This window comes from Lepisosteus oculatus, chromosome 11, assembly GCF_040954835.1.
Source record: "Lepisosteus oculatus isolate fLepOcu1 chromosome 11, fLepOcu1.hap2, whole genome shotgun sequence".
NCBI classification, from domain to species: domain Eukaryota; kingdom Metazoa; phylum Chordata; class Actinopteri; order Semionotiformes; family Lepisosteidae; genus Lepisosteus; species Lepisosteus oculatus.
Window position 1 is genome coordinate 35,761,888 of NC_090706.1, and position 72,089 is coordinate 35,833,976.

General features: G+C 35.3%; 1 protein-coding gene across 1 annotated transcript; it reads right to left on the reverse strand.

Annotated features, from left to right (window-relative positions):
* Positions 1-17,689: 17,689 nt before the first annotated feature.
* slc25a48 (solute carrier family 25 member 48) lies at positions 17,690-28,538 on the reverse strand. The gene is made up of 7 exons (XM_006631908.3): positions 28,353-28,538; positions 26,745-26,788; positions 23,640-23,711; positions 22,125-22,377; positions 21,150-21,416; positions 19,425-19,558; positions 17,690-18,965 (listed from the first exon to the last, which is right to left on the reverse strand). Exons 1-7 carry the CDS (start codon positions 28,396-28,398, stop codon positions 18,861-18,863), a joined length of 921 nt encoding a protein of 306 aa, XP_006631971.1. The 5' UTR covers positions 28,399-28,538; the 3' UTR covers positions 17,690-18,860.
* Between the last annotated feature and the right edge of the window lie 43,551 nt (positions 28,539-72,089).

Sequence of the window (72,089 nt, forward strand, 5' to 3'; positions counted from 1 at the left end):
TAATGTGTTTTAAAATGGAACATTGTGTTCAGAATCTCAACACACTGGAATTTCTCAGGTAAACAGGTAAAATCTTGAGAGCATTCTAAACATTAAAATAATTAATACTAAATGTTAAAACGTGTTCCAAAAATACGTTTGAGAATACATTCCTACTGCTCTTCCAGTGTAGGCTAAACAAAAACCGGAAGTAATTAAAAGGCATGCATACAAAGCTTGTACATATAATCATGCTTCACTCTGTACTCAACATTTTGTTATGGTGCCAGATTGCCATTTGACTCAACTGGGTATGTAATCATAAGGGATGTGACTATATTTCCATGCACGTACTGTAAGTCAAGCAGACACAGTTTCAGCAGTTAACAAATTAACAACACAGTAAGTAGTAAGTGTCTCTTATGTCTGCACTGCATTGCTGCCTTAAATGGGTTTCCTTAATATATTTATTTGAGCTGAATTACACTGAATTCTTTAATGAAAATAAAAATTGATTGATCATTTCTGTTTATGATTAATATAACGTACCACTATGTTAAATAATCAAACATACAGTGGGAGAGTTGGATGTAACCACTATTAATAAGGAATCTGGACTGGCAACACAATGTACAGTATATGCAATATAGGTGAACATCTGCATGTGCAAAGAAACATGAAATGCATGTAAAAACAAAACAAACACAGTTTAAACCCGGAACGAGATCCGGAACAGGGACAGAGAAAAAAAAAAGGAGCCCCAGACTCAGATGGTCAGGATGCCGTGATGAAGCCTATGCCGTCGGGTCTCTTCTGGACCCGCTGGCAGGCGGGCTTCTGGTATCTATCTCCCAATACTGAGCCAGGAGTAGTGAGAGCGCTAGGCTTAAATATGGAACACAAAACAGGTGGCAGGTGCACATAATTAACTAAAATACGAAAGGGTTGGAGCGCCCTTAAGAGGAGGGATCCCGATCGTGACAAAGGTTTGCATCAATATAATTGTCAAAACCATGTGAAATACTTTCTCACCTTATCGGTTATACTATACCTTCAGCCATTTGGAATTTTAGTTAATAATTTAAGAGATCTTGAATACATTTGATTTAATATATTAATATATTATTAATATAAATTAATAATATATTTATAGTATCTGAAACAGTAATAAATAATATTTTCAAGACGAATCTGGACAATGCGAGGTAATGGAATACATAGATCAATCTGAATATCTGAAAAATATTTTTCTTTAATTTCAAATTTCATCCTAAGGCATTTTTAATGCATTTGTTAACATAATATCATTTTCAGACATAGAAGAAGTGCTTTTTCAGATAAAGTTTCATTTTAATCAAGAGTTAAGATGTATTGTATAGTATATGAACATCCTAGATAAATAGAAGATGGCGCTCATTTGAAATGAAAAGCTTTCAAAGCTATTTAAGATAAAGCTAAATAAGTGTTTAAGTCTTTTATTTCAGACTGCAGACTCCAGAGATTTGTTAAATCAAGTGCTGAATTAAAATGTCTTGCTCATAAAAGACAACAATTCTGTTACACGGCAGCTCAATTAACTAACCCTACATTTGGGTCACTTGACTGTCTCTCTCCTTGTGTTTTCTTCACTCCCCATGCATTAAATAAAGCGTTTCTTACTGACTGACTGTATCTGTGAGTAACCCTGACTGGAAGCAGATTGGAGCTGAATGCAAGCTCTGAGACCTACCTTGTTATATGTACAGAAAAAAATAAAAAGTTCCCTTATTAGTTTGTTGCTTCATAGTCCCAATCCAGCAATTGGATCTAAAAGCCACAGTGTTTTGTTGAAACTCATGTGGAACAAGTTGTGCTAGGGTGTAATTAAACATCATCAATCAGAGGAAAATTGCCATTTTAATTAAAGTAGAACCCTCTGGCAGAAATGGGATTTGATCACAATTTAGAATTTGGCTGGTTAAGTAGGCACTCTCTTTGGCGGATGTGCATAAGCAGAGTTGCAGTCAGATGCTCAGTTCACTTATGCCAGCTTATCCAGTGGAGTGAGTCCTCAGAAACACAGTAGGGTATTTGCTAAGCTGCAGGGCAACTTCATTTAATCCATCTTTGTCACCAATGTCACATATTGCTGTGAATGTGTGCAGTAAGCAGCTTACTTAGGCTTTAGAATATTGGGGGAACCTACAGTAAAACAATTAGATGGGTTGAATTGACTTTCTTACAATACTGTAGGTCCTTAGCATGACCCTCTCTGGGCTTGTACTCATGTTAGTGTTGGATATATGAACAGCAAAGCCATCCAATATGCACCCCTCATTAATTAGACAAGCAAACACGATTTCTCATTGTAGACAACTCTAGCATTCTGATCTATGACATTGATGTCCTCTGCTCCAGATGAGAGCTTAAGCACTGAATTGATATTCATCTTCAAGTTGCATCAGCAGGGTGTAGAAATACACCTTGAACTACAAAAGGATAAGAACCTTTTTGGCTGAGATTGATATTAATATCAATATACAGTTAGTATATTATGCAAATGAAACATTTTAAAGTAAAAGTTTTAATGTTAAAATGAAATGTTACTTATAACGGTATTACACTGACATGCTCATATTGCCATAGTTATCAGACAGCCCATTAAAAAGTGCAACACTGCCTCAAGGCTCACAAGTATAAGCAGTAACACCATTGAAGACTTTTAAAAATGTGATAAACAGCATGCTCTCAGATGGCAAGAGATTCCATTAGCAAATGAAGCCAAGACCTATCGACACATAGCAGCCCAATATCACCCAGTACTATATGGAAAACGTTGTGGTGTCTTACAAAACAGGTACTGTTGGCAATAGATCTAAAATTCACAGTTCTGTACTTTTGTAGGGCCTGAGGCAATCAGTGCATGTCAATATAATGCTACTTATAATGCAATATAAGTAGTTAGTACTGTACTGTATATATGGTAGGTTTCATTTTAAACAAAAGCTATCAGTAATATGTACTGTGCAGTATACAGTATTACCACGTTTTGTGTTGTTTCAAAAATTACTTTCATTGCTGCGCATGTAATATGCCCTCTGTTAACTTGTCTTTTTGTTAGTACGTTAGTATTAGTACAGTAAGTTTAATTGTTCCAATGCTGAGCCCTGCATTAGTACTTGTAACACTGCATGGGCATGAGCTGCAAAGCTGAGCCAATGTCATACTGTAGGATTCAGTGCTGCACACATGCCATAGCAGAGTGATCAACCATGGAATTAGCTCCCTGTTTCCAAAGAAGTTGTTATGAGCTGTTAATGTACCATATATCTTAAAGTGCAATGTTTTCTTTGTATTGCTATGTTCATGTGTGAATGTCTACATTCAACAACAGTGATTCTATCAAGCATGTTCTCTCCAGGGAGTTTGCCCAGTAATAAGGTCTTTGATAAGGTCTTTGTGAGGGGAAGTATGATTGATTTTTCTTTCTTTATTTAATACTTCTCCCAGGGGACAAAAGGGGTGTAACTTGAGTCTGAAAAAAAGGTATAATGATTTGCTTTGAAATTAATGACCATAAATGGAAATAAATAAAACTTGGTCAGTTTTGTACAGAACTTGATATAGTATAGTAGGCTGAAATGTTATAGCAAGCAGAAGGGGAAATAACAATTTGAAAAAAAACAGCAAGGTGTTCAGTGTGTGGTTTAACCAGTAAAAGTGCATGTTTAACGTCTAGTTTTTACCCTGATCTGTAATACTCCAAGATTCTGTAGTCACAGGCATGCAATTAACTGAGCAGCCCTGGGGCTAGGAGGGTTTGAATCTCCTAATGCGTTCTGAGTTTGCCATGGATCAGTGATTCATGTGGCTTGCCAAGAACCGGCACATTTTGTAAGTGAGAAACGTATCTATCCTCTTGTTGGTGCCCTAGTTCCTTCATTTGGGTCTGTGGGCTTGCACTGTGGGACAGAATTACAGTAGATAATTTGGTAAGCTCACATTTTCAAAGTAATGCATGTGCCCTGTCTTCATCTCTCCTGTGCCCCCACAAGCATGGTAACACTGAGTCAATATGATTAATATTTTAACATTCCAACATAGGTGTGTGTGTGTAGGGGCAGGGGAGAAACAGGTATTAAAATAATCTCCAGAAAGTCTGTGCAGGAAAGTTTGAAACTAAATGTCACGATCCAGCACTATAAATTAAGGGGAGACATACAGTAGATTCATCATCTGGATACATTGCAGTGCTGATTGTATAATAAAGGAGCTTGAATATTTTATGACGAGCTGCTGAGGGGAAGCTTCTGTGCCAATTGGAAAAAATGGTAATCTCAGTGACGGATAGACCCCAGTCAGTTAGGGCTAATTTTAATCACAGCAGAGGCCCCAAGTAGGTCCTGCTGTCTGTATTCGTCATCCGAGACTTGGTTGACACAGTGCCTGGAGTATGACATTTCTTGTCTAGTTTATTCAATTACCAACTAAGGTTAAAACATAAATACTCTCACAAAATAATGGGGCTTAGATGATGCTCATCTTGGAGAAGCAGTGCAGTGAAGTTATTGCTAAGGTTCATAGTACCAGAAATATCTTTTAAATTTTGCTTTTGTAGGCCAAAACATTTTTGAGAAGTTAAACCCTCGGAATTTATATTTCCCACTGAGGTTTGAATCTATTCACTTCTGAAAAATTGGCAATGCCCAAAAGTTACGTATTCAATACATTTTCAGATACTCTATTGTGTTTTATTGTTGTCTAAAGATGTATTTTACAGTTTATTTTTCTGTGTAGGCTCTTATGGCAGTATGCAGATGTCTTTGCACAGAAAGATTATCTTAGTTTTTCAAAATGGATAAATCCACTTGATATTTTTGGAGCACATCAGCAAAAAACAACTAATATTTGAATGTGTTTGGTTCTTCAATACAATTAAATGTGTTTATTTTAAATAAATGTCAAACAGTCATAAATTTACATTTTCTAAATGAAAACATATTATTCAGTCATTCAGTTAAGGTTTTAAACAATGTGTGACCTTTTTGTCCATCCTTAAATTATTTTATTTCAAGTGGTTATAGTTATATTCCCAGATGTAAGAACTATGAAAAGCCAACAGCATTATTTAATATTATTCTGACACCTGGCATTTTACCTTTTGTTGTGTTATTGTTATTGTTCAAAATAGTTTTTGGCACCAAATACCTGGTAAATATTTTTACCCAAAATATTCAAAGATGCAGAGAAAATATATTGATGTTTTTTTTTAATATTATGTTATGCTTGTATAAATTGCTCAGGTTGTTTTATTGAATTTTATCTCTGACCTATTAATAATAACATTTATGCAACAGAAATGCAGTTTTTTGATTGCATATAATGTAGCAATGATATTCTGTTGTTCAAGCTTATTAGTTGTTAAATACCTATAAAATGTTGGAGAATAAGCATGAGGCAGGAACTGTTATGCATTTAAGTTTCCCAAAGACAAGTTACAACCATACAATGTGAAGACTTTATAGAATTTCCATTTATAGTAGTTTCCTCTCTGTACTGTATATTTTCCCAATCAAAGATATACAGCAGAATGTCTTTTTGAATATAAAGCCTATCAGTTCACAGAAAAAAGTTAAAGTAACACAATCCTCTTCTTAACACAATAAATAGTACAGTATAGCTACTGTCTAAGTAAAGCAAGGAAGACTAAAACTGAGAAGAGCTCTTTTGATGTCGAGCTTTGCTCTGCTCCAACCTTCAGTGTGAAGAGGATGAAGTTTATATGCTTGCTTTCAGGCCCAATTTCACAGTAGCTGTGGGATTAAGAAATGTCAGAAGAGATTAGGCATCCCTCATCTTCACTGAATGCAACAGAACTTCTAATTACAGGGAACTGCAAAATGATCTGCTGAGCAACAAAAGAAAAAAAAAACAGGATTGCCATAACAGGAAGATAAAATAATGATGCCACATTTGGCCATACTGTGCTCAAAAAATTACTCGAAAGGCATTTACAACCTTATACATTGACGTCAGTCACTGGCATGTTGTACCTTTCAATTGTATAAATGATCTAAAAATAAAATAAAATATATTGCAAATCGTGGTATTGTTCTGAAAAAAAAAACATAACAGAATGTACACAACATCCTTGCACATGCATTGTGTTCCTGTAAAATCAGACAAGACACAGGGTTTGAATAGGGGGCTTTACTGTATCAGAATGTGGGTTATAATTTAGCAAATTGAACATCACAATCACCCTGATATATCAGGAGGAAATTGGGAATATATTGATTTCCATGCTCCTTCACACCTTGTTCAAACCTTGTTCAAAGGCTGCCTATTTCATCAATTAATTAGAAGGTTTCTTTGGGAGTCAGGATTGTATTCTTTCTCAGGAATGCTCTGCATAACTCTAGCAATTAATTTGATTAGCAACATGCAGCACCATCAGTCCTTTACTTAAATATTGATTGATTACAATCTTGAGCATCCTGCCACTGGACAATTTATTTTGACACTGTAGCTGATGCTTTGCAGAACCAGAAAAAGCCCCACTTGAATGAGAAATCCCAGATGATTTCATTCCAGAGGCTGGATTTCAGTACCTGCCAATAATCCCTCCTCATGCAAACAACAGTTTAAAAGCTTCTTTTAAACGAGCAGTGCCTCAGAGCCTCATCTGACCCAGAGCACTATCAAGACAATCAGAATACCTCGTCCGTGGAATGATGACTCACCTGGTCTCATTTTGTTTGGATTGGCAACACTGGCAAAAAGTATAAGAGCAAAAGGTGAACGAGAGCTTATATATTTTTCATAAACTCGCTGACTTCTTCTATGTCTTCGAAAGAAGTGAAAAGGGACTTTTCAGAGATAGTATCACCTGGAGGAGAAACTAAGACTGCTGTTGCTGAAAACTTGAAATTTGCTATTTTTCAAGATTTTCAAGATCACAAGATCATCATATCGACTCTCCAGAGTGAAGTCCTGTCCTTCCAGAATGTTTCAAGGATGGGCTTTAGACACTGCAGCCTTGACCGGGAATAAACAACTTCCTGACAGTGGACCTGAAAACAGTACAATAGAATTGATATGGAAGAGTTCATTAAGTTTCCCAGTCTGTTTCAGTGTATAGATCTAACTTTCAATGGACAGATTTAAAATGCAGGAATCACTGACCCCCATCCCTTCCATAACCTGCTATAAGGATTGTGAAGAGTGAAAGAAAACCTTTTCTCCCTAAAAAGACTAAAGAAATCTTGATTCTCAAGAAAAACAATAAATCTTCATTATGTATGTTAACAAATGTGTTCAATTTCTGTGTGATGGAAGGTTGGTGTTTCAGGCAAAGCCTTCACTTCTGCTGTGTCCAAAGTATGTAACAAATACTAAAATGTTTTACCGCAAAGTCAAATGTACATTGCTTCATTTTAAAGATTACAAGAAATTATAGTAAATGGTTGCCAAAATTATGATACATTTAATAAAAACAATATCTATTTTTTTTAATTGAACGTCCTTCACTGAAGATTTTGTAAATAGTAGATCAAAGTAAATTATGCTAACCCACAAACCAAACTAAATACTACATAAAACTAAGGTTTGAGTAGAAAGTATGAACTGATTATATGTATGCTAATTTAATCCATATATTTTCAGGGATCTATTACTGCATGTCACAAATATTTAGGAACTATTTCAGGCCTGACCTGAGATCGCATTAATTATGTATTATGAATGTAATGTAGGCATTCGATCAAGCCGATCATTAAAACATTTTTGTGTAGTTTCTTAGAGTTCTCAGGAAGAAAAGATGCCTGCTATGTACCCATAGTTAATTTTTCCTTACAGCGAATATCCATCTTTTCAAGAACAGGCTGTGGAAATTATTGAACTTTAATTAATGATGCCAGAAATACATGCTAAGTGTGCTACTGGATTTTTCAAGTAGCATTTTCATGTCATGCATTGTTTTTTTTTTATTTTGCTTGTTAGTTCAAATGCTTAATGCTTTTCAAACTGAAGAAACACTGTGGGTGGGAACATATTAATCATAGTCTATTTTAGGCTATTAAACCCAAATGTCAAAATACACCCTTTTCACGGTACATAGTATTTAAGACAGGTAATGGGTTGTGGAAAATGAGGATATTTGTCATTGTTATTATGTGTAAAATGTATAACTATAGAACTTCAGAAACCTATTTTTAATCTTTGTTTTTCTCATTATTTTCATGTCAAAGATACACAGTAATGGTCACATGCACTAGCTGTTTGTTTATTAATGCTTCAGACCTTTAATAATAACCGAAAGGTTTACATAGCCCTCTGCGTTATACAGTATAGGTCTCTAATTTCGGATATACACTGTGTACAGTATATGTACAGTATTCATCTCACTTTAGACTGACAGACAAGGACTCGGGAAAGCTATAAATACAGTATGAAGATATCCACTCATCAGCTTGCTGTCCTGGAAAGATATTTTCTTAGAAATCTCACAAAGTTATTACTGCAAGGAACTCTAGTAAATCAGTTTCAGTAACATACTGTGGGTTAAAATTAGTGGCATATTCCAACCCTCAAACCATTACTATTATATGATATAGTGGTATAATAAGATTATTACAAACTTCAAGCTTTCATTCAAATAAGGTCATAGTGAACCTTCAACACCGACTGTCAGTTCATTTTGTTTCATCATATAATCAAGGCATTGAAATAATTAAACAGGTTTTTTACAAAAGAACAAGCATTCTGGGATAGTTGGGATACCTTCTGATGTGTCCATGGTTTTCTCCAGAGATTGTTAAGAAGTTTTATTTAGTCTGGTGTGACAGTCTGCGAAGAAGACTCCCTGATCATTAGAGCATTTGACAGGTAAGAGCCAGGACTTCCTTTCTGCTGCCTTGTGTAAGCAAGTTATCTCCTGTGTATCTCAAATCAAGCATGTAACCTGGGTTGCTGAAAGATATTTTGCAATTTCACATCATAAATTTTCCACACGAAGGGAAAATTTACAGTAAATAAACTCACGGACATCCGTCTGAACACTTTGATTTAGGAAGTATTTCTGGAAGTTGTTGAACAAGCTGCTTTTAGTAACTCAATATTTTTAAGACTAGAAGTATTAAGTTCTTTCTGTCTGTCAGTGCTGGTCATTCCCAGAAGCCTGGGAATTTTTCTGGTCACTCCTCTCTCCGTTGATTGATGACAGAGCAGCAATGAGGTCTCACTAGTGCTTTATAACTTATGTTTTTGCTACCTCCATGAAACACTCTATACTGTACATGTCTACATTAAATGACATCTGGCAGGTTTTAACACAGTCATAAATTTTATCTAAATCTGTTGGAATGTCCTTTACTGTTTTTGCAATGTTTGCGGTAACCCTTTACTTGAATGAGGCTACAAACAAAACATCATAACTCCTTCATAAGTGCTACACTACACTATAAAACAGCATGCCTGAAAACCATATAGCAAAATAAAAATTCACATCAATATTCCAGAACCACTATTACAAAGCAGCATCTGCAGAAAGTCCTTGTCAACTCTCACATGCTAAAGCGTATGACCTTATAAAGTTCTTCTCTTAGCTTATAGCTGAAAGTATCTTGTTGTGAGCCATTAGGAATAATTGCATGCCTGCAATATCATTTGCACAAATGTTTGCAAAGGATTATGCATATTATTATATATTGCATGGTGTTTATGAAGGAGGTATGATGGTGTTATAATTTTATAATGACGTTGAATTTTTCTAAATAAATCTTTCCAGATTTAAATCACTAGAGTATTTTCTAAATTCTGAACTACTGTACAACAGAGTTGTTTACCTCTGTGGTTTGTTTTAAATAGAAGTTTGCATAATTGCATAAATAGTTCATTTTTGGTTTTTTAAACTCTAATAATCATACTCAGAGCTGTCTTCTCAGCTCATTCAGTTGAAGGCTTTTTAAATTCTTTAAAAAATAATTGTTAAAAACAGAGGCCGACCTAAACATTAACATGAATTTAATTCAATTAAAACCAGTTGTGTTTGTGGGGTGACTGCATGAGGAAGAAAATCAGCTATCATCTCAATGTGTACCGTGTATGTGTAGAGCAGTGATACCTGGAGATACATTCAGGCCCTGTTTAGTGAAAACTGCGGCATGTGGTGAAGGGACCATCTGGCACAGTTTGACCAGGAATGGAGTTTGTCCGGATACTTTAGAAAAAGTGGAGTAAAGAACAGGAAACAGGCAAAAAAAGGCTTTGTTTGAAAAACGTTGCATTGTGTTTCAGTCTGGTTCTCTTTATCGCTGAAAGGATAAAAAGGAAAGTGGGAAATGATCAAGTAACCCAGTGAGGAGGCAACACTCCTGATAGCCACCACTGGCTGGTCAAAAACAATGAGAGCACTGGTGCGGAGAGAATGGAATTGGGTCTCCGCGTGAAACTCTTGCCATTTGGAGCTGCCTGTATACACAGATGTGTGCTGCTAAACCTGGTTTTCTGCTTCAGTGGACAGTGGCCTCTTTAGATTCGGCAGGAATAAAAGGCGGCAAATGTGTTTGGTAACGCCTTGGATTTTGAGGATTCTAATTAGCAAAGCCTTCCTTGCATCAGTGTCTTCTCTTTAAAAAAACAAAAACAAATCTTCATTATGCAGTATATCAAATGTGTTCTATTTCTGTGTGATGGAAGATTTATGTTTCAGGCGGAAACCATCACATCTTGCTGTGTCCAAAGTATGTAAAAATATTCAAATGTTCTACTACAGTGCTCGACATTTTGCTACCACTTCATCTTTAAGATCACAAGAAATTATAGTAAATGGTTGTTTGCCAGAATTATGATAGATTTTTATAAAAATGACAATATCTGTATTTTTGTACTTGTGGTGCCCTTCACTGGCAATTTTGTAAATGGTACTGTTGATCAAAACAAATTATGCTAACCAACAAACGATTAAGGATTGTCTACTAAGTCTGATGAAAAAAAAACAACAAATGCCTTTGAAATTTCCAGACATACAGTAGATAGTAACAGTGTTGGATAGGGTTTTTTTGTTTGAGTGCCTGACAGGGTCTTACACAGACTAAAGAAAAGGTAGAAGTGTACTGAAGAACTAAAGAGAGCAAGCTTTGAAAGCAAGATAATGGCAACATTGATGTAGAGTCCTACACTGCAATCAGAGTACAGGTATCAATGACAAGGAAAGCAACGTGACCTGCACTCTGTTGTTAAAAACCTGTCAGGGGATAAGGTAGCAGAAAGATGTTGTGGAAAATGTAGAGTAGAAAGGAAATTGTAGCATTTGTTTAATAAAACACAATACAATAAAATGATGGAATCACAAATAGTCTCTTGTAATGTCCAAGGATGACTGTTTAGATCTTTATTAAAAAACAAATCTGAAATATAAATTGCACTCTAAATCTGGAACCCAGAAATACAGTTTTATACACCCTACAGTATACTGTATATAACATACAGTACATACTTACTGTATAATACAAAATACATTAGATATATTAGAAAGAATGCACAGTCTCACTTCATGTACAGAAAAATAAATGAGTTTTTTAAATGATATATTGAGATTTTCCTTTAGAGATTTGTTTATGGGCAGTTAATGTTTATTTGTGTTTTAAATAATTAACAGGCCTATCAAAAAGCCTACAGCACATTCTATTCATGAGACAGGATACAGTAAGTACACCAGTCATACATGTAATGCATACTGCCATGAATTCCAGAAACGTAGGAGAATATAATCTACACCAACCAAGTGACAAGAGCAGAAACACTCTGAAACTTACGTTAACAGTTTAACACTGAACCAACCATATTGACCTTGACAACAGATACAAAACAGACTCTCTGGGAGGCTCAGGATTTCCTAATATCTGAATTTGGTTTTCATGTATTGCAATTCCAAGAAGTAGTACAGGATAACTTCTGGTTATGAGATGATGTCAAAACACCTTGGCTGCCCCTTCTCCTTTATGGGGGCTTATGAACACAACATCAGCAGTCCTCCCTTAAAAGAGGACAGACTCCTTCTTTACCTGTTTTATTGAGAGGGTTGCAGTAATTCTACACCCCTCTTTTACACCATCAATAAAATGCTTACTGGTTCAGAACTTTTCCTAACTCTGCTGGAGAGTGTAACTCATTTATGCAATTCTTGCAAAATGGAACATATAATATTAACAACTAGCTGGTGACCTCACCTCCTGCAGTCATGACAACTACGCCCACTGCTGCTTTCACAGGTTAGAGTTTTTCTCTCTTTGCTGCTTTTGATGCTGCATACAGCTGACATATGAATTGTTAGCTAAAATAAGACCTCCTACATGTGTTGTGGATGCTATTTCTAAGCCATTGCTCAAATCTTGCTCTTTCTACGTTTAATAATAATCTCATCAATGAGTTCCTGAAATCTGTATTTGTACCTGTACTCTCACTCTTCTGCTATAACACCTGCTATAAAACCCTTTCTCCAAAGCATTTAACAGCTACCATCCTATTCCCTTTCTGTATTTTCTTGCAAAAACTTTGGAATGGGCGGTGGCAGTTTACTTACAGTTTCTTGCATTTAATGAGATCATCGATCCTTTCTTTCGGCGGTTTAGACATACAGGGTTGTTAACGATTTTCTGATGACTTACTGTATGTCTCTGCATTAATATTCTCTTCCTTCTGGACTAAAGTGAAGATTTTGATACTGTCAGTCACCGCATTCTACTGGAATACACAGAAAATCTAGGGATAACTGGTACTTCCCTCGACAGGTCTAACTCCTGTTGGGATAACAAGAGCCAATTTGTAATTTTAGCTGTTTTAATCTCTCCTAACATTTAACTTTCTCAGGGTGTTTGACCGGATTCTGTGCTGAAACCTCGAAAACCTCAAACTCTGAAATATTTATACAGTATGGTGCCTATTGGTCAGATCATGGACTTGGGTTTTACTGCTATGCTGAAAGCACTCCAATTTACAGTACATGCAGACCAAATCATACTGCTGCTGATTCAGCACTTTAATTATCTCCATGTGATATTAAGATTTATGTGACAGAACGTTGTTAAACTAACCTGTGACAAGCCTAAAGTTATGGTTATGTTCTTAGGTACCCAGCATAATCTGCACAAACCTGGGGACTTTGCTGTTGCGTTTTGAGCATTTCTTAAAAGCACTTATAAATAAAGCCTATTATTATTACTCAAAACCCCTTTCTTTTCTCATTCTATGACTTCGGTACACTCTTCGAGGGGTCTCCTGCCAGGAGCCCAGACCACTGCATACTATCAGGGCGGACTTCTAAGGCTCATCAAAGACTGGGCTGTGGGAGTCATGTGCTGAGTCCAGGTCGAGAGTGGGGTCCTGGCCTGTCTTTCACACTCAGCAGCCTGCAGTTTCTGGACAGCAATGCTGGGGGCCGAGCTCCCAGGAAGAGCCCAAGAGGCCTGGAAATCAGGGACAGGAATGGCTCTGCTAGGAGGCTGGAAGGTGACTCAGGGGTGGTGTTGTACACATCAATGCCAGATAGCCAAAGAGAGACGGGAGAGTTTAAATACACTAGAACACCTCCTACCAAGAGCTCTCACTACTGACAGGTGTTAAGGCCGCCTAGACAACGTAGAAAAACAAAGGAGTGGACCCTGTGCAACTCTAGAAACAGAACTAAATCAAAAACGTGTTAGGCAATCCTAGGAGAAAAAAAGACACCTGAAACAGGAGACAGAAAACAAGTAAAAACCAGGAGGTAAAACGTGAGAAGAAGCACAAGAAACAATACTGAGCACTGAAAGGACTGAGAGCACACTTTATAAAGGGCAGAGGACAGGAGGTGTGGAGCCCTAGGTATACTAGTAGATTCATGATTGACTAGAGCCATCTGTGCGGTGTGCACTTCTACTGCATAGCTGGGCTAGCAACTGGTGCTTGAGATGCCCTCTGTTGGTGAGACGATGGAACTGTAACAATAGGTGCACAGCATATCCTGTCTCCATGACGATCAGGGCAGAGCGGAGGTGTGGCTGCCAGGTACTGCAACCGTGACATCGCTGAGGCGCAGCGTGGCATATGTCGTGACACGTGATAAGTCGTGAAATGTTGCAATTCATTGAAACACATTGTGATATGCCATGAATTGTTGTGATACATTGTGACATGGAGTGACACATGTGTGACATATCAAGACATGTTGTGACGTACTGGAATATAATGTGACATGTCACAGTAATAATAATTTCATATCAGCATTTCAGAAACCACATCTAAACTGGCTAAATGAGCCAACTGGCCTTTTCTCATTTGTGGCCTTTTTATGTTCTTTTTATGCACAAGCTCCAACCAATTTTTGAGACCTCAGTTCAATGGCCAGAATGAATTATTTATCAAGGGATTGGAAACTAAGAATTCATCAAATTAATTGTAGCAAATTAACTTCACAAATATTACTGTGCTTGTTTTAATATCTCCCCCAATGCTACAAACTCATTAGCATAGCAATTTAGTACATCTCACTGAGAATGTTTAACCTTTCTTAGCAGCTGCAACTAAAATTAGCAAGAGAAATTCAAAGAAACAATATTCTAAAGAAGTCATTTTAAGCTTCAGTATGTTAAGTTCAGGTCTTGAACATATTTGCTTAAAGCCAGAAGATATCATCTGAAATCACAAATTTATACAGTAACACAAAAGTAAGTTTGAAATGGATTTTTTGCCAAGCCCCATTAAATTTATTCATTGAAAGAACACTTCTAGCTCTTAATAGCTCAGCATGAGAGACTGGATGAAGACTTGGGGAACTCTATACAACAATCACCTTCTCTTCAGGGGTATCTCAATCAGGTGCCTAATTATTTCTCATCGGAGCCACTGTCGCAAAGAACGAAGGGTTGTTTTTAATACTTAAAAGCTAGGCACAGCTGTGTTTGCCTTCCTGTACATGGGAAGGCAGATCTGCAGGCTTTAAATAATATGAATCTGTTTGAAGATAAAATGTACAGATAAGATTTTGGATCTGGGTTATGTTTTTCACATTTTCTCACCGGTGCAGTAGAGACAGGAACTGATCAACAAAACTGCACTGACCCATGAAAGTCAGGGGTTCCTCCAAGACCCTCTCTCACAAAGTCAGTAGCCTTTTTTCACCACCTAACAGGAACAGGAATCTGTGCACATTTTGGTGCCAACAGGTAAACCTCACAAACCTCAGCTCAAGGAGCTCAGTTGTGCAAGCAGCCTACCCACCACCTTCAGCAGTTCCTCCTGTGAAGCAAAAAATGTAATCGCTCTGTTAGCATTTCCTTACTCAATCTGAGTGATGCACAGACCACTTCAGCACAGGTGGTGTGAACCCCAGCATCAGTCTGCCACTGATGGAGTCAGGATTTTCCCAATTGCCATGCTGTTAATTTTTCATTATTTGTAGTTCATTTTTTTCAAAGTATACATTGCTTTTACTGTGCTAATGTTACACTTTGAAGCTCGTAGTCTCATGGAAGACTCTGCTCTAGGTTGGAAATAATTCATTCTATACAATAAAAGGGAATGATACACAAATCCTTCATGAATAATGTTAATCCTGCAGCCTATAGTTTGAATTATGTAGTTAAATCTGTTGTGTTAAAACCAAACAAGCTACTGTAGATGGGTCGAATTGGCACCCTTCTCCTGGTCTTAAATTAGTTCATGTAACAGGCTTTGCGATGAGTCACATACACTTGTTGTAAGTAAGTGGCTGGGTGGATTGTGGTCTTGTAGGGAAGTATTTTCTTGCTGGGAGTGTGGGGAGATGTGTGTGTGGAGGGTGGTGAGGGTATTTGTAGAGAACCACATGTGAGTCACTGCCAAAACTATCAGGAAGAAAGGTGTCTGAAATCTGCAAGAAGCAACACACATTCCTCTGCTCTTCCAAGCTACCACCTCCATTCAGCCACCTAAAAGATTTCCTTAAGGCAAATTCTATAGATGACTTTCTGCCTAATGTAGTGTGACAGTTTTTACTTAGACGCTGTCATGTTATATTACACAGAAGTGGATCACAAAAATATCCTGCAGTCATGTATGTGCAAAATGTGTCTATCCATGGTATTTACTTTAAGCTTTTAACTTTTAAGACAAGATCCTTGAGAGGTTGTGACCCTGGATTTCTTTAAAGTTATGCATCTTATTTAAAATGCATTGGTTACCCCTTCTTTCAAAGAGCCATGCAATGCTTTGATTAATTTAATTCTTGTTTCTTTTGTGGTTTTAATTAAATATTCTAGTGACTTTTTTTTCTCAGTTACTGTATGTGTAGTGTTTTCATGGAAGAAACCATTTTTTAAGTAAACTACTAATGTAGGGTCCAACAGCTTTTACTAACAGGAACAAATGAAACCATAAACAGAAACATAAGCAAGAATTCTGTTTAAAATTGAATTTGCTTAAAGAGGTAGCAAGGTCCTAATGGGGTTGTTATGCATTTTTTGCACATTTTTATGTTTGCATATTCAATTCATTGAAATATTGAAACATTAACAAATTAACCAAGCTAGCAGTTTTATTCCTCTTTATATTTTCCTCACACCTTTAACTTTTACAAAAATCCAGTATTCCCCAATTTACCTAATAGTTAAACTTTTTGAGAGCTTAAAAAAAATTGCATTTTAAAAATTGCTTAGCTAATGAATTCGTAAGGTGGATTCAGTTTGAAGAAGAGTAAACAAATACATTTCAAGACTCAAAGACAGGTCCAACACTGGCAGACTAAAATAAATAAATCTTTTTTAGGCCAGAGAAGATTATGAGGGGGCCTGATTAAAGTATTTAAAATCTTCAAAGATAGTCAACCCAATAGACTTTTATAAAATCCTTAGAGAAACACAAACCAAAGGACAAAAGTGGAAACTACAAAGAAGAGCATTTCAAACTGAGAAAAGAAAGCTTTTTTTACAAAGTGTTAAGACAGTCTGGACCAAGGCAGCAAGCCATATTGTCAAAGCTAATATCATAGTTTTTTTTTCTGTAATAGATTCTTGGATCAATTAGCTGCTCATATCATAATAAGCTATACGGGCCGAATATCATTTTTTGTTCATAAAAAATATGATCAAAATGATAATTTTAATGACATTTCAAAATTCTTGTTTCTGCTTGTGACATTTAATTGTCACTATGGAAATGTGAAGGTAATCACAACTGTTAATGCTTTTGACATTTCAGTATCCTTCTAACAGCTTTGAAGTCTCCTACCAATAATATATTTACTGTATTTGAGGTCTCACACATCAACACTGCATCTCTCACTCTGGCCGATGTATTTTTCTTGGCTTGCAGCTGAATTGAAACAGCTTATGCCTGCCCCCTGCAGGCCATGATGATCAATTGATTTATAAACCAATACAATTCTCTTCTAATGCTATTATTAACTAAATTGACACAATAATATAATAATATATAATAATAATATAAGATTGTAACCTGCATAGTCTTATATTTAAACTATAAAAATAAACAAATAAACAAATTTGGTTATATTAAGTATTAGCTCTAGTATTACACTAAGTATTAAAAATAATTAAATGTAAAGTTTTGGTATATGTCAGCAGATAGTAGGATATAAATATAAGCTATTACTATAGTCTGTGAAGTTAAATGTTGTACAGTATGAACATACCTTTTCTGAAATATTATGGCTAAAATAGCTGTACTAAAATGAAACTGATTTTTGGCAACTAGACATATTTCCAGTTCTTTATTTTGCTCCAAATACATTACAATACATGATTACCAAGCTTAAGACTTATATGAAATGTTTTCTATAAAGCATAATGTAGAAAAAAATGATTTTCAATATAATCTAAAACCTAATGTTTCAGCTATAGTACCCAATGATCCTGAATTGAAAGAAGATGTTAGAAAATGAGTGAATGGATAACTATAATATGCAGTGACAATTTATTTGTATGGTATCCATACATACACAATTATATAAGAATATTTGTAAATGTTAGGACAGTTTTGCCTATTATTTTGATCAATGGCTGTACTGGTTGGCTGAATTTGTATTAATTGTTTGTATTCCCATAAATGTTGATAGTTAAATGATTTACAAAATGTGCAGTTTCCAGCTATTTGAATGACATATGCTCCCCCTGCTGGTAAAAAAATAAATTTCAGTAATCTACATTTTCAGTAACAAAATGCATATCAGCTTGTTGAACTCATGCCATGACAACATCTGAACAAGAAATGAGGAGAACAATTTTTATGGTCCAGTCACACACCAGATGTATTTTATTATTCATAAATTAATTCATTCATATTAGCTCTAGATTTAAATGATTAAATATGTTTTTCTAAACAAAATGGTGCATTTCATATTCTTAAATTATTTTTTGTTAAAAGAACATTCTTATAGTTAATACTGTTATTTCTTACAACTAAATTTCAGTATATGATTTTGATATATTTTCAATCATTGTTAAAGCATTTTGTTACAACCCATGGTAGTTAAGTGATTAAGTGATTTTTGTTCAGAGAAGTTGTTTTCTGCTTATATACTGTAACTGCAGTTTTAACAGAACATAAAGTGCACATCAATAAAGAAATGGTTTCATGCTATATTTACATATTACATAAGGAGAAGAAAAAAGCTCAATGTGTTTCAGCTTTTTTCTCTCATTGAATTCTTTGTCTCAAGCAACTAAATTCTTAATATAAGAAAATACTGCACACTTAAAGACAATCACTTTTGGGCAGCGTTTTCATATTAATCAGACTCCTGTTGATGCTTCTTCTACAAATTTGCCAAACCTGAACATGAAGAGGATCAATTCTTCCAGGCAGGTCCTCAACGTCAGTCAGTAATGAAGCTGAAATGATTGTGGACCACAGAACAATGAAGCCAGCTACAAGCCTCTGAAGAATTTCAGAGCAAGCTCATAGCTAAGGAACATGGTGGCACTCATTGGGAATCCCCGAATAGCATTTACTGTAGTGCCTCGAAAGAATACCTAAGAAACAAGAAAATTCATCATCAGGAGCTTTTCAATTATACCAGTGACACAATTTACCCCAAGAAAATGATATACTGATTCCCATAATTGACCATAAACTGAGTGCAGGGTACAGTATGTGTTTCTTTTATATTTATGCATACAAAACTGTATGAAGAGGTGGAACAACAATACTTTGGAAAGTCATGGGATTTTGTTTTAGCTGTAAGAAAATAAAACATAAAAGTGTTTATTTGGAGACAAATTAATGCAATGCACAGATGCTGTAAGACTTTTCTTTATTCCTTTTGTCTTATTAGAAATACTGTCTCTCCAGAACAAGTCGGATTCAATCTGTGTAACATGCACTCAGTTTTTCTAACTTTAATCACACAGTTGAGATCTACAGGATAGGCTCTATTCTGCATCAAGTGGCTTGGCTATGGACAATTCTTTCTCTCTATATAGTATGCTTACTTGTAACCCATCTGTCTTGTAACTCTGCAAGATACAGTGGGAAATCCCTTTGTATTGCCTTTGGTGAAGAGCATCAGCTTGGAGTCGGCTCTTCACTACATCTGCTGGTGTTGCAGTGACCCAGGAGATCGAACCTACAGAAAACAGTTCTGGTTGTAAATCGGTATACATGTTGCAATTGAACTTTACTTTAATTTGATTGACTTTTCACAAATCTAGCAGTTCTGCACTTACAGTACATTGAAATAATAAAACACTGGGGTTAACACCCTTAATCTTTTCAGGAAACACCCTGGGATTTTTAATGATCACAAAGAGTCAGGACTTTGGTTTTATGTCTCAACCAAAGGACAACGCCTTTTTAACAGTATAGTGTGCCCTTCACTATACTGGGGCATTAAGATCCACACAGACTGCAGTGTAGCACTCCTTCCTGGTCCCAGCCTCAGCTTTCCCAGGAGGTCTCCCATCCAGGTACTGGCCAGGCTCACACCTGCTTAGTTTTCATGGGTTACCAGTTGTACAGTAAGTTGCAGGGTGAAAGTCTGCAGGTATTAGCAAATCAAGAAGTATCAGCCATTATTTTAGAGAACTAAAAAGTTTTTGTCCCCAGGATCTTAAAAAAAGGTAAAATGAGAGCAAGTATATCATTGTTTGCAGTTGACAAATTGCTGGTGATCGTTGGTGGTGATTGACAAATTGTCAATAATGAATTGATAAAGAATCAATGGTGATGAAGTGTTTTAGACCTCTAGTTTACATAACTCATCTTACAGTGAAAGATTACATAATTGTATGTATGTCTAAATGATACAGTATATTACTGGTCATTTCAACATCCATGATCCATTTTAAGTCTGTCCATGACAAGTAGAAAGAAATTCTTACTGAAGATACAAGCAGGTATAAAGATTCCCAGCAGAAGCTGGGAATAAGATGACCAACCCTTTGTCGAGACTGAGAAGTATCATGCAAATGTATTATATTCTTATATACTAATGACTATAGATCCTTTATTTTATGTTATTCATTAAAATATCTAATTATTTAAAAATTAATAGGATTTTCTCTCCTGTCCTCTCTTCTTTTATAGGATGTTGTTCATCTTTGTTACCTTATTAACTATTTCAGAACATGACTGGCTTGCACTACTTTGCATAACTCCACTGACATACTGTATGTTGAATACCAATATAATTCAAATGCTGAAATTTAAAAGTTTGAAAGTTTAATTGTAATGTAGCTGTTTTAAGATCTGAGCACATTTGTGTTACATGCTTATTATGCTAGCTTTTCAAATCAAAGTGCATACATCCTTTAAAAAGAGGCAGGTACTTCAAAGAGGTGAGCAAAATGCAATTAAAGAACAACCTGTACTTAATTTACACTTCTAGTGTGAAAATATTAAATCAATGTAGAAACAATTACAATGACATTTACAGTTAAAACCTACTCATATAGCCCATAGTATTTGGGAGATCTAATCCAACAGATATTCTTACAATATGCAAAGACTTCAGTTTCTGGTAAAGGGAGAACCATGTACTGTACTTTACCTGATTCTGCAGTATGGTGTGCATTGTTTCTTCAATGAATTAGATTTTTTCACATTCAGAAATTAGGTTTCCTAATACAAAAAGGTATGAAGAGGCAAAAGGGTAAAACATTCATGCACCCCAGTATTCCCTATTCTGCAACAATTGTGATGTTCCTACAGTTTCTTACCAGCTATTCCACCTGCAAGCCAAATGCAACAAGGGTGAGGCGAAGCATGTCCCTCTGGTGTCATCCAGCCACAGAGCAGGGCGTAAGGAATGAAGTAGAGAGTATACCCTGGAACATCTCTGAGCACCATGGCCCAAGCTCCACGATACAGCCCAGGGACCCCTTCATTTTGGAGAATGTTGCTGATGCAGTGAAGAGGCCCCCTGTACACTACTCTCTCTTGGACCCCAACTGTGCGCCAGCACTCACCCGCAAGATTCAAAGCCTCTTTAAAGGGAAACACATTTTTCATTCAAACAGTGCCATCTTTTCTAAATACCACAACCCTGCATTTTGTAATACACCTGCTTCAGACTTTGAGAAAAGATATTGGTATCTTTTTGTCATTTTCCAAGTGCTTTCCAAGTGCTTTAAATTCCTCACATTTTACACTGCTGCAACATTAACTATAGGAAACATGGTCTGGCACATTACATTTTTGTGATAAATAATTACGTACGCAGAAATTAGCAAGGAAAACAAAAATCAGATATAACAGCTATAGGTGGGTGTTGTCTAGACAGGCTCCACTTAAGTCTCATAGATTTTAAATATACCGCAGTTCACTATTGAGTTTAAAGTTAAGCTTTTCCATTGCAGCACTAAATCCATATGCAGCTTTTTAAGATCCATCTTAAGATTCTGGAAAAACAGATTTCATGGCACACGGCAGGGTTTCAATTTTGCTTCATGGTAATTGAATGAGAATGTCATTGACAGCATGGGTAGCAGCCAACATGAGCACTGTTTTTCTGTTGTGGAAATTCTTCCCAGCACACTTCACTTTCTTTAAGAAAACATTAGAGGATTTTTGAGCACTGAATTTGTGTTTTAGTTTTCAGCATTTCTTTGAAGAGCATCAGGATCCCTGGTTTGACAGGTGCCTCTCGAGTTTGAATTATTGTTATTTAAAACGAGCTAAAATGCTTAGTCTACCTGTAACAACAGGCTGGGTCTGCATCTGCAGCCGTATTTTCACCAGATCCACAGGGGCACCAATCCCTACAGAAATGAAGCCAGTCATCGTGCTGGAGAGTACCAGGTCCAACATATCGGAAGGATGCCTCCTGTCGCCATGGCGAAACTGGCTAATAAGCCGTTGAGTGTTGCTGAAGGTGCCAAATACCACCGAGTTGTAGAGAGTTATGCTGGCCAAAGGAAAAGACAGGCCTTTGAAGAACCCAGAAACCTGGCAAGAACAAAAAGTAGGGAAAGTACGTTATGGGTTAGCAAAAAACACTACTAGCAGGAAGCCTCAGAAATGGCAAGAGAAGGTGAAATTCTTTTTTCTCATTTTCTAAAGCCATTTAAGGTCCAGTTATTTTCCATCACTCTCAGGTACTGGTGATAACTACAAATGTGTGCTTTATACAGCTGGAATTTTAACAGCATGTTCTGAATACCAACCCACGCTGGAAATAACCACAGTACACAGCTTAGAGACAAGCACAGCTTGAGTGATTTATGTCACAGAACAAAATAAAGCACTCATTTATTCCAGCTTCTGAAAAAAGAAATCACTTAACAGATGAAGCATAATTTATATGCGCAGTCAAATATTTTAAAAAAGCCTGAGCTAGTGAGACACTATACAGTAATTATTTCAAATACTGTATATAGAGAAACATCTTTGTGGAACTATTTTTTAAAAATATTTCAGTCTCCCTCTTATAAGAGTGTTTTTGAGAGGACCTTGCAATATTAAAGATGAGCTGTTGTTCTTTTTTTGCATTATCTAGCTATGCCAATTTTAAACAGACATCACTGTTATTATCACTGAAAACATCAAATATAAGTGAATTAGCTGTAAGCAAGAAATAAAATAAGAAAATACAGGTGGCTTCTTTATCGAACATACATTCTAGTTCCCTTGCCAATACCTAATACATTTATTTCAGTAGTAGGCTAACATTCATGGACCTAAATTTATCTAAGCCCACTGCCTTCTTTTAATTTTTTAACTTGTCTTCTTTGCCAAATCCTGAATATGAAGTGTTCACTAATTTATGATCTACATACTGTATTTGACACGATGATGGAGGACTGTTGCCTTAATGGCAAGTCTGGTAGAATTGTATCATATCATTTATATTCAAACAAATATATGCTTTTAATATGTAGCAATTATTTAATTGTGCTACATAGTTATAATGTTATTGTGGTTTGTGTCTGTAGAGCACCCCGCAAGTGGTTTTAAAAGAATGGTCTAACTCAGAGGTTTAGCTTCTCTTCAGAAGAAACCTTAAAAAGATAAAGGACTATAATACAAAACTATATCAGATGGCAACATTTTTGTGTTTTGAAATTACATTTATCATCTTTCTTTTGTGACAGAGTTGTAAACACAATAATTCTTCCTGTCTTTTAAACCTTAACATCACAGAAAAGACATTAAAAAGCAATCAGGCTCTGAAATGATACACAAAATAAAAAAAAAGGTCAGACACTTACATTTTCTTTCTGGTAGACTTTAAGAATGCAGTGTAAAGTGTTTTTGTACCCATTTCCAGCTTGTAAACGTGTCTGCAAGACAGAATGATAAACTCAGGGAAATATACAGTATAGAAGAAGAGAAAATAACCACACCGTAGCATCAGAACAATCAGAACAGTCCAATGTCTGCGAAACTGGAATTACACAAACTCAGACTATTCTATTAATCCTGAATTTGTCATGGTGTTCAATATGTATTGAATATTGCAGTTTGGTATTTATAATGTTTATACAGTATGTTTCCTTCCATGCAGAATACAATCGTTATCTAAATGTGGAAATGCAAAGTCATGTATGCTAATAAAGTTAATTCAGACACTGTCACATCACCTGCCCCATCACTCTTCTTCTTAGAGACTAGGTGAACAAAGCAGCTTGTTGCCATTTGTTCACCACTGTTGTCCTGACTACAATTAGATTCGGGACATATTGTAATCAGTTCAATTCACAGAGTTGCCTAAGCACACAACCATTCACACCTTAATTTAGGAAACTAAGATCTCTGAGCTTCATGTTTTAAGGCAGAAAAACAGTCCTGAGTCTTGATTCAGTGACCATGTCTTCAAACTCTAGACTAGATGCAAACTAAGTCCCCTGGTAATGTTGGACTGTGCCAGGTAGAGTCACAGACTATGTATGCCTTTCTGGATTCACAGTCTATGAAGCCTGGGGAGTCCTGCTCCAGAACAAGGGAATGTGCAGCTTTTATTTTGGAAGACTCATATCCTTCCTGAATCAACATGTGCACACACTGCACCCCTTTCTCATGCTGACGATTAACTGAGAGTTTTTCTTACTTGGTTCACATGTGTGCTCCTTTTTTGAGAAGAACTGCTCTTAGCTGTGGTTCCAGCATCTCATCTCTCCACACTCTCCTTCACAGAGGTCTCCCTGTGCCTCAGAGTGCCCCCTTGAAAGGACCACTGGAGTGCTGTCTTTTGCTACCACTCAGGATGATATTTGCACCTTATCGTGAAATAATGGTGCCCCATCACATCCCTCCATGCCCCCTCTAAGGACACAAGTATTTTAAATCCAGCTGTTCCACCTGTTCCACCAGCTTTGGGAATCAGTGCACAGACCTTGGATGGGGGCCCCAGTCAGCCCACCATCCATTTTGGTTCTATCTCTGGGACAGGGAGAGCACTTCTGAATCATTGCCCTGGCACCCTGTTGGCCTCTGTACAGTATGTCAAAAAGCTGCTGTGCTCTTGAATCACTTCTCCTCCTCCAGCTTCCCCTGTGACACACCCTCCTGAATCAGACAGGAGGCAGTCTGTGGAATCTCTTTACTCAGTTTCACGCAGTTCTGTATAAGGACCTGAACGGCACTGCTTAACCATCTTAAACCTCACACACAGTGGGGTATATATGCTCCTGAGTGCCTGCACATTCTCTACTTGACTGTAGTACACCTGTCTTTGCAGTCTGGTGTGTTGTGGAGTGTGGAGACTGCATAAACCTCCATATACAGTACCTAACTACTGTACTTTGTCATCCAATTAAGACAGGTGGAAGGAGAAACAATAGGCTTGAATTATCTAGTGTCTCTTTCTCTGTTGTCTATGTAATGATTGCCTTTCACCTGAAAGGGAAAGTTTGGCTATCATATTGACCATGGCTCTTTGAAAACGAAGGCACAAGCAAACAGCAACAAGATCCTTTTTTTTAACTAAAATTATTACTACAGTATTACTACAATCATTGATCAGGAGATTGAGAATTTATAGCTACTTCTATTAATCTACTGTACATCAGTGACATCACAGAATATTCAGGGGCTTATGTTTCACACCTGAAAGACACTAAAAATATCGTAAAATGCTAAGTGCATTCAACCTGAATATTACATGAAGCAGGTCACTCTATGACACTTTGCAGCCAAATGATCTGCAATTGTTTTGTTTTTCTCACACCATGACTTTAGGTGTGTAAACAGTCAAGAAAAAACAGTCTGTAGTCATTTAGAGTCAGAGAAACATATAAAATGAATCACATCAGTGTCCTTGATGTTCAAAAGAAGCACTAAGTGCTGTTTAGCAGGAAGAGATGCTATGTCCAAGTAGATTTAACCAACAGATTTTACAATTTCTAACCCAAATTAGGAGTTTAATTCTAAAGACGAATAAGTCCCTGGGATGGCAAAAAGAGTTTGACCGCAAGAGTTCAAGTTCAAGTTTATTGTCATTATACTCATATACTGGTATATGGTATAATGAAATGCTATTTAGCTAGCTCTCAGATGATAAGTAGTACTAAAAAACAACAATACAATTGTATGATAAAAGAAAGACAGAGACATCAGGCAGTGTGCAAAAACAACAACAGAGAGGTGAGGTGAGAGTGAGAGAGGCTGGAAGTTTAATAGTTTGATAGTGCGGGGATAAAAACTGTCTCTGAGTCTGGTAGTCCGACACGAATGCTCCGGTACCGTTTTCCAGACGGTAGAAGGTCATATAGTCTGTCTATTTGAGCTGCCTTTTCAAACCCATGTAAGTCTCCAGAATCCAAAGTAAAACGTGAATTAAACACAAGTAAATGCGGTAATTGCACTTCGGCATTTGGGATTCTATTTCAGACTACTTTCCTCTTCTTTACAACTTGGTAAAACCCTGCCCTACAATTCCAACAAATTGGGTGGACAAGGCTTCAGTCCACAGAGAATCAGAGTCTGCTCATGGATGCCCCATTCTAATGTTTAATTCCAGAGGAGAAACATCAACCAAGAATTCATGCACAGAAAAATATTTACATAGTGTTTAATTGCAATATTTGGCTCAGCGCACCTGGCTGCGGGCCAGCCGCCTTGCTGGAGGACATAGAGACTGAGAGCCCCATGCAGAGTACAGAATTAAGGGTTCTCAACCGGTCAATCAAGGGGTAGCTTACTTCAAAAGGATTACTTACGGTATTTATAGTTGTTGTTTTTATTATTTTGGAAATAATCACAGTACATCTTATTTTGATTCAGTACAAAACTCATTAATTAAAATTAATTGATTCAGAAGATTCGCTGTAAATGTATTTGCAAATAGAAACTTTAAATAACCCAAAAAGTATTACCTTTACAGTGTCAAGTGGATGCCCCACAATAACACTGGAAGCTCCTAGAATTATAAAGAAAAAAATCAGAATCAGAAAGATACTTAGTTCAATTTCCCATGTAGACAAAAACATTGCATAACAATCATGTCTAAATACCAAAGACATACTGTATTAAACCATGAGCACCTTAACCCTATGTGCTGAAGGTCTGCAAGTGACAGGTTACTGTCAAAGAGCAGCGAAACTACAGTATCTTAGTATTCACCGATAATGTGTACGAGATCACGTGTGTGTGTTTCATATTAATACTAGGTGATTTCCTAGCAGAGTGAAGTAAAATATTTTCTGATGATCCGTGATTATGTTCAGGACAAACACATGCAGGTACTGTATATATAATACAAAATAGTTCAAGTACTGTAGGTGGCTGTGTCAGCATGCGTACTGTACGCTACAAAGGAACAAGTAAAGGTTTATTCAATGCTGAAAAGCGAAGAAAAACAAAGTTTTAAGCTGTGGAGCCTTGACACCTGAAGAAACGTTGTGTTTCTTTTCTTCTCTTTTCAGCATGGAATGCTGTAGGCTTCCAGAATCAGGATTGGGAATCCTAGGTTTAGAGATTTTCCCAAACATCAACATCTTAATGGTACAAATACAATCACCTGTAAGCAGGGAAAATAATCAATTGAGCTTGTGCTAAATATACGTTTCTGAGGCCTTTGACTCTTCTCAAATGATCCGGATTCTCCTAACACCCATCTTCTTATTTAGCGATGAAGAAATATGTAATTAAGACAAAAAAAATCTATACAGGAATTTTGTTTTACACGTTTTCTCAGAAACGCGGTCTCAAAATTACGTACCACTGTTCTGCATTTCAACATATATTTTGTATGTACGCCTACATGTTGAAGTTTCGGGGAAAGAGATTTCATTAATAGAAGATTCGGGAAAGCTGAGAAAGTAGGTTAATTCATGCCTCTGATGGCGTCAACCTTTTTAGTATGCAGCGCATACCGTTCGACTGAGTGCATTTTCAAAACTGTCCTGCACCCCGAAAGTTCCAAATGCAAATATATTTGACATAATAATATAAAGAAGCATTGCCAAGGTCAGTTTTCCAGACAAGTAGCACACTGCTGTGCAGTAAATATTCACTATAAATACAATATACAGCATATAGCCAGCATTGTAAACAACATACATCATGTTTACGCAATATATATATGCCAAAATATCTAGTACTGTATATAATAAAGAAATCTACAAGATCAATAACAATATAATTAGGAACAAATTAACACTAACAATAATAGGAATTTATATATTCTAGATGTTGTTACAAGAAAATTAAGGTTCCCCGTTTATTGTGGAATACAATCTTAATTTTTGTATTCTTTCGAGTTGTATTTAGTGTATGTTTATTTCCAATTCATATACAGTATATAATCATATACAGTTTATACAGTATAAACTGGATATCTGCTTAAATTTAGATCTAGACCCTTTCCTTGTTAATGATGCTGTGTAAATATTTACAAAATAAAGTAATTCAACGCCGTAAAGGTTTGTTTAATCGAAACTTGTTGCAAAGTTTCCAAACAAGTCCGACAAAAGCGCACTCACCGCCTATCCACCCAGCTACAAAGTCATCTATATGAAAGCAATTCATTTCTCGCTGAAGGTCCAGCTTTAAAAAAAAAACAAAACAGCACTTTTAAGGGATGTCACCCAGCTATGACATACTGTATGTCAGGAGAGTTTGAGACCTAACAGGGCTCCGCCTTCTCCATCTGTACAGGCGAAATGATAACTAACTGTACATGGCATGTGAGAACTATGTTTTTTCTAGATGAACTTTAGTTGGCCAAGGGGAGTGTTTCTGACTGCTGGGGGCGTTACCGTTCAGCACAAAGCCACTGGTCACCACTGAGCTGAGGATAAGCGGGTGTTGTCCGGACACAGCGAACGGGCTACTGGTTTCAAAGGCGTGATTTTTTCAAAGTTGGTTGTTTTTTAGTAATATGCCCCGCGCCCCCACCCCTTTTTCTTTAAATTGCATAACCGGTTATTTATATAATTTAGCTGTATCGACATTAACCTTTTTTTTTTTGCTCATGAAATACAATGTGTCATTAGTTTCAGCACAAGCTGCTGGGCTCTTTTTGAGGAATGCCTGGTGCAGTCAGCAACTGTTGGAATTTATCTCTCAGTTGTTTGTTATAAAGTTGACGGAGGAAAAATAAACTTTTTCGTCGTTTCCGTACTACACAGTGCTTGTCGTATGTTCGTGTGCTAAAAAAAACTTTCAGGTGAATTAATGTTTTCTAGCATCAGTTCACAGGAGCAGTTGAATGCATACAGTACTACCTTTAAACCATGCAGAAAAAAAAAGTTTCGCGTGGCAACGTATTTAATTCATATTTTAGCTGATGGAGAGGGACGTCTATAATTTATGTATGAACCTTTCTACAACTTACCTCCTGGCTATTTTCGCCAACGCTGTCAAATCAAATATTTAAGTGGGCACCTTCGTGCCCCTGGGCAGTATAGGCTTATTTGGTGAACCAATGAATTAAGTGAAGGTCTGTAATTTGTTATGTCCGCTCAATTATAACTCAATACTTACTTGATGTATATAAATTTGATATATATATGTGAGTGTATATACAGTACATAATATTTTCTCCGTGTGTACGCCTGGGGGGTATGAGGCCTTCTTCTAACAACTTTGCATCTCTAGTTGGTATTTAAAAACCGTGATGTTGAAAAAACAGGAAGAAAAAAACCTGCAAATTTCCACAGAATAGTGTGTCTGAATGCTTTTGTTTTTTCGTGGATGTTGTACCTTGAGGTTAGCTTTACTTTGAAAAGTACCGTCTTTTTAATCTTTATAGCCTGAAAAAAGTACATCTGCTGTAGGTGAGGCTGTTGAAAACCTTAGAGAAAAGCATTGTATTGTGACGGCAAAGAATTGTTAATTCCTTCATGTATTTAAATAGCAAAAGATGCAGACTCTTTTTCATCCAAATGATCTATATTTTATGTGTCTGAATTTGATTACCTCTTAAATTACGGAAAATACTTAATTTTACCTACCGTATAACGTCACTGCAAATAATTATGACCAACAGTTTATATGTTTAAATTTATGTTTAGGTTTAGTTCTGTATTTTTTACAAGACGTTGTTTTACAGTAAAAACGAATAAACTGCAAACTGTTTATCTTGTGGTAACAGTCGCTAAAGGTTTGTTCTTCCTCTATTTCTGTTATTCACTCACCTGGCAAATAAGAGAATATCAATCGCCAACTAACTTAAAAAATCACCGTCTGCAACTTCACAAGAATTAACCCTTTGAAATGTTTAAGGGCAATATGATCAATTATAATTTCATTATGATATAATAAGTTAACAATATCTCTTAATTTTCAAATAATAAACCTATCAAACGGATCTGTTTCTAGGCACGTACCGTACCCATTCCACAGACATTTGTTTTCCATTTGCAGTAGCAATTGTATCTCTGAAAATATTCCAACTGAAATATTTAACACAAGTTGCGTGCTTTGATCTTCTATTATACACGGTGCACATTCTCAATGTATCTTTTTTACCTAGAAAGAATGTGAGACGGAAGTGTACCAAGGTCTCTGAAGCTACTGTTAATACTGAATGCATGACAGCATTCAGGAAAAGTTGCAAGTTGTATTGTGCCACAATGTGTTGTTTTTTTTTGTTGTAACACAGGACTCCCTCTCTTCATGGACAGTCAAGCATACAACTTCATCCATGAAGTGGGAGCAATTGCTTTATTTAAAAAACGTTATCAAAAATCTGGATGAATGAACACATTGAATTTGTGCGGGACATCTGGTTTCTACTGACCTCGGGGTGTACGCTCAGACATAAACCTACTGTAAAAGTGTTAAGTGAGTGGAGGATTTTACTCTGTCAGCAACATCTGAAACTGCCTTGGCAGTGCCATCTTGGCTATTTCTGGGGGTTGTCTCAGGTTACTTTGGGGGTTCATTAATGGTGTCTGTTTTCATTTGCTTTAGAGATGTGTGCATTGGAATTCCACTTTCTGTTTGCTTGAAGAGTTCGTAGTTACTTCCTTTTCCACAAGTTTGACAAATAATTATTTGCAGCTTATTTCTTTATGTTGTCACTGGTCTTCTTGTAGGAAAGTTGTTTCCTTTTTCTCCCTCAAATGAATGCAAGGGCAGTATAGCGATAGAAGCTGCTTTATGTTCTTCCATTTACTGTGCCTTGCAAAACTATTCAGGTTCATGCTTTGAAATGACAAAATAATGCATACACATAATTTCAAAATCTGAATGCTTAAACTGAAGCTTTTCTTTTTAAGTAAGTCTCTGTCAACTTTGCATGCCGGCTTGGTGCATTTTGTTTCCATTCTTCTTGGCAGATACAGTAGATTCATGTTTTGAAGTCCCCCAGATTCTCAATCTCACATCAGAACTTTCACATCAAGGTCATTTGCTTTCTTATTTTTAAGTCACTCAGGCACAGGCAGCCAGAAAATACTTTTGATTTTGTATGGGGTAGAGAATATTTTGAACAACACTGAACCATTTGATATTTGTCTCCAGAATGATCTGTTCTGAGATAGCCTGTATCATCTCTAAATAAATAAATAAATTTGTGAGCACATCTCCCTGTGTTTGCGTGGTGCTCCAGTTTCCTCCCACAGTCCAAAGTCACATTGTGGATTCTAGAAAAACTGACAAAATGTGAGAGTGTGTCCTGCTATAAGGTGGTGTCGGGTCCACAGTGTACCCCACCTTCTGCCCATTGCTTCCCGAGACAGACCCCAGCTCTCCCAGATCCAGAACTTAATGACATGGTTAGATTAATGGATGGACATTTAACCTGATGTAATAGCAGGTTCATAGTACTCTATGCTTAATATGTTCTTCATAGAAAATGCACAGAGACATGACACAGACATACTGTAAATGACATAAATATTTAGAGAAACTGACTCACAGAGTTTATTTGAGCAATAATTCATGGACGATAAGGAAAACTCTGGTCAGAGTATGATCAAGTGACATAAAAATATATCTATACTGTATGTCACTATCATATCATACTGTAGTTTTATATGAACCTTGAGGATAACTATGATGATAAATAATGTGATATAGTTGGTATAAAAGTAACAAACCCCACAAAGACAGAGATAAGAATACTAAATGGGAGAAAAGAAGACTAAATGACTTAAAGGTAGATGTAGATATAGAGATACAGAGTGGGCTCAAAGGTTACTCCTTTATTACTTATTTATAGTCATTCTTTCTTTATAGACCTGAACATTTGTATCTGGGATTTTCGTTCACCCTTTGATCTACAGTAAGGCCAAACTTAAATTAAACCATTTAATACATTTTATAGAGTGCACACCTTTATGACTGCAATAAAATGAGACAATTTGATCAGACACATTTGACTTTATTCAGAACTGAACTTTCGTCTTGGTTTGTGTCTTCACATAACTAAATACTTGCTGATTCAATGACTTAAACTAAACTAGGTATGTGTCAGCAAAAACAAGTTAATTATCAATTAAAGTGAATCTTGGTAAAGTTCCAGCTTTCTGATGTCAAAAGCCAACATCTCTAAAAGGGAACCCTTGGAGATGATGAATTAATTATCTCGAACCCCAGCAGGAGTCTGAACATTAAAAGAGTCATAATATTTCTAAAATGCCCTTTGTTTTGTGAGTGAAAAGACATACAGTACCAGGATGAAGTAAAACTGCTCTCTTAGCAATGTGCACTTAAAATCGTTTATCTCAGTGTAAAAACACTGTAGACATTATTAAAGTACTGACATATTTTTCATTTCTTAAGGTAAAAAAACACTATTAATTATTAAAATAACATAAACATTCTGGCCAGACCTGCCTTTAATCCTTTAAAAGGCACACCTTCCTAAAATATTTTTAATAAAGAGGAGGATCAGCCACAGACCTGCTTAGTCAACAGAATTATTTTATTTATAGACAGTGCTGATTACAGATAATGTAATAATGCAAAGTGGTGCCAGTTTTCTTTTGAGATTTTTTGCTGTTTTTGCTGTTTTCCTTTGTGTACTTATAACTAAGAGTAACAACAAATTTGATGTATTTTTTAATTTTCATAATCGACTAAAGAACCAATTCTAAGGAAAACATTAATTTCCAATCTGTTTATGATACATGGAAATACTGTACTATTTACTTCAAAGCAAAACAACAACTATTTTGTTTTATCAACTAGATAAAACTAGTGTCCGTTTGTGTGTCTGCGTGTGAGAGAGCCCTGTGTCTAACATTCCATGTTAGTCCTTAAGTTACCACACACATACCAGGAAAAAACATTGCTCTATAAAAAAATCATTCCACACTTTCCTGCTTCTTGTTATACATTATAGTGCATGAAAACATAACACCTTTGCACTTCATTTTTCATGGCACATTACACTGAGGCAAAGGGAGATTTTTAATCAATAACTGACAACTGACGTGTGCCTGTGTTTTTCTCATTTGGACTGATTTATTTTTAGCGAACAAGGGCAGTGGCTGATGTGACGTTTTGTGACTGGCTATAGGTTTTGTTTTGAAAGCCGAACTCAATGTTTACTTGACACTGATAACTGGTGTTGACACAGAGAATCAAAATGTTTCATGTTTTACTGCCAATGCAAGTGAATTTCTGTCCAATTCCAGGTAACGGGTTCTGTTTTGATTTTTTCAGCTTCAATTCTGCAAGGGCAGGGAGGAACAATGTACAAAATCTCTTACTTTTTCTTTCTGTTTGTTGGTCATATTCACATGTACAGTAATACAGCTGAAACACTTCCATCACTCAGTAGAGGAAAAACAGTATGGAGTAGGGATAAGGCTTCTGGATTAGTAGATGCAAATTCAAATCCCAATTATGGACACTGGTGTTGTGATGTGAAAAAGAAAACAACACATTTGTGGTTCATATTGCTTTACTAAAATACCCAGCTCTCAATTGGTGTAAAAATGTTTTTTTAGATACAAGTGCCACCTCTATAGATCATATATAATAATAATTGGTGATTGTGGTCATTAGTTGAAGTGTAGAAGACTATTTTTATATATTTTTTTATAATAGGCATATTATACCAGGACTTTTTATAAAAGCTTCTAAATGAATGTTTTAATGTTTCACATCTGAAGAAGGCTCCTCAGCCGAAAAATTGTGTCTCTTTTCTTTTCCTTTCAGCATGGAATAAATCTTTACCCGTTCCTAATGATTAATGTACTTGTATGAGGACATCCTTGAAATTATTTTTGTTTCCTTTCCATTTGTTTTCTGTGTCAGCTATGTTTAAGTTCAACTTAACAATGAATAAAAAAGTGCATATCCATGTCTATGTCTGCAGCATTTGTTAGTAACAATATTAACTGCACAATGTCATATGGCTTACCTATGTTTTTTGTGCGTTAATATTTGATTTGACATTAAAGGGTGTAGAAGGAAAAGGCTGCAAATTCAATGTAATAGGGGACAAAGGTTTTGGGAGGTACATGAAAATCATGTAATGAGTTTGCATTTTGACCTTGTATACTTAACAGTAACACTTATAATACATCCTCACAGAGACGACACAGAAAATTTAGTAAATGGCTTTTGTTATGCAGGAACCACAATAACCTTAAATGTACCATACAATATCTCTTACACAATTTCAGCTAAACCTTGTCACACACTGTATGTGATCAACCCACATCTCATCCATTTACTGTAGTGACCTGATTTCTGGAAAATGTTTACTAATGTACAGTAGGCACATGACTTTAGTTCATAAATGCTGTTATGCAGAAGAAAAACAAAACATATCTGACTGTACCTATGAAAAAAAAGAAACTCTTTCTTTGCAAAGTATTTTTTTTCTTTGCAGGTAATGGGAGTTTGATGCCAGTTGTCAGATTCTTTCTGTGTTTTTAGTTTTATGGTACAAAGAGTCATGCAGTTTGCAATAACTATCTGGTCTAACACTCTTTCTGTGCAACAAAAAGCCCAGATATCCAGACTTTTGTGGATGTTACAAGATAGTGGGGAAGCCACTTAAGCAGAACTTTCAAACTGTCTACAGAGTGAGACTAGTGGTTATCTTCCCTCACATGTCATGCATGAAGAAAACTTACTGATGCCTTCAAACCTCAATGCATATCCCACATTTAATCAAACTACTCTACTGTATGAAGGAGTATTGGTTGATGGGCAAGTGCAATGAGTGGTTATGTGCAAAAATGAGGGGGCATACAGTAGGAGCTTAGGGTGACTGTGGGGAAGTAAACCTATAGGCTTTGTTAAGCTGTGTGGATTCCTGCAGGAGCTGTGAGTAAAGACTGTAGGTGTTGATGTCTTTTTTGTAATGTTATATTTATTTTAATGTGATGTTTATGCATATGAACATCACATTAAAATATCACATTAAACATATGAGCTGTTTGTATGTTTTTCTCTCTTAATGTGTAGAGCATACAGTAGCTACTTGGATGCTAAACACATTTCTGAGGATTCAGATTTATCTTATTATCTTCTTATGATTATAAAATTAATGTATCATACTTTTTTAATAGGGAATGTAGGTTATTACATTAGAAAGCAAAACACGTACACAAAGGTTAAATATAAATATAAATATAAAATGGTCAGACACTTTTTTATAAAACAATACTACGAAGAAGAGAAGGGACTGAGAGTATGAAACTAAATCAAACAGCTTACATTAGTTTAATCTGATTACAGTAATAACCTAGGCCTCTGACTTTTAGAAACTATTGTATAACCTACATTGAGCTTTAAAAAGAAGCTTTATGGTTATGGCACAATCTAAGTTGGTCAAATAAATAAAAGATGCCTGTATGCCTTTATTATTAACTTCTCATATACAAACCATTAAAGAAACAGTACATTTGGACTACTGAAAAAATCGGCAATGATGTATTTATTGTTCTAACTTAGTGCCTATGTAAATAAATATTTTAAACCCTTATATATTCATATTGGAATCAGTTAAACAATCAGTAAGACTTAAAGGTGCAAACTGTGTCCAGATGGTGGAGCCAAGAGCGTACTGTAGATTAAAAAAAACATTGGAGGTGTGGAAATCTAGTACATTTTACATGAAACACTAGATGGAGCTGAAAAGCATGATCAAACATTGTTTTTGTGCTAATAGTACACCTTGTTAAACAATCATTTTTTTATCAAATAAAACCACTACAATCCCTCAATAAAACTCTCTTGTAGACCAGTTATTTTTTTATCTGCAAGTTAATAGTGCAATATTTGATAACATAACTAAATCTCATTCTCCTTACCTGTATTATGTGCACTACTAAGTCAGACACACAGTTCTTTTCAACAATAAAGAAGAAAAAGTCGGCTGTTTACAAAGAACATTGCATTGTTTATTTACTGGATATTGAAAACTCCAGTACATACAGCAATGTTGTTTTCTATATCCCAAGGAGCATTTATGCTGACGAATTTGACATTAGTTTAGCCGAGACTGGATTTTCCTTGTCAAACTCTTCTACTGTCAACTGTAACGCTTTCACAAACCTTTCTTGGAGTCTAACATACTACATTGGGTGACATGAGATAGTGAGCTGCAGTTTGTCACAAGAAGTCAGCATTAGCCAAAAACTTTAATATTTATTAATTTGTTCTATGAGATTTCCTTTTCAGGGGCCACTTGATCAAAATGTCAATACCTTCCAAACACTCAAGTGATTGCTATCACTGCCCATAACATTCTGTATAGGCATTTCTGATGTGTTGACCAACAACCAGTTACACAGTAGCTTTTCGATACAATACTGCATTAGACAGCAGCATTACCACTTTCTAGCCTGATCTGCTCAGATCTCAGGCATTAAGCAAGGCTGGACCTGCTCAGTAATTGGTTGGGAAGCCTCCAAGGAAAACCATGGATTCTGCTGTAAGTAGTGTTGTTGGAACTATAAGTGGTACTTCTCTCTCTCTGCTTCAGAAGTTTTTTAAACCAATGCCCCCAGGATGGCACCTGGGAACACTGTGCTTTAGGAGGCACCATCCTTCACTGTCATGAAGCATGAAACCAAGTCCCTGACAACTTAGCCATTCTAGATCTCAAGTCTCTTTTCATAAGATAAGGCCTTAGTGTACAGTATGCAAAGAGACGTGAGACATAGGTGTATATGAGACATAGGTGTATATGGTCTAGTTAAATTCCACTCTCTGTTTGTTTAATAAATGGGAGACTAAAAGTCTCCCCTTCATTCAGCAGGAGAGGCAGTTTCTGCCTTCTCCACCTGTTATGTTTGCAGAGGATCTGCAGGTTTATAATGGCTTCAGCATGTTAGGTGTTGTACTTCACTGGTACAACACCTAACATGCTGATCTTCCAGAATGATAGTCAAATGACAAATACTACAATTACTTATAAGAACATTATTGGATCAATTGAGTGTGTACACAATTTTGTGTGTATAATGCATGATTTGCATCATACTGTAAAGGTTTCGACAAATTGTTTAAATATTGTAGCTCAAGAAAAAAAAAACATTGAACTACTGTACAATAGTACAATGTGTCAGACTTTACCAATAGGTTTTAAAAGACAGCACAATGTCTAGATTTGTAAACTGTCCTATATCTATTTATTGTCCTACTGTTTCTGTTTTCATTGACAGGTTGGGGGATATTGAAAAAAAAAGCATTACCAGCTATTAAATCAAGCTTAATCTGTGCACATCATTCTGTATCAACTGCAGTTTCATGGATCAACAAACCCTCTGCTCTCTGTAATCACTATGTTCTCCAGGTTTACTGTCCTACTTTTACAGGTTTGCCAAGGGCATTATTGAATGCTGAGGGAATTATCATGTTATTTCTTTCTTTTTCCTTTCTTGGTAAGAAATGGAACCTAATTTCACAGAAATAAGTTTGATGTGATATTCATCCTGTCAAAAATGAAAAATGGCATCTCTGTATTTAGATAGAAAAATAATAGACTTATTCCCTAACAGATTTTCTGAATAATGCTGTATACCACATAACCTGTTCATTGTGCTCTCCAGAATTATTATTTAAAATAAAATAAAAAACACTTTATGGGGCTGTTATCTAAAGGAAACAAAATGATTCTGATGTTGCATGTTAAGATGTGAGCATTGTCTTTATATACAATATATCTGTACACCCCAAATAAATATGCTTCATATCATGAAGGAATTAAAACAATTTATAAAGAATGAACTGCGAACATGAATTTTTCATTTTTTCAGTGCTAAAAATTGGTTTTCAACTAAACAGACAATATTAACCACCACATTTAATTAGGTATTGATCCAATTATGATATTTAATCGAATTAATGCAATGTGCAGCATGTGGTTAATTTGCTTTATGTATTTATTTTATTCCTCCCAATTAATTTTCTGCTTCACCACAAGAAAATATAAAATCAGGTTTTAATTTAGTGCAGTTTAACAGCAATTTTCAGAAAATGTTTAGCAGTAGGTTTTATTTTACCAGATCATTTATGTGTTGGATAATTATCTTAAGACCACTAGGTGGCACAATAGGTTAATTCATGAGTAGCTGAATTAACCCAGTCTCGTTTGTTTAAATTTAGTGGTTCTCACATTTATCCATATAATAAATATTCACATCAAAAATGTATGCAACTAATTCTTCAGTCTTACCAACAATTCTTAAAATAGCCACAAAGGATAAATCAAACATATTTGACATATACTGTAAGTCTGTGCCTCAGTTCTGAATAGCAATAACGCAGAAAACTTTTTAATTGTTGTGTGGGGAATATACAATACAGTATAATAGCTTTATCTACCTTTATACATTTTATATACTTTTACTGTTTTTTGTGTTATACACAAAATCAATTGCATTTAATCTTTTAAACTTTGTTTCCAACACAATAACTACTTAATATTTTCCAGTCTTTTTATTTTATACAGCGTAGTTCAGCCTCCTAGGAACAGTACCTTTATACAGTATATATGTTTGTTTACTAGCAGCATACTGATAACTTTTTATTTCATCCTTTACATTTTATTTAGAATCCCATTTTCTAGAACATTACTTTTTCTGTTTACCCATTTTTGCTTCTAGTCTTTTTCAAAGCTGTTACCATAAATACTGGTGTGTCTGGTTGTATAAACAGTTGAGTGGAGTAATGACCATTTTATGACCTGAATGTGCAGACTTAATATGACAAACAAAAAGTACCATTTAAACAAAACCATTGCAGATCTTCTTGACTTGTCCGCTGTTAATAGATCCAGAAAGTGAAGTGGGGAGAGCTGCCTTTGTAAAATCCATGTTATACTGTTTTCTTTTCTTGTGACTCCTTGTGAGGAGTCATGTCACGCATAACGGATGCATGGATGATAATTTAAAAAGGATGAGCCTCTTGAGTAATCTGAAATGAATTTAAACAGGGATCTTTACTTGTCTGCAAGTATTTCTGTATTTCTTATTTTTTGTCATATTTGTAATTGGCTCTGAAAAGTATCAATGAGGCCAAGTTTTTGTCTGTTACACGCGTACACTTTTCAGGCATAGCTGAGCTTTTCTTACAGAGGATATGATACAATAAAGTGTCAGTTCCAGTTCCCTCTCTTGCTGCTAAGGGTTTTACTTCTGAAAAATCACATTTCTCCTGGAATCCTGTGACTGATACTCTTTAAATTTTTCTTCTGTCCACTTTTGTACATTAGCTTAATCCCAGTAGAATCACAGACAGAAGGTTTTAAACACCACCCAGTTTTAACATCTCCTTCTTTGATCAACATGCTTATTTTTGCTCCCTGCTCATTCCTCTTCTGAATATGTCAGAACTGTTCCCAGGTGCTGTTGGGTAATGGCTGCTGCATCCTTCAACACAGTAGTTTGAATTTTAGTGGAACTCAGAGATTGGAGGTTAAAGCATTCACAAGTTGAAAAGTTTGACCTCATAATCAAAATAAATGTTTAATTATGCACAGTTCCTGACTTTGTGCAATGACCTTGGTAAACAGGGAAATGCATTTTATATTATAGTTAAGTAATAAACTTTTTGGAAAAATGTGATGGGTGCATGTCACAACAACAGCAAAAAAAATGATTGTTTTACATTCAAGTACAGGAATAACCTGGTCAGCAGTTTAAAAGCCACAGGGGGAAGTCGCAGTGCCAAGTAATTCAGGGCGATGAGTTGAGAGTTGTATTTGTGTAAAGCAAACTTGACAAAATGGAAATTCTTTTTTTTTGTCTCAATATAGATTGAAGCCTGTCCACACCATAATGTAGACAATTTCCGTTTTAGTATTCTGAAATTCACTTGTATCCTGTTTCTAGATTTGTGAATCACACTGAATAGAAATCTTGAATGGAAGTGTTTTCTGTGCCCAATTCCATTTTACATACAGTATCATTCAACATGTCCTGACAAGACCTGTTTTTTTTTGTGCTTGAAAGAGCTTGAAACATGTTTTGAATTGTGGCACAGTTTTGAAGTAAGAAAATGCAGTTATTCCTGTATCTTGATATTACTTGATATTGCATGCCGGCAGTTTAAAATACCTTTACACTTGAAGCAATGTTTAACATACTGTGTTGGGCAATAGTGAACTTTTCTTTGTAGGGCTCATGACTGACTCCTGCATTCAAATTTTTGAATAAAGGAAACTGTCCTGAACTTTTTCACAGTACAATGTTTTTTTACAAACTTAAGGTTACAGTTGTCCTGGAGTCACAAAGAGAGTATTTGTAATTGTGATTCAGAGAGGGATAGATGTTCTGTAGAAGCCAAAATATTATTTTGTTGCTTATGAAGGGCAAGGTCATAGTCTGCCCTACAGCTTTTTATTGAAGGTGAGACACTCTAATTCAGTTTGACAGGAAGAGTTTAGCAGAAATTTGTGTTGTGAGTATGGTTGAACATGGCTGTTGTTTTTTTCACCGCCTTATGCACATACTCACACCTTTAATTTGATAGAATACAGAAGAGTAACAGTTGTTAACAAATTCACAATTTTTAAGTACTGTTTTGAATAATTGATTGTATTATTGTATTACAGTTTTTAAGTACTGTTTTGAATAATAGATTGTATGCATATTTTGAAGAGCAACTGTATTACGGTACATGCCATTTTTAAATATATACAGTATATACTGTATTTATACACTGTATTCTCAGAATTAGATTTTGTAAGTCATATTTGATTGTCCAAATGGAAAACTTTATGCTATTCATAATGTTTATCTTTACAGCTATTGTTATTCTCCATTCCATCCTGGTTTAAAAAAAGTCTCAAAGAAAAAAAGAAGGAATGTTTATTTAAGGAAATATTTGTAACAACAGTATTTTTTCAGTATGATTTCACTTTGCTTTGCATTTTGTGTTTAGGTTTAAATAACAAATGCTTAAATCTGGCATACTAAAACACTTCCTGGAAAATCACTAATGTGAGAGGCAGTACATTCTGAACAAATCGTTTTTTTGGCATAAAATATCTCATAACAGATTTGAACTACTGTAAATGCAACTTCATCATGTATTCTTCTGATTCACCTGAAGACAGCACTAAGCTAAATCAAACTGTCACAACAAGTATTATTTTCATTACATGAAAAATAATTTATGGAATTTTTGTATTTTTATTCGGATATAGAGTGTATGTTTAGGACACACTGTGTACTGTACACATACAGTATATGGAGGACAACAGGCTATTTCATCTTATTTATCTTATTTATTTATTAATCTTAATTATTACAAATGTCTCTTGAAACAAAAGTCTACTTACTGTATTATAACATGTTACAGGGAACTCCATTTTATTTGGTCTCTACAATGGCTAAATGTCTCCTGTGTAGCCCTGGATCTTAACAAGAGAACTGTCAAAGGGCCTGTCGTGCACAGAGCTCTAGGGCTTTTAAATCATTGTACTGTAGCTTTTGGCTGACTCTTACATGTTGATCTATCAGATGGATATTACAATGACTAAAGTAATATCCTTGAATCAGCAGAACTATAACCAATGGAACAAACCAAATATATGTATTGCTGGATAGATATAGATACATATATCTAGATATACAGTAGATATCAGGTAGTTTTATATACAGAAATCCATGTATGTATATTGAAATTATACTTTCTAGGCTCAGAAATTATGACAGAGGCTAATATTGTAAGATGATGAAACACACCCTAAGCATAATTATAATTTCAGAGGCGGAAATCCACTGGCTATAGGCTATTTTACAAATTAGCCAGGGTTGCCTTTGTTTTAAAAAAGAAATATAGAAAACACTTATTTATTATTGAGGTTGTGTGCATGTCTAGTTGTATATTTAGGCAAATACAGTACCAAAGCTGTCCAGTGAGAATCAAGCCAGTCATTCAGCCTGTGATTAAGGAGTATGAAACAGAATTCTCTAAACAGATCAGTGTTTGCAAAGCTGTTTGCACTTAACAAACAGCTTTGCAGGATCACTTAAACCTTGATCCTGGGTGAACTGTATATATATCTAATAATGTAACATTATTAACATTTCTTGAGACATGCAGGTTCTTGGATTTGTCCTTCAATGCAAAGTGGAATAGGAAATAAGCCAAGGATCTTGAAAAATAATGTGTGTAAATGGAAAGAAGTACACAGGAACCTATGAACAGTAAGCACAAGAATTGATAGTTTGCTATGCAGAAGAAGTGTTTCATTTGATACAGCACTTTCGCTTTGTAATAATGATGTATGGCATTATTGAATGCCGTATAATACAAATATAATAAAATGTGAAAATGATGTTTTTCTCTGCTCCTGATAGACAAAATAAATCTTTGTAATAGAGGCAGCACAATAAAATAGCATAATACTTTTTTTAAATTCATTTTTTCAAACGAATTATACACATATGTCCCTTGAGAGGAGCCAACTCGATACTGAGAAGAACACCTTCCCAATGGTATTGCTGGACTTGATCTGTCCAGTTCAGATGTCAACTCTTCCAAAATGCCATCAGTCAGATTTCTCCATATGGCCCAAAGCTGGCAAAAAAAAAATGTTTGGTACAGATGGTGCCTCACAGTAGCCTTGGTTTGGCCAGAGTTGTTTGGCCAAAAGCCTCTCTGACTGACTGGGTGGCAGACAGAAACCTGTTACACAAGTGCCTAAAGTGAACTGTGCTATTGCTGAAGTTTGTTTACCAAGAGAGTTCCCCAACAAGGCCTCTCTGACACAGCACAGAAACCTCTCTCTGTTCAGATAATGGCAGCTGCATCTGTATTCACTTAGTCTTCGGTCTTTGGTGCTGTAGATAAAGAAAATCTATTACATATTTTCAAACAGGAGTTCGGTATTACTACAGCATTTAATTAGAAAATGCAGTGGTATAGAAAATGAAGAGGGCGTTTAGGGAGAAAACTTCCTGAGCAAACCTGCTTAGCTAATAAATCGATGAGCTGATGCATTAAGGAATGAAAAGAGATTAATACTGAAAGAAATTCATTCAGCGTTCAAAATGAAAACAATGTCACCATGCTAACAACATTAGGAAAAGAGGAACAATCTTAACCCCCATGAATCTCAAAGAAAATTAAACATACTGTATATGCAGTGTATAGTTTAGAAAATATCTGACAAAGAGAAATTTAATAGAAAACAGAGGACAGGAACATATATTTTGGATCATTAAAGTTCAGCTCATTGACAGTTTCTGTATTATGGTCATCATAAAAATTATACATTCCTTAAAAATATTCACTTTTAATGCAAGGTTGTCCATCTCTGGTCCTAAGTGGGCTGATGTGTCTGCAGGGTGTCTAGGTCTCTTTAAAGCAGAATCTTTAAAGGAGGAAGCTCATATTTTGGCTCAATTAAGCCAGTAATTGCCTGAATTAATCTAATATGAACTGCGTTAGTATGGGAACCTGCAGACTCACATGTCCTACAGAACCTAAGAGTTGGAACTCTCTGTTGTATATAATTCATATTTATGCCAAAAACAAAACCTTTAACATTAGAATATATTTAAATAAGTTTGTCTCTTTCTATATCTATATCTTCTTTCTATTGATAGCCCACTGCAACACTAGATTAGAGATAATTGTAACAAAAATGTTCATGGATATCAAAATAAAAATGCTCAGCATTGTATATATATACAGTATTTGCTCATTGCTGCACACACCTTACACAAATAAGTTTGTATTTGTGACATATAATGTGACATAACTAGATGTGAATCATGATCCCAAAATATATTTATTGGAATTCTGTACTCATTTAGGGGAATATATTATGAGGTATAGAGTCTAGAAACTGAGCCCACATGACTTGAATGGAGAAACTTCCAAGGCATGACAGACGCACTTAATTGCTAGATAAGCTTCAAAACAGTCTATAGCTCTATCCCATTAATGGGGGCAAATAGAAATGATATTTTCTGTTTTTCTAACTTTCCTCTTCTAGGGACTGTTTACAGATAGACTTGCTCCTTGGTACTGAGACAGCTGGGTCCTGGATACAGGAGAAATCTGTCCAAAAATGTGTCACTTTCAGAGATATGAAGTTGTCTTTGTGCTATTCCATGCATAAAGGACTCTTTGATGCCTGTGCACCTGTATAAAGTAATTGTGGAACACTCTCAGGGGGGCTGTAAGGCCCACTAGCCTCAGCCAAGGCCATGAATCTCAAACAACAGCAGGGGCACAAGCTGTGGATGGTTCTTTCAGAGCATCTGGGATCTCTATAGGAAGAACAAACTGGATGCCAGTTCTTGCATAGTGGACAAACTTATATAAAGAGTAACCTAGATGTCAAAGCATTGATAAGACTGTTGACACAGATTTGTGCTCCCTGTAATGAGTGATCAAATGGAACAAGTAATACTGTACGTTTATTCCATGCTGAAAAGAGAAGAGAGAAAAACACAACGTTTCGACTGGGAAGCCTTCTTCACGTGTGAGGTGTGGTTAAAATCCAATTTTCTTCAATTTCATAAACTAATGTGCAAAGCACATTTGTTTACAAGAATTTGTGCCTATTTTTCTAATTGTTAAATTAAGAGGGCATTTTATACAAAATAGATTGGGTGTTGTAAGTATATTTATTTTAATTCAAACTGTTCTTTAAGTTAGATTATTTGGTTCCAACATGTATTCAAAATAATCAGAAAAATTATATGTGTACTGTATATGTATTTCTTCTGATCACTTCTAGAAAATAATTCAGTTAAATATTGCTTGCAGTTATGGATGTTTGAACTCCTTTCCAGTATTGTTTTCACAAGCAAGGTGTCAAATTCTGAAAATCACACTGAGAAAATATAATTGCTAACTATGTCCAGTTTTTTCAGTTTAACAGGTCATTAGGGAATTGATTGGATGACAATTCCAGAGATTAACTGGCATCTTCTCTTTTACAGATCTCACTGAAATTCTGGTGGGTTCATCGCCAAAAGAAATGACATCTGTTACTATGTGTTTTTGCGTTACTGTTTCAATTAGACCACTTGTGAAATATGTATTTCTGAAGTAAAAAACAGGAATCTGTTTTAACAAAAGATCGGGATGAGATTAGATCTTAATCTCTCCCCTGTGTGCTCTCTGGCATAAATATCTCACCTTCCAACATGCAATTCACTTCTACTTCGCATTAGGCTTTAACCAAATTATTGACATACTGCATGATTCATTGATATTCGTCATAACAGACCTGTGCAGTCCTGTAGACTTTTATCCTTTTTATACTGATGTCTGTGGGATTAATTAAATTTGAGTTGTATGACTAAATCTGAATATTTGTCTATCTCTATGATAGCATCTTCCCCCCTGCAGCTCTGAAACACAGCTCAGTAACCATTGTCACTCTCTCAGACAGGACTGAGCAAGACTATGATATTTGCATTCTTAGCAATTTTCTAAGTATATAAGACTACAGAAATGCCCACTGATTGTAGGGACAATAAAGCACCTATACTCATTTCTCTTAGCGGAAAGAGCATGTAACACATAAACTCCACATTCCACTGTTAGGAAACCAAGTCAGATTGCAGATGGGATAGTGTTCGTGCAAGTCATCATTTAATGATTTCTTGGACATTTAATAAATATAATCTGGAATTTAACTTTAGACTTAAAGTGATTCTTGTTAAAATGAAATACTCTTTTAGCTCCAAACAACAGCACAAAAACTATATATATATTTTGCCATATCTCAAGGCTTCTATTAAATAAAAAGATAGGAGATGCATATTTTCATTTCTCTAGCTAAACTTTGGCTTAATTTTAATACAACGCATAAAACACATGTAGCTCTCACAAACATTGGCAGTAGTAAAGTGCTCAAAAGACAAAACCAAGATCCTTAAATTTAACCAGTTATATATTTAGATTCAATGGATCAAATATGGAACAAGAATGTGTTTTACTTACATTTTGGGGATTTAAGGTTTAACATTCCAGTTAAAATAGAATAATAATAGAAATAGCAGTAAGAAAACAAGGGGTTAATGCAGTGAATAGACATAACAGTACTATCCCAGCATATGAAATATATGATATGTCTTCAAAAGATGTAGAACATTAAAAAATAAACATTGAATTACACATGAAGAAATTTAAAATGAGAGGTGAAGAAACACTGCATATTACAAAGTGAAGCACCATGGAATTATTTGGTTTTTTTTTGTTTTGTTTTTGCAATTTTTTATGAAAAATGATCTGTATTGTGTATTGGTTGTTAGAGCTAAACACTCAGTACAAATAACCAACTGCGCCTAGCATACTAATGAAAGAATACTTGTTAAAGTGACCTCCACCTTTCAGTCTAGATGGTTATATTGATTCATAATGTTCTTGTCTAGACAATGTAGGATAGCAAAAGTGGCACAATAACCCCCCCAAAAAAACATATCAGATATAAAGTACAGTAAGAAATGAAAAGCCCATAAATAAACCTCATAAAGCTCCAGTGCTACCCTATTTGTAATATTGTGTTTATGTTTGGTCTCTAGGGTTAAAAAAATGGAAAACAAAATTGTCCTTATTTGGGAAGTAATTCTCCTTAGCCACTGAACCTCATAACTGAAGTAAACCAGACCTTAGGTTTGAAAGCATCATACAAAACCTAATATAGGTACAAAGACATATTGAATGCAAGTGAAATCAGCACTGAAATCAAGAAATACAATTTCATGAAGAACCAATCTACTGAAAAAACTACCAGTGTGCCGGAATAAACTAGCAGAAGGATGTTAAAGCTGATTCACCCTGCTGCTTAAAAAATAACCCAGTGACGTTTCTAATGCTTATGATAATAGTGCCACAATTAGCTTGATGATCTGAATGACCTCCATAAAGGGGTCACCTTTGCTGTGAGATTTTCCTGATATCCTACAGAATGAAATTCACAGCTGCAGTTCCTCCAATCAGTGTTGAGGAACACTGGAGGCAGGTTGGTGATGACATTAGCATGACAAAAAACAAGAAAATACGACATTTTATAATATTGGGAAGGCAATTTGAGATATGGTTTTAAGAAAGTTATAAAATGTAAGTGTGCAGCCTAAAAGCAGTGCTTTTTGCAGTTACTGTTTATACTGTATACATACACTACAAAATGGTGTGTGACAGCAGTTGGGCTGCTGGAATACAAAATGCAAAAATGCCATAATGGGGCTCCAACAATGACTGCTGTAACACGTCTTGGCCACCTGCTTGCATTTCCCAAGCCGTTCCCAACCCTGGCAACCCACTGATAGGGGTTATGGGGCATGATGCAAAAGTATAAAAAAAACTCTATCAGAATCTATTTGTCTTAGTTGCTTAAGGGCATGAAATGAAAAACACTGATAAAGCTTTGAATTGTTTGGGTGTTCTCAATATGTTACAATATTTACCTCGACGAAGCGTTGCTTTTCTTCAGAATCCCATTTTTCTGTTTAAATCCTCTTTGGCCCTTTATGATGCTTTCAATCATGCTCGGAGACATTTATGGCTTGAATATGGAATTGTGTTCATCTGATTCTAGAAGAGAAGTAGCTAATGGCAGAGACAATATGTTTGACATCTTAATTTCTGATGAAAATGAATTTATTGTGACACTCAAGGATTTGACCGACCAAAGATAAACAGTTATTGGACAGGTCTCCTTTAGTTTTACAGAGAAGAATAACTAATGGTAAACTTTAATTAATAATAATTAATGTTATTTATATAATTATTTTTAATCTCGACATAGAGGGGGGTGACCAGTCCATCCTCCACTGAAGTACAATGGCAACCCGTGCAATGAAAGGTAGCCATATTGAGTCAGCAAGCCCATTAAAAAGCAGATCAGATAGAGCAGTGAGAAACTGCTACGCAAACTGAATTAAGGCACCACTTTAGATAGTTGAGATTGCAAGGTCAGAGTGGAATTTCTTAGCCAAGACTCCAAGGATAACATCACCACTCTTAAAGGGCCTTGGTTTGACATTCCATCTGAAGTACAGCAACACCTATAACACAATGCTCCTAGTCAGCATACATTGGCTGTTAGAAATTCAGGTCTATAAGGAAGACTGGACCCTCTAGACCATGGATTGTACAACAGCAACTTGTTCCTTCTAGTACTGATCAAGTCCCGCCTTGATTAGTGTCTGAGATCTGACAAGATCAGGCTAAAATGCACTTTTTTTTTTTTACATCTTAAGTCAAATGGTAATTAAGTTGTGGGGAGTAATATCTGTTACAGCAGATTCTTGAATTTGCTTATTTTTTTATTCACATACAGTATATGCTACAATTACAGTAGCGATAGGCAATAATCTAAAAGCATTGGATTGCAGTAATATTTCTAAAATGGGTATATCTCATTCAATGTATTGGGATTTAAAGATTATGACTTCTTCCTAAATCCTAATTACATGTGTTACGTTTCATCAACTACCAAAAGAATGACACTCATCATAAAAAGCAGACTGAAACTGATGCTAACAGAATAAAACATTTCTAATGTTTCAGAAAATCACTATGAAAATTCTGAATGATCCAGAGAACAGGTTTTTGACTTCCAGAGCTAAAACAGTAGCTTTGTTAGCTAAGTTTTTCCTACTTCGCCAGTGATGATTGTATGTGTTTCGAGACTAAGATTTTCATTTTAATAAGATGACTAGCTGTAAACAGTACGTAACAGTTAATTAAAAAAAGAAGAGCTGCATTTTTAACAAGAAAGAATTGGTGATATTGTTTTACAGATGAAAATGCCTAGATGATATACAATTATGTAATATAAAAATATAAATTTACAATTTGAAATTCATAGAACTGTTATCTGCATTTTTTATTTTAAACATAAGTGTACTGTTTATACTGTAGATAAATTAATATATTGAAAAAATGCTCAGGATTTTGTTTGGGTGACATACATTATAAAGTCGTGTCCAAATGAACTAAGCAAGCAATTTTGGCAGAAAAAAAAACCCAAAATGAGGCACTATCTTACATACAGTAAAATAAAAGCCAAATGCATTTCTTTGGTTCCTGTTCTTCCTCTCTTGTGCAGTGAAAACAGATGCATCCAATAAGGTCTGAATCCTTAGAGGTTCAACAGAGTGAGCAAAGCCCCTGATAAAACACTGAGTCAAGTCCCAGTGGAAAAATGTTGCTGACTCTAACCTCAGGACCTGTGTGTGTGTGTGGGGGGGGGGGGGTGCAACATTGGCTATAGGTATAAATAAACTGGCGTTAATTTACCTTTCTGACACTTGGTAAGTTCTATCAGACAGTGGCTGAATGAGGTCAAATTTAGAGCAATCAAAAGCCTCTCAATTAATTATCTCAGCAACATCTGCACTGCTTTTGAAAGAGAATTGACAAGGTGGAATTAATACAGGATGCGTAAGTCTATGAATGTTAAGAATGTCTTAAACTGGAAGCATTTATTCACATCTATTTATGTAGATACATTCATCGTTTTAAAATGCATTATATGTCCTAGGCAAAAGGAAGAAGAGTGCAAAGAATACATTTAAAGTGCCAGGAGTATGAGGAACCTGTGAAAGACACCTGTCTCCATTTACATAAGTTCATTGGCCCAGTGCTGGTCTAGCATCGGCTTATGGTAGTCCAATAGCAGAAAAAAGGCATGCCAGGATTATATTGACATTACTTTGCTTACTGCCTTGTCTTTCTCACACCTGAAGAAGGCTCCATGGCCGAAATGTTGTGTTTTCTTTCTTCTTCTTTTCAGCATGGAATAAACCTATTACTTGTTCCTTTGGAGCCTACGCATGCTGACGCAGCTCCCCACCTGAACCAAGATTATATTAGTCTAATATTGAACATCTTCTTATTACTCTCTCTCTGATACTGGTCCAATGTTGTCCCTAAGAGCAAAATGATGGCGAGCCCACATTGTTAGAAAATGTTAGGCTCCTTCATGCTGTGCTGTGTAGCCTCTTTCAATGCAATATAGAACCTGTAATATTTACAGATGTAGAATTATGACATTCCTTATATTAGCTCCATGAGTGAGAGGCTACATGTATTTTTAATTTTGAAATGTATTTTTTTTCATATGGCTATGAGAAGAGATCTCTCTGTTTGCTCATACTGTATATGAATGTGAATTGGGAAAGAGTTTAGTTTTGATTTCTTTCTGGTTTCAGGATGCAGACACACTCAATGGCAAATTACAAATATGCTGCAGTTTTTAAAATAAACCCAATGGCATTTAGTGACCTTTTACAACTTGATATTTATATTTTCATGTATCTGAAGCTAAGCTGCAATTTCATTTTACGTTGTATAACTTTTCATTAAGTTTACACTACTGCCTTCATACAAATATCAATAAGGATTTTATTACACATTTTAGAGTTCTGTCTGAAATTGACTTTGGTTTTGGCAACTGTACAACACTTTTTTTAATCAAAAATAAATCTATTCAGCGTTTCAAAAAAGGACTCAAGTTACTCAGGCATTGGGAGTGTGGAGTTGATGTCCACAGTGATCTCCAGTGATGTCTGAACAGATGCTGTCCAAAACCAAAACAGATTGATTGCAACCTCGTTCTACTCTTCTACTCATGTATGGCAGCTGGGTGAGGCACACAGTTGACAAAAATGAGCTTCACAGTTGTTTATTAAAAATGAAACAAATACTCCTTGATGCCTGTGATAGAGTAGAGAAGAGTGCCACATAACGATTCAGTGCCATTTCCCAGCTCACCTTCAGAGCTCCTCTTGTTCAGCTTGGCAAAAAGCTATTAGATCAGGTACAATCCCTCAGACATACACCTGGTCTTAGCTATAAATCTCTGTCTCCATTATAGCTCTGCCAATAGCATTGCCATGCTGGCTGCACACAGTCTTTATTGCAGAGTTTGATGTGTATTTTACAAGGGTGCAGGAAGGATGACAGAATGGGGTTGGGAAACGAGAGAGCGAATTCATTATGCCACCACAGGATCGCAATGCAGAGTCACCAAAACCTTCACTTAACTCTTCCCACCTCTCTTCTATTCTGCATCAGGGAGAGGTCCTGGGACTCCTCATCGACCGCTAATTCTTCCATTTCCAATTTTGCAGCAGAACGAGGGAGCAAATCACAGACCCTTCTGTCAGCTGCCTATTGACAGGACTGCAGTATCGACTGAGCTGAACAATAGCAGCCAGTAATTAATTGTTGATAAGACTGCAGTATAATAGAATAAACATTTCCATTGTATTTTTTTAGCTTGGACATAACCAGCAGTTATATTTCTGTAAACACATATCTACTATTTATTTATAGGAAACATCTTGTTTTTTTCCATGAAGAAATATTCATTATCGTGTAAAATAAAGTATTTTTACAGCTGTCATCAGAGTCACCAGCACTGGAATCCAAAGTTGGTATCAGAAGCAGTTTTTGAGAAAATAGGGCAATATTAGTAATAGATCATACATCAAATCACTTTTATTTTCCTCATATAATTAATTGATAACAGATAAGTGTCCTGATTAAGTCTAGTTAATGCATTTTATTCCTGTTTTACTCACATAATAGGAAAATATTTACATATATAAATATATACAATTAAAAAATAGTTTAAAACTTCATTCAAATTGTCTTATTCTTCGTTTAACATTCTGCTTTGAAAAGCCTTTAAAGTGTTAAAGTGTTAGTGTCAATGTTATATGTGGTATGTAATTCACTCATTATATTCCCTAGCTGTTCCACAAGATGTATGCATGACTGCCATATCTCTTTCAACAGATTCCAGATTGTTTTGATATTTGAATTAACATATCCTGAGTCATAAATTACCTGTAACCTTTTTGTTGTTTTGCACATTTCCTGTTGTCATTTTGAACATTGCCTGTTGTTGTTTTTGCACACTGCCTGTTGTCTCTGTCTTTCTTTTATTATACAATTGTATTGTTGTTTTTTTCTACTACTTATCATGCGAGAGCTAGCTAAAGAGCATTTCATAATACCATACACCTGTATATGAGTATAATGACAATAAACTTGAACTTGAACTTGAAATCTCCTTGGGACTGTAGACAAATGTTTTTCGCATTCATCCCAGTAACAGATGACAGTCAAAATTTAAGCACTATGTAATCTCTGTTATGCTGTGTTGTGTTACTCTATGTGTTATGTGTTATGGCTATGTGTTAAAGGTAGCCAACTGGCAGTATTAATTCTCTGAGAATTAATACTATGAAACAGGAGAGGTTTATAAACTTGCTCTTAAGGCAAAACAAATGAAGAAAGAGATAGGCTTTTGCTAAATTTATAGCTTTATTACAGTGACTCAGCATTATGGTCAAATTCAATAATAACTGTATAAAATATAAATAATCTTGAATATTAGTCATCGTTCATTCTTGCTTTAAGTACAGTATGTTTTGAATATTTTCATCATTATTATTGATTGAAATAATTAAAATCCAAAAGCCCAAATACCCTTATCTCAGAGTATTTTATATTAATTAATGTCCAGCTACAAGTAACAATTACAAGAGCCCAGTGGTATGGGAATCTATACAGTATGTCAGACTCTTGCCATTTACTCTATTTTGTGTATGTTAAAAACATTACAATATGTAAAAGGACAAGTTCAAGATTGTCACATAAAAACCACACAAAGATGACTCTATTTTTCAGAAAACCTTAATCATCATAACCTTTCCTTCACCAATACTGTATGTCTTGCTAACACATTTCTAAGATAATGCAGAATAGATGTACAGTACCAACAGTGTGTAGCCACTCTTCTTTTCTATTATAAAAATGTAATTGATGCAACTCATTCTCTTTTATAGATGCTACTTAAATGTATCCAGCAATCTTCGTAAGTTAATTTTATATTGAAGATGCACATGGACTTATTAATAACTCTTAGCGCTGAAAAGTATTTGTCAATATCTAATGTTATTAAAGCAGCTTGTCAGTAAATGATTTCTCATAAAGTCATACTAAGTCAAAGAAAAAAATTAACAATGACTCCAGATGGTAACATTTGATTTATGATCTGTAGTGAATGCAGAGCTATCTAGTACTGCTAAAGATGAAGGGCAACAGTAGATCTGAGAAAATTGATCTGTTACTTAAGCAATACTGACATCATGTTCCAATCTTCCTCTCACAAGTCTACAGAATTGCATTCTCATACGTGTTAGTATGAATATATTCTAATATTCCATTTTTTGTTTTGAAATGGTAAATGCATTGTTTTAAAAAATCACAGAAATCATTCAAATTGTATAAAAAGTATGTACAGATACATTTAAAAGCTCTTGGAAAAAATAATGTGCATTTCATCAAAAAAGCAAACAGTAAATCGTATACTTGCTTTTGTGTGGTGTCCTTTGTTTTTTTTGCTATTGATCACATTTTATTTCTTGTTGCGGTGATCTGCAGAGCATTCTGGTCAATGTGTGAGCCATGGAGAAGGTAAGTAATGTTGTGAGCAGTGTGAAGAAAGCACCTCAGCTCTCTGAGGAATTGGCACCACACCACTGTCTCCAAACACAGCCTTGTCTGTAACAAGGTAACAGCGTTTGGTGCAGTGATGAAGCTTTGTGTCAGCCTCAGATCAACACAGATTGAAGGGCTGGGGAGTAAGATAGGTTATTGATGAGGAAATAATATCTGCATTAAATTTCTGGACGGAAATTTTGCCGCAGTGCTGCGAGGAAAGGGAGCTGCAAGACAACAGACTCACAGGTCTGAGCCAGGAGTGTTGCCATGATGTGTAGGATAATGGGCAGTATCTGAACTGTAAAAAAATGTCAAAACAACAATATAGCCACAAATCCACAAATTACAACATATGTTATAAAGATAAAGTTCATGCTAACAAGGAAGACTCTTGTATATATAATATGTATATATTTACAAGGAAATAGGATTCTGTAGAGTTGCAGCAATGATAGAAAAAGAAATACATTGTAAAATCTTTGCACTCAATGGAAATCATACAGTACATGCTATTATAGACATTTAATTATTTGCTGAGTAGCAAATTTGTTACAACCTTCAAATCCTTACAACCTTCATTTATTCTCTATTTTATATCTATTAGCTATCTATTTTTTATCTTTTATCTATTTTTCCACATTAAAATATATAATTACGTCTAATAGAATATTTAACAAGATACTGTCCTACTTTTTATCTGTAACAAGAAGCTTAAAATGTTTGAAATGTATGTTTAATTCACAAGAAACAGAGTCTGGGTAAATGTAGATCATGAGCTTGGCACAGTTATTAAGTGGAGAGTGACAATTTTTCCAGGATTGTGTCTTGTAGCATTGACATTTCCTGATGTTTTTCTAAGACATTGATTATTGTATACTGAAGCAGTATATTTGTGTTAAATATTTAGTGTGATAACTAATGATCCCAGGTCACAAGGTCACCCTTGAAATGACAGCTATATTTTCTCATTATAAGCTTAGTCATATGAATTATGACTGCTGTGTAAGATTACTGTACTGTACTGTATGTATGATTATATATCCATGATTTTGTGGGTAGCATTACTTCTGCTTGCAATAAGGAAGACACTGTATAAATATTAAAATTGATTATATAATAGTTTCATTCTTGACACAGTCATTAAAATACACTTTGTTGCCTAAATGATTATACAAACTGTGATCTATACAAACACAAATGTAGATAATGTGTTTAACCTTCTCACACTGGTGAAGTTATCAGTTAGATTTATAACATCCGTTCACAGAAAACCCCAGAAACTAATTGCATTTTCAGCTCTAGGACATGTTGGCAACACTTGAGAAAAGGCACAAAGGAAATTTAATTTATGTTTTAAATATAAATTGGTAGATGCATTTTGAATTCAGGTCAGAACAATCCAAAAACTCAACTTTATATTTTCTAAACATTTCTTAGCCATAATCTTGGAGATGAGGAGAGACTGAAGCAAGGAAAAGATATGTAGGGACGGATAATTTCTGCTTTAGCTCAATTAGAGACTGAAGAAAACAACAGGTCCATAGCACCAGAATACAAAACAAAGCCCAGGTTTTGTCTGAAGGCCAGTACTGTGACTAAATCAGTTACTGAATTCAAATTTTAAGATGACATACTATCTCCAGTCTCCAACATCCTGCAGTTGACTCCCTGACCATTAATTTTGACGTACAGTAATCTCTTGTTTGCCTGTAGCGAAGCTGCGGTTGAAAGCACGGGTGAGCCATCAGGGGCGGAGTCATTTCATTCAGGAAAGCCAATTCTGATTCAGACAAGGAAATCACAGAATTGGCTGAATTTAGCTCCCTATAAAAACGGTTCCTGAGGCGGTCAAGTTTGCTTTTGCCTTTCCGTAAAGCCTTGCTTCAGCGCTCTCAAGGTTTTTGTGAAACAGTGAGCCTAGCCGCATAATATTGATAGCAGCCTCGGTCGTTTTCCGGGTCGGGACGCCGGTAAATAAGAAGACGGTTCATGAGCGCACCTGGCCAACCGGAATCGACCGAGAGAGGTTATTGCCACTGCTATCTGGGAAGAGACGGTTATAGGTTATGGAAACATAAGGTCCTGGTTCATGTGGAAACCCCTTGGCCGCGCTGCCCAATAGAAGGGGGCTCTTCCACATTGTCCTACTCTCTTTTTAACTCTTGCCCATTATGGAACACGTTACGCAGGACAGAAAAATCTACTGTACTGTATATCTGCTTCCACCTCCTCATATTACCTGTTCTGAGACCTTATGTTAAACTGTTTCCTCTGTTCTTATCATTGTGCTTAAACTCATCTATTACTCTTTTTCTATTTTGCTGTTTTTTTGCTCATTTTGCTCTTAAAATTACATTGTCCTTTATTTTGTTACATTACTTCTTGTATTGTGCTATGGAAAGCACATGCATATAAAACCATTGTTGTCTCTTCAGTTGCTTGGAATTTTAACACGATCTCTATTTTCTTAACAAGGTTATTGCTTGCTTTCCTTGACTGTCCTTGTTTTAATATCTCATCAGTCAGTGTTACACAAGTAATGAGTCACCAAATTCATATCCACAAAAGAAATGGGACCTATCTTTTTGAACACATCCAAATGATGACAAATCCATTGATGGCTACACATTAAGCTAAAAGATTATGCAGGGGTTGTGGGCTCAGCCTTTATGAACTACATACAGTACATGAGGCCTTAGGGCTTAGAATGCAAGGCAAAGTCTGCATGGCTCTTTTACAATGCAACATTGATATCTATAGCAATAAAACATGTTTCAGAACACATTCGTTGTACTTCTTAAAATCTGAATATTAAAATTTTTTCACTCAAAGTACCTTCTACTTGATTTGTAACATGTCAGTTCTTTAAGCATCACACCTAATACTAGCTGTACATCAATGTCTACGTTTTTAAGACTAACGATACTCCTTTTACCTTTAATATACTGTACATATTAACTGTATATTAGTTCAGGTGGGTCGCTGCATCAGCATGCGTAGGCTGCAAAGGAGCAAGTAATAGGTTTATTCCATGATGAAAAGTGAAATTCTCTCTTATTCCATGCTGAAAAGAAAATAAACCTATTACGTGTTCCTTATTAAATGTATATTATACAACTCTTCATTTTACAATTATTCTATTGACACATTTTCACATTAATACAACCTTAACTATCAACTTCTACAGTACCTGTCAGTGAACTGTGACTGGTTGATGTTGATTACTGACACTTTTTTTCTTTTATACTGCCAGGATATAAGCATGATTGAAATTGTATGCTTTTAACTTAATATCCTTATTTTCTATTTGATTTCTTTATTGATTTTCTACATCTATTGGTACTTTAGATGTAAATTAAGTATTTTTCATACAGTACATGTACATACCATCGAGTTAAGCGCTTTCTGTTTCACATCTATAGTTTTTGCAATTGGCAAAAATAATCAGACTCTGCACTTGTACAGTAAGTGTTAAAAGCTGTTTGCCCAGTACTGAATTCTATCTAAATCTTTTTGAATAACCTAAGCTGCTTTTACAGTGTTTGCTAAACATTTTGGTTTAGTCTACTAGAATCTAGATTGTCAATATAAATTAGTAAGGGCTTTAAAACATGTCTGTGATACCTCAAAAATTATGCCATCTCAAGTTAGAACTTTCACCCCTTACCTGTCCTCTCTGTTTTCTGTTCAGTAAATAGGCATTACCTTGAATACCTTATGCTTGTAATATGAGAATTAGTCTTTTATGAGGAAAAATACAGAATTCATGATGGATGTTTTTTTTTATGTGTACAGTACATTATTCATGCCGCTTGTTTAACAAGTTTTTAAAACCATGTTGAGTATCCCTTAACGTCTGTATTGCCATGTGGATGATTCAAAGGTTTTGAGTTAATTATTGATAATTAAATCTTATAAATATTATTACATGTAATGGAGATAAGGCTTGGTTTCTAAACTGTAGGTTCAGTTTTGTCACCCTTTTTTATGGATTGACACTGCATTAGAAATTGTCTAGTCCTTGAGTACCTTGGAAGAGTTGTGTCAATGTCACAGTTAAATCTTAAATTAATTTAATAATACCTGTAGAATTCCTACATCTTCTTTTGAAATAGTTTTTAATAGAGAACTTTGTCTTTCTATAGTCTGAGGTATTTTTTTCTTTAGTTAAAACCTGAATGAAATATTCATTTAATATATCAGCCATTTCCTTTACATTGTCTAGACGTTTTCCATTATTATCCTGAATACTTTTTGCTATGTCTTATATTGTCCCTTTGCAATTATAATACTGAAAGAATATTTTATTATTAATTTCATTCTTCATGAAATATGCATTTCAATCTCTTTCTTTCGGCCTTTCTAATATCCATTTTATTTGTGCTTGTAACTTATATTTATTTTTTCAAATTGATTCTTTTTAATCACGTATAATGTGCTATCTCTCTCCTTATATTTTTCTGAATTGATGTGCTAAACAATGTGGGCCACTGCTTCCTAGCATATGATTTACATTTGATTTCATGGGGTGAATCTGTTCTGGTCTTCAGGCAGAATCTCTTTACTGTTGTCATCTATTCTCTGTTTCTGTCACTGATTCCATGTCTATCTTGTTACGTTCTGTCTCATTCCTTCAAAGTTTTTCCTAAAATTGTCAACTTTTGTTTCGGAGGCTTCTTCAAAGTGTACCATATTATGTTCCCTGATGATTCTCTCACCTGTGTTTTCCTTACTTTGTTTTGATTGTTTGCAAAACCGAAATCAATATGTGCATTCCCTCTTGTACTGTATGTGCTCTGACAAACTGAGTAAGAGAGCAGTCATTAGCCATGTCTACCATTTCCGTTTCTGCTGCTGACATTCCTCTTAGAAAAAGTAACCATGCCTGGGAGTAAATTGAACTGCCTTCTCACAGTAAATTGTCTTGACAGTAGTCAGATTACCTAACCCTTTCAATAACATCTGGCTAGGATCCAGGTCAAATATATTTACATATAACAAAAAGGACGGGACCTTATGAGACCCAACTGGAAATTGGATCTGTATAGTCCAACTGATGATTTAAGGAGAAAGAATCAATTATTGTTTGGGGGGGGAAGGAACAAAGTTACTAGATTTCTAGCCACTGAAATAAGGAAGAATCAAAGTGGAATATATCAATCTGAAGTGATATCAGCATGCTACAGTAAATGTACAATAGTCAATAAATGAGTTTTTTTTCTAGTAGTTCCTTTTATAAAATGTTGAATATGTATATTTCTAAATCTGTTAAATGATTTTATGATGGCCTGAGGAGAAATTGTCATAAAGTTTTTAACTGCTTGGCAGTTGAGTACAGTATGTACAAATACATTTAATTCACTTTGCACTTCTTTTTCCTGTTGGATTACAATTTTATTTATAAAAACATTTCAAAACACACAGGAACACAGTTAAACATTTTAAAATGTTACCCTAAATCGGTGGATTCCAGAGAAAGGGACAAAACAAAGGAAACATTCTCCCAAAAGACAAAAACCAATACCACGAAAATTTTAAAGACAATATGATATTCACCGATTTGATCCTGCTATCAACCTCAGATGTCATACTGTATACACATTTTATTTCCAAATGAGAAAAGTTAGTTTTTATTATTTGTCTGATATTGTGTCCCAAACTTTGGAATGAGTTCCCTCAGTTTCTTTATGAAACGACAATACCCTTTTCTCTATATACAGTAAAGCAGTTCCTTTGCAGGTAGCAGATTTAATACCTTTAGAAGACTTCAGCCAATGTTTGTATTTTGTATCATTGTTTTTAAGTGAGAGCACAGGCCATTTCTTCAGTTTAGAAGAGTCCAGATGCTTTTGTGTTGAAAAATAAACTTTTTTTCCCCAAAATAAACTTTTATTCAGGACCAGGAACTGGTAGTAGATTCCAGTTTCTGACTCACTATGAAGTGATTGTGATTTGGTTCGTATTTTCTACATGAAACCAGAAAAATACAGTATTTGTTTACCCTTATATTATTACTATATTACTATGCTTCACCATAGTAACATTGTTGCATTGATAGCTTCACTTGTACATAAGACTACAATTTATGGAGAAATGTGAATCTGGAAGATTTATCAAACTAAAACTTTCATTTATTGAAATCATTAAACAATTTGATCCTTAACAGGAAGCCAAATGGCTAAAATATAAGAACTTCTCAATGTTTAAACTCTGAAACATAGGAGCCACTCCACGTCTTCCATTTTACAACAGTTTTTAAAAAATTTTACATTTTAATTCCTAGACTACCAAAGTGTACTGCTATTTACAACTGAAATAACTCATACTTGCCATATATCTGAGATTACCAATTTCCCTTCTCAGTCCGCTTGGTACTAATATTAAAAAGGCTTACAACGTCAAAGTACTGTATTACTTATGAGGTGATTTTCCAGATAAAGATGAAAACATTAAATGTATAGCATGTGACATGCATTAACATCCAGTGCAAAGTCATTGATCAAAATATAGCTATTTTATATAACAATAATATTGAAATATAACTTTTTGAATGTTTTCATGCTGTGCTATTAGCAAACTGGTACAAAACAGATAATACAGAAAAAATGCAATAGGATATTGAGATTACAGTGAAATGCACTGTACATTGTGATTTGTAAAGAATTCCAGCATTGTGTGCTGTTGTACATTAACTGATATTTTTTTTTCTAAGATTGGGGAGACTAAGTGCTGGCTTTTGTTTGGCAACATCCTTTATAATTTTTCCAATTATGATGGATTAACTTGCCATTTTCAGGAGAAAAGATTTTTCTGTAACAATGGATGTCATTATGCATTGTCAAAATATCTGAAGCACAATGTCTAGAAAATAAAACAAAGCAGCACAAACTTCAAACATGCTGATGCAGACAGCAGGACTTTAATTCAATGGGTGTAATCACAAGATATGACAACTTCAGTGCTGTTAGGAGTGAAACACTGTTATTTGGTTTTCAATATATGCAGTTCTGCTTTTTTCTAATATTAATTCATGTAGCTGATAAACACTGTTCCTGCTCTATTTAAATGTAAATGCCATTAATATGTCAGTGTTGAAGATACTGTTGAAGATATATGTATGTCTTTAGTCACATTTGACAACTCCACTCTTGTTTTATCTGTACTTTTCATGTACTGTATACTGTATGTGTATAATGATATTAACAAAATAATAAGAATAAAGCAACAACTTTACTGTAGATTACACACTGTGAAATATACATGTTCAGTTCTTAAAGAAAATGGAGGGAAGTGCAGTGGTGTAGAAGTAGAGGACAGTGAATTATCTGACTTGGATCTCTGTCACTCTCTTTTCTTCATTTGTTTTCTTAAATCTCTTATAAGAAAGAGATTTAACACTGCCTTTAACACTGCCAGGTCCACATTTTCTTCTTGCAAGGATGATGCATTCCAGGTTGGCACTCACTCAGAACATCAGATAGAAACTGCCCTGCTCTCCATGACTGATTCTCTGTACTGTACTTAATTCATACAGCCTTCCTTCCTCGAGGTCTAAATCCTTCATGATCTCTCTGCCTCCTTGGTCACTATGGATCACTCTATTCTGTTAACACTCACTGACCAAGAAATGGCACAGCTCATTCCTGGTTCTTCTACTGTACTTCATTGCTTTTTGGATATACTAGGTCCCCTGGCAAAGCTCACTCTTTGCTTCTTTATCTCCATAGTTTTTTTTCTAAAGGTCTTTTTCAGTCTACTGCATTTTCTCATTGTCTCTTACAGCTGTCCGTATGATTTAGAAGCTGATGATGCTCAAATAATCCTCTCTTCTACTATCACCGATACCCTTGGATGCAATCCCAACTTCTTAACTTCGCTGGTCTATCTGACTCTGTTTGCCCTTCCTCTTCTGCTCTGAATGTGGAGCTCTCCATCTCTTTTCACCTTGACTCCTTTACCACTATATTCCTACCCTTCACTATTTAGTACCTCAGCATCACTATGTTGCTGTACTGTATGCATCTAGTTCACATCACTGTTTCTCTTGACCTCTCTGCTCCTGCCTATCTTTGGCTCTTCATCTCTAAACACTGTTTGTTCCTGACTTTATTTCGGAACCAACACTCAGCTGTTAATAATCATCATCATCATCATCATTCCCTGAAGGATGAACAGAAAAAAGTAGAATGAAATAGCCTTCACTTTTGAAATTTTCCATTCAAAACCAGACGTTTACAGGAGAAGCAATGAACAAACAGATTCCAATTAATATTCAAAGCTTGTGCAGCTGGTATCAATTTGCATGCATCTCAAGATTGTTCTACAAAATAACAGCTACTGTGAAAGAGAGTAATACTGTATGTTTACCTTTATCCCTAGAAATCCGGGATGTTTTGTCAGATGTGTCCGTAAGCAGTTTTATGGAATTAAATGAAACTGTTATCAAACTGAATGGCATCATATAATGATAAGAGGCTTTATAATTTTAACAGAAAATGTTTTCTTCAAACAAATTTTTAAAAGCACAGTTTCAAGGTGACAAAAGAAAATGAAATACAAAAAGTAAATTTAAAAATGAAAGAAGAGTGAGACAAACATCATTGTTATTATTTATGTTCCACACCAAATGCTGTTTTGAAATACTGTACCAGAAATCTTGTAGAGGTCAAGTGATTTTATTTTGGACGTTTAGCCAATGTGGTTATTTATCAAATTTATGGAGACACTAAACAAAGTTAAGTTTAATTTGGCTTATGCAGACTGACCTTGGCGTCTTTGGCAATGTACACTGACATTGAGTTCTGCCTCAAGCATAATATCTACTCTTTCAATTAAACTCTACCAGTGATTACATACAGTAAATGAATGATGTTTTGACATGGAAGCTCTAAGACTACTATATGTCTGTCTCCCAAAGTTCTGCATCTACACAACTCATGTGCTGTACATATAAAAATAGATGACTAGATATGCTTACTAATAGCTTGGCTGTATTCCTGAATATCTTCAACATTTCTAGAGTAACAATTTGCACTGCTAATGCACTTTTACCTGTATTAAAATGTTGTTTTGTTGTTGTTTGCCAGTTCTTGCCTCATACAGTACAAAATGCCACTATGTTTTCATTTTAGTATACTTTGCAGTTTCAATAATAAACATACACATTCTTTCCTGCACTTTTAAAATGATCTTCTCAATTATACTGTATGTACACTTTGTTTTATTATGGGTCTCATACAGTATGTTGGTGATGTCTGAGAAGTGTCCGTTTACACATTTTTGCAAGACATCTGAAAATAGTGAGCTAAATCTATGTGGCAACTATGTGTATAACCAAATAAAAAAGAGACAAATACACTTACTGTATAATATTACTTATTAGTATCTCAACAGTATGTAAAAGAATGCTAAGGCATCTATTATTAATTAATAAAGTGTATGATCTCATTTCAGTGGAGAGACATTTGGAAAATTGTTTTGTTAATATATACTGAAAAACTGTTCAAATTGTTATTTTTAATCTGTAAACTCATTGTAATTATTTCCTTGGACTATATACAGAAATGAAAGAGAAGATGTTTGTTACCTTATTAATACTATCAAAATATATCAGTATGAATATGTATATTCTGTAGATATTTTCAGAAATACTGCAAAACAACAAGCGCTATCGAAATATTAATAATAACATGAGCAGTAGTTGTCTGAATTCAAACTGCTGTCTTTCTCCGTCTGTCAGGAAATTAGCTCCACAAAGTCCTGATATTTAGGATCTTTAACACCATATTTTCATTGGGAGAGGGTCTTCAGCAGACACAGTCAGTATCTCTGAAAAAAACATGATGACAATAAAATACAACAAAAAATCTCTGCTTGTAATTTCACAATGCCAGCCCTGGATAATTATAACAGGGTTTTTGCTGGCTGTGCTTAAAATTATTAAATTGGCCTGGACTCTTCATTTGCCATAGTGAAACACTGGGGTTGTATAATTTATAGTCATGTACACCTCCTGAATCAGTCAGTCACAGTCATCCATGTACTGGTGTAGCATTAACTTATGAAATGGATTTATTGTTTTGGGGAAGTATATCAAACAGCATATAAAACAACAACATGGTACTGCCATGAAAAATGTGTTGTGGGTGTTGCAAGATAAAATTAGTTAAATCTTTTTCGCTGGATAGAACAGTACCAGCTAGCTGACAAATTGTACATTATAACTGTCTGCTGAAATCAATGGCTTCATAACTTTGTTCCAATACAGCATATATTAAATGAGAAAGATTTATTTTATAGCCCCTAGTTTGAAGTGCTGCACTAAGCTATTTTCTGAAGCAGTACACAGCCTGACCTATCAACATTCAGTCCAGAAGAAGCTATAAATTACATTGCAGTGTTTCAGAAAAGAGTTTTATTGATTCCTAACACCAAAAAGTACTGCAGCAACCAGCTCTATTCTGATGCATATTAACTGCATGCATAAGTCACTGGACTGAAGAAAACAGAGAGGAGATTCAAACCTCCGATTACAATGAGGCCAGAACCTACTGTAACTGCAAGGGTTTGAAGAGATAAACAAGGATGAAAGGATAAAACAGCAAGAAACCACATCTTTAAAGTACTGTACCACCACCAATCAAAATCATTTAGTCTTCAGCTTTTATGCAGAGGTTTTGCTCTGCAAACATAGTGGCTCATTATTTAATATGTATAATCTAAACTGTGAATTGCTGTCATTCAGATGTATACAGAATCTTAAGATATTCTTTAAGGCAAGATGTGCACCTGACTTTTAAGTATTAAACATGCTATGTAACCTTTTAAACAAGGACCAAACAGAAGTGATTGTTTTTTAAGGTTACTTAATGACTCAAAGCAATGAAGCCACCCCACCTTGTACTATAAAATAAATATTTACTACAATTTGATCTACCCCTACAATTAAAAGTATTACATTTTTACTGATTAGCATTAATGCCATTAACTGTGAGAGATATATCCTGAAAAGCAGAGTTAAGGTGCTGTATATAGTAAAACAATTTTGTGTTTCATAAATGGATGTTCTCAATAGGGGTGCAGAGTTTAGCATTGCTGCCTCACAGCTCTGGGGCTCCAGATTCAATCTGTGTGGAGTTTGTATGTTTTCCCTGTTTTGGCTGGAGTTTCCTCCAGGTGCCCTGGTTTGCTCCCACAGTACAAAAACATAGTTTAAGGTTAACTGGCTTTTTGGAAAATTGGCCCAGGTATGACTGTGTGCATCTGTCAATGTATCTGCCCCTGTCCCAACCAGAGTTTACCCTGTCCTGTGCCCGCTGCCTGTCCAGATAAGCTCCCTTATGAAGGGATGTTCTTAACTGATGTTTGGGACAGATAATAACAGACAAGCCAATCACACCCAGCTACTTTCACAGTCAGTACAGACTTGGGCTCTCTGAAGTGTGAAGTGTTAGCATAGTTCTGAAGACCTTAAAAAATTAATAACCCTGGCGGAACTCTGCATTTAATTTGAACAAAACTGCTTTGTAATGTTGGCTACGCAATGCTGGCATGCTGACTGAGAAGGACTGGCAGTGATTTCCAGCTGTGTTCTACCTCATGTTCGCACTGTAGTGACATGGCACAAGCAGCCAAGCATCAAAGACAGAAATGAACGATAAGAGCCTCAGTCATGTACACAGCCAAGCTCACACAGGGTGAAGTGAAAAAGATAGCAAGGTGGGAGGGGAAGAATTCTTAGATGTAATCTGGTTTTGAATTGCATTGGAGTGCCGCTTACAATTTACAGCTGAAGTGCAGCTGAGAGAAAGACAATTAGTGCTCCCCTCTGTCTCTTCAGAGTTAGGCAGTGAGAAGAGTGGATTACTGTATATCCAGCACAGACTCAGGAGCTAAGACTGTGATAGTTTATTTTTTACTTGTACTGCCCAGAATGAATTAAAGTGGACTGAAGTGTTTTCTACACGGTACATAAAAGTTTTCTGGGGATATCTTCTGATCTCTGTGGAAAATAAAAGATTCTAATAAGATTCTAAAAGTATTTTGTCCTAATGACCTTGCTTCTGGTCTGCTTCTTTTTACCCGATTTAAAATGACTATTTTGTATTCTGTCTGAATCACTGCATGACCTGTGCTTAGTGAAGGAACAAAAAAGCATACATGAGCAGGCAGACAGAACCCTTAATAATAGGAGTTACAGACAAGTATTCTTTGTCTGAACTTATCTAATTCAGTTGGGGTTTTTATTGTGACTCACCAGAGCAAATTAATTTTAGAAGGTACCTGAAATGAATAACTACATCTTAATAAACAATATTTACTGAAAGAAACAAACAAATAGGTAACATTGTTTCAGATTAAGAGTCAAAGTTTGTTTTTCTCCTAAAATAACATCCATGTTACTCCTTTCTCTTTCCTAAAACTGCAATTTCTCTACAAACTTCAATAGCCATGAGCAATTTTTTTCAGTGCAGTTAAACCTGAACTTCATTAGATATTGAATTTTTGCGATGGGTTATTTTTTCCCCTTGAAGGCACACATGACTAATTGCATAATTGCTGTTATTATATGTTATACAATCAAGAAAAGAAAAACAATCTTACATGGCAATTTTAAATGATAAAGAAACGAAAGGAGTCGATTGCAACAGTTTAATTTAAGAACAATCAATTTTATGATGTCACTTTACAGAAATTAAAGAAAATGCTGACATGAAAGGAAGAGCAATTAATATGCTAAAATGCATAGTTCTTGCAATTTAAGGGACTCTTGGCAATGTAAGTTTAACTCCTGAGGAAAGAACTCATACCAGCAGTTGGTTTAGTATCCCGCAAAGACCTCTTCAATTTCAGAACGATCAATTCTGCAATTGCTTGAAAGCCTTTATGTGTGTAAACAAAGGGACAGTGATTCATTGTGTGTGAGATCACATGGCTGATCTCGGCAGCCATGCGACTTCCCCCAGTGGGCTTATCTCTCTCGTCTATCATTTCACTAATAGAGTCCAGGATCTTTAATTATGAAGTGAGCTCTATTACTGAAGATTAGGAAGTGACTCACAATGTCTCTTTCAGGTTAGAGAGGACAAATGAAGTGTTTTACAGGAGAAGTTCATCATAAAACGTAGGTCTTTTGACTTTCAATATAAAACATCTTTTGTTGCGGACATGCTGAATTATTTGTTTTTACATGACAAGAGATTCAAAAGAGAATGCAACAGGCAAATTAAGCTTAATATATTTCCTGGCCATTCTATATGGCATGTACTATACAAAGTTGATTTTTTTTATCCCATTAAATATAAATATAGTAATATAGATATTAAATATATTTGCATTTATTTTTTTGAGTAAAATGGATGCATTTAACTTGAAGTACAGAAGCAGCCTGTTTAAAGATAAACCTTGCAAGTACTCCACATGGTCTTAGAGACTGGTAAACTGGCATATTATTATAAGCATACTGTATAGTGAAGCAAGGACATACCCCTATGTGGACATACTGTATGCAATAGTCACCTACTTTTTGCCGTGAAATATCTACAGTATACCTATAAGTATGTATTTTTGTGCATTTCTTTAAGTATTAAAACACATGTGGTGAAGTTTTAAAACAAGTATTTTGTGTTTAGGAATTTTTTAATCCCGCTTTGTAAAATACACCCATAGACTATCTTTATTCCAATCCCACAGTTTATAGTAATATATGGAAGTTATCATACAGAGAGTGCTGTAAAATTTTAGAATTTTAAAGTATTGACATTTAAAGGTGATTAAAATACAAAGGAGTTTTTTGTCGCTCTCAATGTACAATATTTATGCTTCAATAGCCATAACAACTCCAGCACCCAAATTTACTATCAGTAATGAATAATGAGTTTAACAGAATTGTGTTCAATTTGAGCAGATATGCCACTTTGTGTAACAAGGACTATTTCCCCTAGAAAATAGCTTTGTGTAAAAGAGGGCTGAACTGGAAAATGCTGTGTGAAAGCTTGAATTTAGCATAAAATTGGTTTCTGGTGGTGTCTAACTATATGCCAAAGTCATGCTGAATAAATGAGACAATGGTAAAATTGAACACAGTTAGCATTACTTCAGGCCATGAATGCTGTAAAAAAGCAAAAATGTGAGTAATTCTGCCCCTTTAGCATTTGCACGAAAAAGGAATTCTTGACATTAACCATGTGATTCATGTGATTATTTTAAATGATTATAATTTATTTAGTTTCAGATGTTACAAATCTCCCGGATTATTAAAAAAACATTTAAGTGAAGATTGCCTGTTGTCAGTTACAAATTAAATTAAGAAAATGACAAAAATTATATTCTTAGCTCTTAATATGTAAGACATTCTGTGGCATGCTGCTGATTTTAAAGTAGAATGTGATTTTAAGTGTGACTCAGAATGAATTACATTCGTGCTCATGATGTAGAGGTAGTGGGAAGCAAAAAACATTAAACATAAAATAAATATTTCCCTGTGCCTCTAGCAGACGGATCCATCACAGCAGATTATTTTGGGTATTGATTGGGAATGAGGTAAAGTAAAGACTGCAGCAGAAAACTGTTTGCAATTTACACAGCTAATGGGTATTATGATCTGATAGCCGATCTATAACATATTTAATACAGCAAAGCACGGACAGTGATTAAAAACTAAATCCTGAAATCAATACTGACATGTACTGGTGCCTTAAGGCAAAGCATAGCTGCTACATAATTAAAGTGTAATTACCAGTCTCATAACCTCTTTTTCCCTCTAATCTGTGACAGCAGCTATATACTGTAGCATAAAATCAGCGTGAATATTTTCATAGAGAGGAAAGGAGATTAAATGACACAAAGAGAAGATTCCATTGACAATTCTGTCTATTTTAACTTTTTTCAATTTCTTTGTACAGTTTATGAATAACCAAAACCAGTGATCTTATATTCCACAGCTCATTTCACTATAACATGATCAACTGTTCAGTTTTACTTAAGAAATAAAGGCTTAGACATGGGTTTGAGGCACAGTGAACTTGAAGAGTTATTCAGTGTCTTACTCCTTCATTTTTTAAGTTTGACAGTCTACATTTGGATTATTCACAGCTTGTTTGGTACATCCTTAAGAAAATCAAATAAAGCCATTTTATGTATGTGTTTACAGCTGTCTCTTGCAGTACAGAATTGAAACAGAAGATGTTTCGGAGTACTGAAGGATGCAGACAGATTTCTTTTTTAATGTTTTTCTTTTTTTTTTAAAAAAAAGACTGCTACTCCCACTTGGCATGCCTTACATTTTGTTCTACAGATGGCAACATGGTTTAGGCAAAATCTTTTTTTTTCCAAGTATATTCACACAGCTGTGTTGCAAAAAGGGGTCTTGGTTGCTCAACTTGCCATCTTCATCTCTCCTGAGGCCTAAAGCTTGAGAAAATTACTTCACTAAGAATTTTAGTTGATTTTTGAGGCCTTTCCTTACAGATAGCCTAATAAAATAAATCTCCAACACCCTGGTTTTAAAAACAAAACTTCACTTTTTTAATAGTGCGGTTCTAAAACTAATCTATTTCCTGCCACGTGATGGTTGGATACTGTATATTCTATCTGACACGTGGTATTGTGTGTATGGATGATGGTCTTCCCAAGATTACTCCACAGACCTCTATTCTTGGCTCTTAAGACTGCCAATCTTACCAGGCTTCTTTTTCTTTTTCTTAGTTATTTTTGGCCTCTGGGTAGCTTGACCCACATTTTCCTGGTCCAAAAAGTATTTGTTCTTTTTGCTGTGAATATAGTACATATCATTTCTATTTTATTGTCTTAACTCTCACTGTCAAGTCACCTGTGCTCCCTTGTTGTGTCTGTTGTTTGTACACATGTTTTAGGTTTTTAAGTGAAGGACCAGATTTTAAATAATGAAACAATTGTTTAAGAAAAAAAGAACCAGAACTGGATTATTGAACTTTCTTTTTTGTTCTTCACAAAAAAGATTTAATTAAACAAATGATCACAGTATGATCTCAGTAATTAACACATCTTTTCAACAATATGAACAGACTCTTGTTCAGAAGCCCATACACCATGTGTGTCATGTGCACGGCCCAGAATCTCACAGCATGTCAGCCACAAAAAAAAAAGTTGCAAATTTAATTTTCTACGAATGATTTTCTTGTCTGGGCAAGATAAATAAAGACACTACTTCAGAGGAGGAGCTGTTCACGTACACAGCAATCTTTTTAACTTGTTGAAATGCTTTTTAAGCAGTGGTTCCCAACACTGTGAACAAGAAACAAAGGAACACAATTGCCTTTTCTACTCCCAAAAGTCCAGTTTTTATTTTTTTTTTTAAGTTTACTGTTTGGACCCCAAAAATAAGATTTTCAAAAAAGAAAACACTAGCACTTAATTGTTGTGTGAGTTTAACGTAATTTTTGTGTGCATATTACAAATACAGTATGTTTTAGTTATGTTTAAAATCTCAGTCATTACTTGATTTGTGTGTGTGTGTGTGTGTAAATAAGTTTGCACACACCTCTCCTCACATGTTTGGTATTCATCTCACCTCATATCTCCACCTTTGTAGCTACCCCTTGGTTAACTCCTCTGTCTGAATGGGAGTTGAGCCTCCTCATCCTATGGCAGGACTATTACACTGTAGTACCTCTTAACCAAGCAGGTTAAGCCAAAATTGATTATATTTAAATGCTCAAACATTCACAAAGTATATTATTCTTGGATGTCATCATCCCAGGTGAAATATTAAATGTGTCTCAATGCTCAGAGATTTAAAGATTTTAACACTACAGATACATGTACTGTATGTAGAACATTTATTCTTTGTTGTAGACAGTGCTTGTTAATATCTTGACAGGTTTGCTGTGAAGGAAGACATTTTCGGAATACAAGGCCTTGGTGTCTTAAATATCGTGCAACTGACTGACATGTTTTCCTTGTTAAATCTCATATTCTGACTTTGCTTGAGAAAGAGAGCAGGAATTTAAAGAACGGAACTTCTTGCATTTTAAATAGGTGTACAACTGTTCTAGAAAAAAAGAAGCTACAAGAAGCTTTCATTTAGTGATTATAAAAAAGGCCATGTTGTGCATCTTAAATGGTATTCTTGTTTGTGGACAGATTAAATGATATCACACTTAAAGCACGCTTTCTGTAGTGCAGTCAAGAGTGTGTCTCTTGTTAACGTGAATGATTTCTCTACCTGCTGCTTCAGCCCTGCACCATATGCCAGGAGCAACCTCTGTGAACTGCTTCCTCAGCATTTTGTACTAGCTTTAGTGCTGCAATATGTGTCTCTCAGACATCTGCCAGCTATCCCTTACAGCAGTGCACTCCCAATGTCAATGCCTCCTGGTATTGTTTAATAAAATGCATGATCAGGTACTCGGGTAGTCCTCTGATAATTCATACCAAAGTATTCAGAATAAAAGAAAAGGCAGTCAAAGAAATGCACCTGCTCTGAAAAATGTTGATGGCGTTCCATTCTAGAAGGTAAAATCTATCACAGTTAATCACCTGTTCATGTGTGAACTCCTGGGATGAATCTGAAACTTTCTGTTGGTGGCAGTTATACCAATTTTGAAAAAGTATTTAGCTAAAGGTCAGCACTATAAATGTAGCTGGATTATAAAGAATAATGGATTTCAAAGCCTGAGGCAGAAAAAAGGTTCAAGCAAGCGTTCTTGACACTACTTGCTCTTCTTTTGGAAGCCTGCATTGCATAGTTTATTGCGTGCAGTGTGCTGTGACGTTGTTGTTCTTCTCATATTTCTGTATTTTACTCTGACTCTTCAGCCAGTTAAAATATGAAACATAGCCATGGTCTTCATCTTCTGATACTCTTCCTCACCCCCACCTATTAAATGCTTTGGGTGAAAAGATGAAAACCACTATCACTCTGTGTAGTAAGGAGTAATGTGCCCTACAGCTCAAAGTCACACACTTGGAACAATGGGCTTTTCTATTAGGATTCTTAGGCCATTGCAGGATAGTAGTCTGTTAATTACATTGCAGTGAACAGTCAAGGGTAATTAAGTGTAGGTGAGGTCAGGCATTCGATAAGACGTTATGCATGCAATTTTAAGTTTAATTCTCATGCATATTGCAAAATTTCACAGCTCATAAATGCTAATAAATGAATCTGATTCGGAAAATTAAACCCGGTGCAGCGCCTGAATGTGAGGGGTCAGCTAAGGGATTCCAACACAGCTAGGAGAATAAAGGGTTATAAAGGGGGATAGGGATTATTAAAAAGAACAAGTTGCAAGTATTAAAACCAACAATTTAATTAAGATATCAATTGCACACTTAAGGAAAGTGTAAGATTGATGGTGTTGCTGCATAATCAATCCATACCCATCCTATTT

Coding starts and splice junctions, on each gene's coding strand:
- slc25a48 (XM_006631908.3), bottom strand. CDS start 28,398: ATGAATTGCTTTCATATAGATGACTTTGTAGCTGGGTGGATAGGCG. Junction 19,559..21,149: donor GCTTGCAGGTGGAATAGCTG/GTAAGAAACTGT, acceptor TGTTTTCTGTAG/GTTCGATCTCCTGGGTCACT. Junction 18,966..19,424: donor ACAAGACAGATGGGTTACAA/GTAAGCATACTA, acceptor CTTGTTTCTTAG/GTATTCTTTCGAGGCACTAC.